Source organism: Carya illinoinensis, chromosome 4 (assembly GCF_018687715.1).
Source record: "Carya illinoinensis cultivar Pawnee chromosome 4, C.illinoinensisPawnee_v1, whole genome shotgun sequence".
NCBI lineage: Eukaryota > Viridiplantae > Streptophyta > Magnoliopsida > Fagales > Juglandaceae > Carya > Carya illinoinensis.
The window spans coordinates 36,191,863-36,243,830 of NC_056755.1; the positions used below are offsets into that span (position 1 = coordinate 36,191,863).

General features: G+C 35.2%; 1 pseudogene; it reads left to right on the forward strand.

The window, feature by feature from the left end:
* The first annotated feature begins 1,486 nt into the window (after positions 1-1,486).
* On the forward strand, positions 1,487-48,441 carry LOC122306458 (annotated as a pseudogene).
* The last annotated feature ends 3,527 nt before the right edge of the window (positions 48,442-51,968 follow it).

The following is a 51,968-nucleotide window of genomic DNA, read 5'->3' on the forward strand; positions in this document are numbered from 1 at the left end:
AAACTGGGCTAAGCATAAAGGAAGCATCAAAGCATAATCTCAATATGGTGGCTGATAATCACCACTATAAGGGTCTCGTGCTAGATGCTTCTCCATTGGAGATGGTAAAAATAAAGGAATTGTACCCTGTTTCTATTGAGGAAGATAAATGTTCTATTTGGCTAGGTTTGGATGAGGTCATAGATCCTCAAAATTTAGGGGCAATCATTAGGTTGGCTTACTTCTTTGGAGCTTCAGGGGTGATATCACAACCCAGTGGATTGATATCAGTTGTACTTATACTACTGAATTGAATTTCAGCTTAGCATAATCATTAATTTTCAATCTAATTTTAATAGGAATGAGAAAGGTCTTTTTTTGACTTAGAAGTACATGGGTTCAGGAAAAAACCAATGGGGTTTGGTCTTTAGGGATCTCTGCAGCTTCAATAGAGCTCTTCTAGCAAAACAAGTATGGAGAATGATACAGAATCCCCACTCCCTAGTCTCTCAAATTTTCAAGCAGAAATACTTCCCAAACTATGATGTAATGGATGCTAAATTGAAAGGATCACCATATTTTATATGGAGGAGCCTCTGGTCGAGCTTGGGGCTATTAGAGGAGGGGCTAGTCTGGAGGGTGGGTAATGGAAGAGGCATAAGAATTTGGAAGGATAAGTGGCTTCCAAGGCCTGTGACCTTCCAAGGTTAGACTCCTGTCAACAATTAGTATATTGAGACCAGAGTGGATGCTTTAATTGATGAAGATAGTAGTTCTTGGAAGATAGACCTAGTGGAATCAATCTTTAAGCTCATTTGTTCTATACCTATCAGTAGAAGAGGGGCAAGTGACAGAAGGATTTGGACTGGTTCAGAAAGAGGAACCTTCTCAGTCAAAAGTGCTTATTTCATGGAAACCGAACTGTCAAATAAGAGCTCAGGAGAACCTTCAACAGGTGGGGGCAACAACTCGATGTGGAAAGATCTTTGGCAATTAGAAGTTCTAGCCAAGGTCAAAACAACAGTGCATGGAAATGCCTAAACAACATACTCCCTACAAAAGGTAGTCTCTTCAGGAAGAACATTATTGAGAGTAATCTTTATCCAGTTTGTGAAAGAGAGAAAGAAACAACAGTGCATGTTTTTATGATTTTGTCCTGCAGCAGCAAACATTTGGGGGGGAGAGACCAATTTGTTCAAGAAATGGAAAAGATTTTATCTTGATTTCCAATAGCTATGGGGAGAGATGACTGGGAAATTGAACCAGGAAAGCATTGAGCTGGCTGCAGTTTTGTTTTACCACATATGGGCTAGGAGGAATGCGTATACTTTTCAAAATCAGTCCAAGAATCCTGCTACAATAGTTGCTACTTAAGGAGATCAATCTAAGCAGTAGTAATAGAGCAACAAGGAGTTAAGGGAGAGGACCTAATCAGTCTTGGCAGCAACCCGAGTGGCCTTTCTGCAAAGTGAATTTTGATGCAGCTTTTGACAAAGATAAGGACATAATGGGGATGGGGATCATAATGAGGGACTCTGAAAGGGGTTTACAAGCAAGCTTGATAGCACCTAAGGTGCATGTCCTCTCTACATTCCAAGCAGAAATCTCTGCTCTTCACAGAGCCATTGATTTTTGTATTGAGCTAGGACTGAATCAAGTAATTTTAGAAGGAGATGCCAAAGTTTTCATAGATACAGTAACTTCCAAAAGTGTAGATAACTCGTGGCTTGGCCAGGAGATAGAGGACTTGCAGCAGCTGGTGGAGGTTCATCCTGCCTGGAGACTTTCTTTTGTATACAGATTTGCAAACAATGTTGCCCATATAGCAGCAAAGATAGCTATAAAGGAAGCTAGTGAAAAAGTATGGCCAGAAGATGATCCAGATGAGGTCAAAAACTCTGAAATGAAAGGCGTATCATGTATGGAAAAAGTTATCAATGAACTATCTTCCTTTAAAAAAAAAAAAAAAAAGACAAAAAAAAAAAAAGAAAAAGAAAAGAAAAGAAAGTTCTTTTCTATGCACTGGACCCTAGAAGGACAAACTTCTATGTCCTACGAGTACAGTTAGGAAGGCAAGGAAAACACATTATCAATCAAGAATTTGATGAAGTTGCAATTCCTCGAAATTTGATTACAGGGAGTTCAGACGTTAGTACTTCTTTAATAAGTCTATTAAAGGTTAAGTTGTGTTAAATGGTTCAAACTCTAATCTATTCTAGATTATGTTACTCCAGGAATTGTTTGATTTTATAGCAATAGCTTTTGCAAAATTTGTCGCTACAAAAGCACCTGGTAGACAAAGGGAGTTGGGTTTTACCTTCTCATTCCCTGTGAAGCAATTATCAATTTCAACAGGATTCAACGATGAAGATGCAATAATCCTAGTTGCTTTGTCTATTCTTATAATTGATGACTAGGTCTATGCAAATATTTTTCTTTTGTTTTCCTTTTTTGAATTTTAACTTTATTCAGTTGCAACAATTTTCCCTGCTCATATGATGGGAATGGCTTGATAGGTAGGCCCCAGTCCTTGATCTAGATTTTAAAATGATGCAGTTTTATATCTTGAACTAGAAGCAAGATGTAATCATGTGTAAAAGGAAAATCAGTCTAGAATATTATGGGCGATTTCCCCCATCATCCTTAAAGAAAATATTCACACACGGTCTTTGAAAGAAATTCTTAGTGAATGTGAGTCTACCTAGAGTCTTCTATCATTTTTATATAAGTGGAAAATACAATATTACAAGTTGTATATTGCTGTTGGAGACAAACATTTGTACAAGGAAAGTTTACTATGTGAGATATGCACATTGAATTAAGAAAGGAAAGTCCTAGCCATTTGTATGTGATGGAGTTTCCAAGGAGGGAGTTGCTTGCTAGAAGGAAGTTGATGTTGGGGATTTTGCAGGCATTGCAAGTCTTCCATTTGGTAAGTATTCTGAATTTGTGGGTTGATTTGATATATGATGACTATTGTTAATACGCTTCCGCAAACTGTGTCAAGGTACAAGGCTAAGTTTGGTGCAAAGAGGCTAGAGAGTCGGGTGCCCAAGAGGTTTGGTAAAAAGATCGGCTAGTTGCAAAGATGCTAGGACATGACGAGTATGTAAAAGGCCAAGAGCAACATGTTCACGTACATAATGGTAATCGATCTCGATATGTTTGCTGCGAGCATGGAAAATGGGGTTAATAGTCATGTGAAGTGCACTAAGATTATCACAAAGTAGTAATGTTGGTGTTTGTAGCTTGATGCCGAGGTCATGAAAAAGGAAAGAAATCCAAGCGAGTTCAGTGGTAGTGTGGGCAAGCTCTATATTCAGCTTTAGTGCTTGAGGGAGAGACTATATGTTGTTTCTTACAGACCAAGAAATGCAGTTACTACCAAGAAATACACAATAGCCCGTCTTGGAGCATTGGGTGAGAGAGTAGCCAACCCAATCTACATCAGAAAAGCATAAAGATCAAGTGTAGAATTGGAATTGAAATGGAGACCAAAATCAATTGAAACTTTCACGTAGCAAAATATACAACCAATTTAAAATGAGCTTAGGTAGGAGATTGCATAAATTGATAAACAAAGTTAACACTATAGGAAAGATCAGGGCGAGTGAGGGTAAGGTATTAGGGGGCACTGACAAGACTGCAATAAGGAGTGGTTCAAAAAAAGGTGTTTAGACATAAGACCTTTGGTTTTAGCTATCATGGGAGTGCCCATGGGTTTATAGTCAATCATTTGGGCACGATCTAAAATGTCAAGAGCATATTTAGCTTGGGTCAAGGTTAGGCCATTTGAGGACCGAGTGATCTGAATACCCAAAAAATAGTAGAGAGGTCCTAAATCTTTCATGGCAAATTGAATGCTAAGTGTTGAAATAAATTCATGAAGTAAATCAATTGAAGAACCAGTGAGTAAAATATCATCAACATGTAAGAGTAATATATGACAACCGCGAGATGAGTGATAAACAAATAAAGAGGAATCAACGGTGCTACAGCTAAAACCTTAAGTAAGTAAAAAACTGTTGAACTTATTGAACCATGCACGTGGTGCTTGTTTTAAAACATATGAAGCTTTATTTTATTTATAAACATGAGAAGAGTGAGTGAGGTGGATAAAACCTAGAGGTCATTCCATGTAGATAGATTCATGGAGGTCACCATGGAGAAAGACATTCTTAACATCCAACTAGAGAGTGTCCCAATGATTGATTAGTGCAATAGTGATAACAATCCGTATAGTCGTTGGGTGGATTATTAGAGAGAAAGTCTCATGATAATTAACACCATCTATTTGATGAAAACCTTTTTCCACTAAACTAGATTTCAAGCAATCAAGGCTTCCATCTACTTTGAGTTTGGTTTTAAAAATCCACTTGAAACCAATAATAGCCATGGAGGAATCGCGAGGGACCGGAGTCCAAGTATAGTTAGGATACAAGGCTTTCAGCTCAACAAGCATAGCTTCAACCAAGGTGATTGAGGGTAGAACGGATAGTTTTAGGCTCTTTGGGTATGGTAGAGGTATCATGGAGGTTTACATATTTGGGATTGGGTTTATGGATATCGGTATGGGATAGAGTAATCATTTTGTGTTCAGCGGGCAGTGGAGGGGGTTGGGGAAGGAGGTAGAGATGGAGATGGAGGAATAGGAGGAACAATACTGTCAGGAGTGGGTAGGGTAGTGAGGGGAGGGTTTGGCTTAAGGGTGGGAGATGTTAAGTGTTGTGGTAAGGGAATGGTTAATTTAGGGAGAGGGGAGAGAGGAGAAGGTGAAGATGGAGCCAAGGGAGGTGTAATCTAGAGATCAAAGATAGATAGAGTCGGGTTAATGGGTGGAGGAAGATGAAGGTTCCTACAACGGGTAGGAGGTTGATAACATTTGTAACCCCGGTGTTGATCATTGTAGCCTAAAAAGACGTAGGCTAAGCTTTTGGGATCAAATTTATTTTTCTTGGTGTCCCAAGTATAGGGATAACATTTGGAGTAAAGAACATGCAAAGAACTATAATCCAGAAAAGTGCCATAAAGAATTGAAAGGTGATTGTAAGGCAATAATAGTAGTGGGAAGGCGATTAATTAAAAAAGTAGCCGTCGCAAAGGTTCAACCCAAAAATGTTTTGGAACACTACTGTGGAAAAGCATCATCATACCAAATTCACGAATGGTATGATGACAATGTTCTACAGTGCCATTCTGTTCAAGAGTATGGGGGGCAAGTAAACTAGTGAATAATGCCTTGTTGTTTTAAATGAGAGGTAAACTGAGTGTTAGCAAATTCAACTCCCCCATTGGTTTGATTTTTTTTTTTATTTGAATTGTCATTCCACATATTTTTTAAAAAGTAAAAAGTTTGAGAAAAATCAAATTTTTTCCGAAGAGGAACAAACAACATAAATTTAGAAAAGGCATAAACCAAACACGCATAGTAATTAAATTTGCCAATAGACATAACAGGGGTAGGGCCACACAGGTCACAATAAATTTTATCAAATGTAGCATGAGTTATACTAGAAGAGAGTAAAAACGGAAATTTTCTCAGTTTGCCATGGCAACTTTCGCACACAGATTGTGTTTTATTGGTGTCAAAAGCTTGGATAAGACCTTTCAATTTGAGCACTTGGATAGCAGAAGCCTGAGGATGTCCTAAATGCTGATGCCATACGCCTTCAGAGGTAGTCCAGAAATGAGTTGAAAAATGTGCTTTGTAAGGGGTAGATAAAGTGTAAAGATTACCCTTCCATCATCCACTCATCAGGACACGGTTGGTCTCTCGTTCCTAAAAAACAAACCAACACCATAAAATTCATAGTTATAGGGATAATTACTAGTAAGTTGCCCTATAGATAAAATATTTTTTGCAAGTGCTGGTACTAAAAGTACACTACGTAACTTAATTCTTGTGGTACCATTATCAATGTAAGTGTCGCCAACATGGGTAATAGTGTGGGTGCTACCATCATCAATAATTACAGTATCAGTACCAAAATAAAGAAGTAAATTTTCAAGAATACTTGGATTACCTGTCATGTGGGCAGATACTCTAGTGTTTGCAATCCATTCATTATCAGGAAAAAGAGTTTATAATGTCATAGCGGTCAGTACTTGAGGAATGTCATTAGGCTGGAATGAGTGATTAAATTTATTCCAACACTTAAGAGCAACTTGGCCCTTTCTACCACAGATCTGATAGATATTTGGTGGGCCATGGGCTTTAGTGCTGGGCTCACGTGTAGAAGGGGCAATACTTGTGTTGGTCTCCAAATGGCTTGTAGGGTGAAACCCTTGAGAAGTGGCGCTACTAGGATTGACCACCACCACAATGGTCCTTGGAGGCTGGCACACCACCAGTCTACCATCCATAAAGAGCAAAATACAAGTTAGACGAACCGAGGAGTAAGGTACGAATCTCATACCCTTGGAGGAGTGGGAGGATCTCGACATAGGATGGCATGAGAGGCTTGAGCATTGACGAGGTGAGGGGGTTGATATCTCGCGCCGAGGCTGATCAACAAAGAGAACAACTGCATCTTGTTAGCAACTAGTGGTCCGATTGAAGCCAAGCTATCACAGAAGCTCTTGAAGGTTCAGAGATGATCTGCAAGTGGGGTGTTAGGTTCCTTCTTGAGGTAAGTTAATTGTTGAGTGAGATGGAACTCTTGTTCTTGTGAATCATGTGTGTATGTTGCCTTGAGAGCTGCCCGGACTTGATGAGTGGAGTCCAAGCTCACAACTAGACCAAGGGCCTCTTCGAAGAGAGTGCCAATGATCCACCTGCATAGTAGTATGTCAGATTTGCATCACTAGAGATAGTCTGAGGTTTGTGATCGTTGACCCAAGCCTGATGGTCCATCAAGGGGTGGTTCAAATTCTAGAGGAGTAGAGTCCTTATGGAGAAGGTGATCAACTAGATCTTGGCTCTCAACCAAGGCTACAATTTGTTCACGTCATAGAGGGTAGTTGCTATTATTGAGTCTTAAGGTAACAAAATTGCCCACATTTACAGCAATGGTGGCCATGGAGTAAGACTCTCTTCACTTACATAGTATTTGATACCATAAAGAAAATATGCACACACAGCGTTTGAAAGAAATTTTTAGCGAATGTGAGTGAAAATATAATATTACAAGTTGTATATTGCCGTTGGAGACAAGGATTTGTACAAAGTTAGTTTAATACTTGATATATGGACATTGAATTAAGAAAGGAAAGTCCTAGCCATTTGTATGTGATGGAGTTTTCATGGAGTACTGAGTTGCTTGTTAGAAGGAAGTTGACATTGGGGATTTTGTAGCCATTGCAAGTCTTCCATTTGGTAAGTATTCTGAATTTGTGAGTTGATTTGATATATGATGACTATTGTTAATATGTCCCCTCCCACCCTCCAACTTCGTGGGTTTGTTAGTGACAGTGAAACTGTTGGCCATTTTGACAGTAGGTTTTGTAAATGGGCAAATTCCTTACCACCAATATGGATTCGGATAGCGTTTCATCTCATCTCATCTCATCATTACAATTTTCCTAAATTTCCACACAAAATGTAATAAACAATTCAACTTTTTTAAATCCTTAAACAATAATAACAATATTTTATTTAACTTTCATCTGAAAACATTTTATCTCATCTCATCTCTGAATTCAAACCAACCCTTGCTGGTCTGTTTTCATGCAACTTTTCTTTTTCTTTTTTTTTCTTTTTTTTTTGGGTAATTTAGGTTTCTTTTTATTTTCTCTTGCCTTCTCGTTAAGATTCAAAATTTTATGTTATTTTATTTTTTAGATAGGTCGTTTCACTATCAACTTTTTAGTGGGGAAAATTGTCAAATTAGAAACTCGGAGAGAAAAGTAATATGCAAAATTTGCATAAATTTCTAAACCTATTTAAAACTTTATTACCATTTTGTCATTCCTTTTCTCCACAACTTTGTACGCCAACATTACATTATTTATTTATTTTTGTAATGTACTCATTTACCATTATTTAGTTGAATTTGGCAAAATGTCGATTTTCCTTCAAGTGAGTTTTTTTGTCTGATCTTCTTTTATGTATCTGTTTTTTTTTTTTTCATGTTACTTTTAGCAATTTGGTAATGGTGTTAGTGTTACTAAAAAAAATTCAAACCCAACCGCCTATTCCAACCCCAGATATTTGGCCCCCCATAGCGTACAATTCTGGCTCCATCCTTGGTCGATCCTGTGGCATCGGCCTCCAAATCTGAATTTTGATGAGCCTTTTGTTTGGTAATTGAGTATTATCATCTGATTATAAACGGCTTGTTAGGATGTTTTAAGTCTTTGTTTTTTTTTTTTTTTTTTTTTTTTTGTATTGGCACCTTGAGTGTTATGAGGAGGTACCAGTTCTGTAATAAATCTCTTGAAAAACACTTGTTCTTGCAATAAGTGCTGCTAACATGTCAAGGTCGTTTGCAATAAGTGGGACGTTCAAACTTCAAACCAATTTACATTCAAAGAATGTCTCTGAAAATTTTATTTTATTTTATTTTATTTTTTGCGTACGTATACTCGTTTTTATATTTTAGATGCAAAAATTATGAATTTTAAAAATTATAGAAACATTATTTTTTAGGATTCCTTGTTCTTGAGCACTAAGCTGGGAGTTTCCATGGCAGATAAAGAGGAAAAATGTGATGTATAAAGAGTAATGGATAAATATTGGAGCTGGTTTTGTCATTAGGGGAGGTTGAGTTCCTTTCGCTCTAGATTTGGCTCTGCTCTAAACTCTGTTCTCAACAATAAGCTAATAAACAAATGAAAATTCGAGAAAGATAAGAAAAAACAGACCCAATGGGGGGGATGTTCAAACTTCAAACTAAGGAAAATTCAAAGAACGTCATATCTACAAATTTTCCATGGAAAGGGAATTCGTTGACCAATAATTACAAGTTTTCGACGGAAAGGGAATTCGTTGACCAATAATAGCAAGTTAGGTCCAGTGTCTTTGACTGATCTTTGTTGAGATTATATGTTACGTATGAGTAGAATTTTCCATCCCTGCCAAGTAAATAAGAATCTAAACAAGATATTCTCAAAGAAAACAATCGTTTTCAAAACAAAATTAGTAGATTCAATCATGTGTTTAGAATCAAGAGGCTAGTAATTTCCTACAAACTACCTAGCTCCATCTGTCTTGTGTCGTTATTGAGCTTGGGGTTGCAACCCATAAGGGAGTGTTTAAATATAGAAGCGAAATCTTGTTTTCATCGGAAAATTCGATTTTGTGGTGTTTCTGTTCTTCTAATCACTTGAAAGTTTTGGTTTTTAAATATCAAAGCAAAATCTTGTTCAACACGAATTGTGTTGGCATGTGAAATGGAGCAGTTAAATATAAGAAATGAATTGTGTAATTTTAGGAGGTGAAAGTTCCGAACAAATTCTTCAGATCCACCTAAAAAATAAATATATATATTTTTTTTCGTTAATGATAAGTTATTCTCTTTTTCAAAATACCTTTATCTACTAATTCTCTAAGATGAAAAGCAAAGCTTGAAACTTGGCCCAATGTGAACAAGGGAAGAAAGAGGAATAAGCACCCCAACCCCACTTGTGGAAGGTGGTAGACTTTGACTGGCTTTGGATAATGTTGAGTTGTTGGTTGCCCGCCCATTCCCATGAACTTCACAATTATGATAATGGGTATCACATTGGATTCTCATAAAATTACGTATTTTTTTGAGAATTTTTTGTAGTTAAAATATTTTTCAAATGTATACACCTCCCAAATTACAATTCAGTTTACTATCAATTTAGTCAAATCATCTTTCAAATTATCAAAAAATTATATATTCTTAAAACAATAAAACTTGAAGTTAAAAATTTAAGTTATTTCTCAGTTTCTAAATAATTTTCCAAAAATGTATCATTTTATTAAGATATAAAATAAATAATAAAATTTACGTCTTTCTATCAACGTAAGTTTTTAGGATAAGTGGTGATTTCACATAATATCAAAGTAGATGTACTAAGTTTGAATCCTGACTCTACACTCTATACCATTTAATTAAATATTTCTCATGTTGGACTCATAGTCATTAAGGTGGAGTGTTAATATATAAAATAAATAATAAAATCTACATATTCTCATCAGCTCAAGATTTTTAAACCAACGGTGATTTCACATTTTAATCCTTTTAAAAAAAATTGATTTAATAGAGTTTTTTTTTTTTAATTTTTGTTTTGTTGAATTGATTTCACATTTTAATCCTTTTAAAAAAAATTGATTTAATAGGGTTTTTTTTTTTTTTTAATTTTTGTTTTGTTGAATTTATAGGTGTGTAGTTTTATCTTTCTAAGCGGGAAAGGAGATCAACTGAAATTCTTTAGTAGTTTGGGAACCATCATGTTCCTACCCCCGGACCGGACCGAATTTTCTTATGGACCAAACCAAACTGTTAAGTCCTCACATTTTATCCCACTTTCATTCTAAAATTATTTATATACAAAAAATTATCTAATTACTTTAATTAAGTGTAAATAGTATAATATGTATCAATGTATGATGTATTTACATAAAATGACATAAATTATTATATGATGTATGATATATTATTAATTCATAACATATATTATTAATGCTTGCTTGCATTTTAGGCATCTTAAAAAAAATTATCTAATTAATTTAATTTTAAGTGTAAATAGTAGAGTATGTATGAATTTATAATGTATCAACATACAATGACATAAATTATCATATGATTTATGATATATTATTAATTGATAGCATGTATTATTTAACATTTTATATGGTCAATGATATTAGATTATATGGAAATCACATAATTAATTTACACAATTACTATATAAGATAATATATAATATTTCAATATAAATATTGTTTGGTCGGTTTTGGTCTAGTCCAATTCGGTCCAAAAATCCGACCCCTAGACCAGACTGAAATTCATTCGGTCCACAAACGGACAATCAAAATCGACTAAACAAATTTCCAATCTGGTCCAGTCGATTTTTCTGGTCTGGGCTGAACCCTTACAAGCAAGAGCCCATCAGTAAAGACCCCAGATAAGATGTCCATGTTTAGTTTTCCTTTTTTTTTTTTTTTTTTTTTTTCTGAATGATTATTCAAAATAAAATAAATGATCCCTAACTCTAAAAATATATATTATCTAAATTTTTCATTCCATCATTATCTAAATATAAAAATCAAAATAAGAATTATTCTTACAAAATATATATTCAAACATAAAAACTATACTCATCATCCATATACCACACACCACACATAATATTTAATCTTTTATTTTTATCTAATTAATTTTCTACTTAGCAAGTATATGGTGTAGAGATGATGAGAACAAGAACTCAATTAGTTTATTAGGAAGAAAATAAAAAACAATAAAAAAAATAAAAGAAAATGTGTACGTGATATGTGAGATGATGCGTAGCAAAACTCATTCAAAAAACTTTTCAATTTTACTATCCTTTTTTACAAGAGTTTTGATACATAACAGCCTAAGCACTGGCATTAGATCATTAGCCAAATTCCACTTCCCTTCATATATTTTAGAGAATATTCACTAAATTGAGCCTACATTGGATTAGCTAAGTACATTTCATCTGAAATTTAAGTTACAGTAACTTCATCATACTTTTCATACATGAAAGAAACTGTAGCAATCTTCATCCTAATATTTTATTATTTCCTTTTCATATATGAATGTGAGATTTGAACAGCTATGTACATATGAGATTGTTATATTATAGATTGTTGGATTGTGAAATGAAAATGAATATAATTGTTGAAAGTTATTGAAGCTTATAAAAATAAAATAAAAAATTAATTAAAAAATAAAAATTAATTAAAGAAATATAAATAAGAAAAAATAATAAAATTTTATTATTATAGAAAATATGATAGCTAATATAATGTAGATTTTAAGTTTTGAGTTATTGGCTAAAAGTAAAAAAGTTCAATATTTTTCAAATTTTAAAAATGACCAATCCAATGCCAATACTTTAAGTGAGTTAGCCCCGCGATGCAAATGTGAGTGGCATCTTTTTATTTTCTTTTTATTCCCCAAACTTATGCACGCCAATGTATTTTTTATCTTTATAAATAAAAAGGAAAATAATTTTAAAATAAAACCGACCCAGTATATTGTACAAAAATCAAGTAAATGTCTCATGTTATATCTTTTGCAATCTAGAAGGGAAGGAAAACTCATGCCACTCCGTGAATATCTTCCGCCATTGCGATTTTCGTCTACTCCAGAAGGGAACACAGCAATGCTCAAGTTCCAATATAACAAAAAATTTAAAACTATCAAGTAAATCACTGAAATAGAAGATGCTTGAACACAAAGCTAACATACAAAATGAGAATAAAATGAGTTTGAATAAGCAGCGTTGCATTTTCGGCAAACTTTATGAATTTTTTCTATAAGAGGGGAAAAAGTAGGGGTGAAAACCAACCCCTTCGGCGCAGTTTTTGGACAAAACCGCCACCGAGCGATGAGAGGAAAAACGGTGGAGCAACCGACAGTAACTGATCGACGGGGAGGAGAACAACCAGTTGTATCGACTCCAGCGGTTCACGGTCAGTTCTCGATTTCCCCCTACCGGTGTCGTTCGTCTGAGAGAGTAGAGAGAGAGAGAGAGTTGCAGAGGAGAGAGAGAGAGGGTTAGAAATGACGAAACGGGGAAGAAGAACGAAGAAGAAGACAATATAATATCTAAACGGCGCCGTTTGGTTTAATAACAAATAAGTTTAATTTGTGTATAAAACATAAATGTAGGAGTAAAACGGCACCGTTCCAGTTAAACTTAAGTGGAACGGTGTCGTTTCATATTGATATAATTAAAAAAAAGGGTATTATTACATCGGCCGATTCAACGGTTTGAGCCTACCTCAAACCGCGACCGAACAGGCGATAGTCAATTTTGTTAAAACTTTGCAGCCCGCCGACCGGTTCCTTGGCAGTTTTGGTTGGTTCTGGCCTTCGGCGGCCGGTTTGAGTCGGTCACGGCTAGTTCCACAGTTTCTTGTACACCCCTAGGAAAAAGGAATGGATATGGCATTTAAAGGTATTTTTATTTGAAAAGTACACAAGTCCGTAACCTCTCCCTCTTGATTTCTACAAGCATTTTTGGAAAAACAACTTTCAAATTTTATAAATGATAGAATTACTACTTAATAACAACTTGTTTATAATTATGTAATAAAATAATATTATCTGAATTTTTATTTTGACTTTTACTTTTGATTTGATGGGTTTAAATCTAATAAAAAATAGTATTATATTTAAAATTGTATATAAATTGTGAATAGGTTTTTTGTGAATATATTTAAAATTGTATTTAAAATTGCCTATCACTACTCTTCAAAATTTTTGGTGTTTCTTCCAAAAACACCCTTGACATGAGTTCAAGTTTTTTGTCTTCCAAAAATATCCTTCACATGAGTTCAAACTTTTAAACTTCACTCCCGACATGGTTGAGGCCACCTGAGGTGCACCCCAGGGCTAACACACCTAGGGCTATTTTCTAGATTTTTTCCTTTTACAAATTTTAATACAAAACTAATTTAAAATGAAGCATTCAAAGTCTAGGGTATACATAAACCAACCAAATTGGTCATAACTGATGCAAACCAGCTACTGGAGACCGGAACTGGCCGGTTTGCTCCCACTTTGAACATGGTTGAAACCACCGAATATATATATATATATATATATATATATATCTATATATGAAATTAATCTTGCATAAAACAATGGGCATCATTTTACACCCAAAGTTTAGAAAAAAAATTTATATGAAACGGAGTCATTTCGATCTAATGTTTAATAACCCCGCCCCATCACCTCCCTCCTCTTCTTTTGGATTATTCTTCAATTCACTCACTCACAGCCCTATAGCCCAATGCTCTCCTTCTCCTTCACAGCGTTCACGCTGCTCGTTATGCCCTCGCACATGTCTCATCTCTCCGAGCTCTCCTATCCCTCATCTCTCTGTGCTCTCTCATATCTCCTCTCCTAAACTTCTCTCATCTCTTTGGGTTCCAACTTCCCCCTTCCTCTCCAAGTTTCCTCCTTTCCCCTAGTGACTATTGTCTTTTGAGATTGTCAATTTTCACATATTGATTTGTGAATATGTGATCTAGCCTTTCATTTTCTTTTTCTTTTTGTGTTTTAATTTGTAACAAGCTTGGTTTTGATGTTTTCTTCATGTTTGATAATTGTTTTTCATATTATTTTATGTCTAAATTGTTAATATGTAAATGCATGGGGATTTTAAAAATTTTGGATCAATTTCTTGGGATCATGAATAGTGATCCGAGACCTAATTTCCACTATGAGTGTTACATCAAATTATTGGGCGTTGATTTAATAATTTTTTTGCATGAAAGAAATAAAAAATTTATGGTTGTTAATTTATTATGCAAGAAATATTTAATTGACAATTGTGTTGTAAAATTATTTTGAAATAAATTGTTGAAAGATGAGTGTGCTAAAATCTTTAATCTAGATTTATTATGCAAGAAATCTAGATTATGTTTGTTCTTTGTTTTTTAATTTTTTTTTTTTTCATTTAGTAATTAATTATGTAGTTCAATTTTCACATGTTAGATGGATTCTTCGTTAACTCCAATTAATGTTGATTTGAATGAACCAACCATTAACTTGGGAGATGATTTAAGAGAGACTCAAATAGTTCAAATACTGTTATAGTATCTTGTAACCCATACGTATTGTGAAGAGTAGAATCTGGTAATGTTTTGATCATTCAATATTCATTTGCTTTTATAAATTAATTTTAGTATTTCTCATCATTCAATTTCACTAATATTTGATGTTTTAATCTTATTAATATTTCTATATAGAGTAATTAGCACAATCAGGCGTCACAACTATTGAAGATTGAACATGAGAAGATCAAGAATTGTTGCAATTTATTTATCTCATGTTTTTTAGTTGCATTGTTGCTTAGGACAATTTATTTTTAATTTTAATCATGTGTATTAAGCATCTATTGAAGTTTTTATTTTTTTTTTAAGTTATCTAGTAATTAGTATAATAGTATATATATATATAGTACTTGTGCCATCAGGGCATTACTATTTTATTATTTCTAATTGATTTTTTTAACCTAAGCCTAACAGTACAAATGAGATTAAAATTAAAATAAAACTTGAATGTTTAAAATAGATTTTAAAAACTCGGCAAGCTAGGATTTAAAATCAACTCATTAATAGCCCAAAAAGATCTTTAATTGGGCAAAAAAAGCACAAAAGAAGGTCCAAAAGAGGAAGCCCAAACCGGCCGAGAACCAATCCAGCTGGTTTTCAGTCGGCTTTCTCGATGTAAAACCACTAGTGAATCAGTTTAGATTTCAGTCCAATAAAATTTTCTCTCCTTTCACAAAACTTATTAATATTATATCTAACAAATTTCTCAATTTTTTTTTTTTTCCTCAAAATCAAGTGAACCAAACGTGACAACCTTCCAAACTAACGAGGAAAATGTAGTATTATGTATGAAAAACCTAATCTGTACTCGGTTTGTTTATTCTTAAAGAATCTTAAAGAATCGCAAAAACCAAACAATTCCCAACAACCAACACCAGGAAAAAGAAACATCCAAAGTATGTAATGAGTGATGCTACAACCACAACACGTTCTACGTACCTATTTTCTCTACCGAATCGTGTAATTTCTTTTTTTTTAAATATTTTTAAAAACCATTTAAATATTTTAAAAAATAAAAAATAAAAAATCATTTAAAAAATGTTTTCTTAACCATTTGGTAAAAAGATTCAATACAAAATATCGATACAAAATGTCGGTGCATCTACCATTTCTGGTAATTTAATGGAAAGAATGGCAAACATTCATTGCTGATGAAATTAGAACAATTTTTTTTACTTGACTTGACTCGAGTTGATTTGAAGAGAAAAAAACAAAGACACTGCCTCGGATTAAACTAACCTTTGAGATAAGATGTTAACCTTAGTTTTATAACCCATCTCATGCCACGTACATTGATCTTGGACTATGTTTCAGGTGAGCCTATCCAATCAATTCTGCTACGTACATTTCTGCTACGTACACCAACTGGGGACCCAACAAGTGTAAATTTGGTCTTATGGATAGAGGCTTGATAACAGAAGTTTTTGGCCCTGAGGTAGCAGCAGTGATCCAGAGAATTCCCTTAAGCTCATCTGGTCTTATGGATAAACTAATCTGGTTGGGATCCAAAGATGGCTCTTTCACAGTTAAGAGTGCCTATCACCTACAAAAGGAACTCTATGCACAGCTCAAGGGACAATCTTCTAGGGGGTTACCGAGGCAGAGGGACTGGACTGACTTGTGGAAGATGCAGATCCCCAATGCTAACAAATCTTTCTTATGGCGTGCATGCTTAGAAGCTCTCCCTACAAAGCTCAACCTCTGCAGGAAAAGGATTGTGGACTCTCCTATATGCCCTATCTGTTGCTTGGAAGAGGAAACCACCACTCATGCTCTCTGGAACTGCATTTCTGCCATGGATGTATGGAGTCAAAGCCACATATTTTTCCAAAAAAGCTCTTTCAGGGTGGACAGTTTTAAGGATCTATTCGAGTGCTTCAGAGAGCAGGGTACTCAACCTCTAATGGAACTGTTTTCAGTCATATCCAGGAACATATGGCTTAGAAGGAATAAACTGGTTTTTGAGGGTTCCTTCATGCATCCCAACCTGGTGGTGAGTCAAGCATCTTTATCACTTGCAGCTTATAAGGAGGCCCAAGGAAGTAGGAAAAGTACTCCTCAAGCTTCTAGTACTCGAATGACTGGGTGGTATCCTCCTCCCTCAGGCTCTATTAAGATCAACTGGGATGCTGCTGTGGATGTGCCTCAAGCTAAGGTTGGCATTGGTCTGGTGGCCCGAGACCATGAGGGCAGGATCTTAGTTACAAAGCAGCTCATTATCTCAAGCATTCCTGACCCTCTATTGGCTGAAGGTTTAGGAGCTTTCCAGGCAGCTTCTCTGGCTAGGGACATGGAGTTCAGCCCTGTCATCCTGGAAGGGGACGCTGTGCAGATAGTGAATGGCATTAATCATCAGCTTGAGAGATGGGATAGGGTGGGAATGGTCATGTATGACACTGGTTTGGTACTCTCCAGGTTAGGCCAATGGTCTGTGGTTTTTGTCAGGAGGTGTGGCAATCAAATGGCACACAATCTGGCCAAGGATGCCCTTAGGCTAGAGGAGGATTCGGTTGTTGTGGTCTTTGGACCTCCCTGTAATCATGTAACTCCATCTTCCTTGGTTTAATGAAATGGTGATTTCTTTCAAAAAAAAAACAAGTGTAAATTTTTTATTTTTTTTCCTGTAAATTTCCAACATAAAAAAAATAAAAAAGTAACGGGAGAAATGCTTACGACCCATTATCGGAATCTCGAGCATTTCTCATCCTCCAAATTCAGTCCCCCACATACTCCTCTTGTCCATATCATCAACATATGTCAATGACCAAAAACCCCCTCCTGTCGGTTTTACTAAAGGGTTTTGTTAGATACAGTCGGTAAATATAGTTGACGTGCAGTCGGCTGTACAGAATGAATAAAAAAAAATTATAATTTTTTTTTTCATGGGGGACCTATATGAATAAAAAAAAGTTATAAAAATAATTTTTTTTTTTTTTACGTAGGTCCCATATTAATTCACTTTTTCTCCATGACTGCACGTCGACTGCATTTACCGACTGCAAAAAGCATTTCTCTTTACCAAAAACCCATTGCTGAATGATTTGCTGCTGCCACCAAATTCGTTTCAAATTTCAGCCTGTGCCAGATTTGATCTCTGCCATTGGACTTCCCTCTGTAGTTCCGTCCACCGACGTCGACTTACTCAGTTTCTCCACCACCGTCAAGTAGTAAGACAAGTCGACCCAAAGCAAAATGGCCCTACGTTTGAGTGCTCTGAAAACATATCTCTGCCATTCTAGTTCCCTCTGCATCTCCTCCACGACCATCGGCACTTAAGTCTCATTAGAAGCGTTTGAGTGCTTTAAAAATAGATCTCGTCCTCCTAGAAATAGACGCTAAAATACATATTTTCCAAAATGCTCAGATACTAAGTTTAGTACATACAAATTCTTAGATTTTTGACTCTTTGTATAGATAAAACAAGCAATGATTTTATACCCAAAATGCTCGGCCGAATCAATGAATTATCTGTTCTAGTTCTTGTAGTAACTTTGGATTTATGCTTTTATAGTTACGTGGGTATTTGCTTTTAAATAAGGTTTCTTTTTGCATCCAGCCGAAGAAAGATAGAAAAAGAAGTAGGATCATTGGCATCCAACAAGACTCCAAGCCTTGGGGACATTGGAAATTAAAACAACTAGTTTTTATTGATGAGAGAAATGTAATCGTACTGGATACCAGAAGTATTGTGCTACATGAGCTTAACCCAGATGGATCCATAAAGTAGGATTTGAGGCAAAGCTTTGATTCTCCTAGTGACACACTTCTATCAAAAATGAAGCTAGGAATTAACAAAAATCTGGGCTGAATCAGAACAGGGAATCCATTGATTTTCCTATTGGATTCCATGTTTTCCACAAGTGTCATGCGATAGTTCTACCCCTTCCTTGAGAGCTGGTTGTGTTGAACAAAAGCTTCCCCGAGACCTTGGGACAAGTTTGTGTACATAACGGGTTTGATGCCTATAGATGGTTCCATGTGGGAACCATATATGAAATAGATATATGCTATCATATTATGTGTATGATTAATAATTTATGTAGGCATATAATATATTGTTATTATGGATAAATATAAACTAGCTAAATATTAATTATTTATAAATTGTTAAAATCTTATAATTTAATAGAAGTTCTACTTGTTAATTGTACAAATTCAATATAGATTTTTTATTTATCTAATTTATTAATTATTAAATCTTATTAAAAAAAAATAAACAACTCGAGCAATTTGGAGTTTAGCTTATTGAGTCGAGCTCGAACAAAGATTGAACAAAAATCTTGAGCTCAGGCTCGAGCTTGGGTTTTTCGAGTTGTGCCGAGCTTAACAAGCCAAAGACTGGTTCAACTCGGCTCGATTATAGTCCTAATTGTTTTAGGTAAGTGATATGCCTGGCACCTAAGAAATACTCCTTTTAAGTTCGTAAGTCTGCCAACAAGATTGCTATCCATGTGGTTTACCTTGCAAGCCAGTTTAAGAAGAGTGATAATCCCTTGCAGAAAGAATATTTGGTTTTGGCCATGCTTTTGTGGTGACATATTGGGGAGATGGGGGGGAATTATTTAGGATATCAATTTTTGTATTTGTCATTTTAATTAAACGTAGATTCCAATGTTTACCCTTTGTGTATTGCAAGGGCTTGAAAGGATTTAAAAAATTACTCATTAAAAATAAAGTGAAGCAGATGGTAAAAAAAGGCTGGAAGGGTGTAAACTACAACAAAAAAGTTTTCAAAAATTGGGAAATGAAATGACAAAGTATAATGAAACAAGGGATCATCTAGTATGAAAGTGCAAACACAATGGTGAAGTTATTACTAAAAGGAATATTATGGAATAACTTCACCATTCAAATCTTTTCAGTAGCCATAGAGGATCTGGTCTTTTATTTCTCTTGAACAATGCTAAGCATCCTAATTTGGCTTTGAATTCCTGAGGAAGGGAAAAGCGTCTCAATTGCGACATTGTTCTTTCCATTTATGATTGGCTGGTTGCATTGGAGCAAAACCTTCATAACCGCTTTGATGGATGGCCGGGTAGAAGGCTATGTGTGAGTACACTAGAGTCAATTCTGAAAACATTACACATTTCATTCAAGTGACAAGGCTCCTTGACCTCCTCATCCAAGGCATCTATAGGTTTTCTATCTTGAATGTGTCACAATGCCCATTCGGCTAGGGATGTGTGTTCAACACCATCATTGGTTTTTCTCTTGATTGTCAGTTCCAAAAGGATAACCCCGAAATTGTAAACATTGACCAACTACTATATGCAACCTCTTGGGCCAATCCAAGATAGGACTTGAAAAGGTTGTTGCTCTATTATTCCTATGCAGCCAACAATCCAAGCTACAATTATCCAACATAGAGTAGCGTCACAAGTATTTTGACTTCCGCTATAAATTCATTTTCAAGCTTTTCTTCTAGCTTATTGTTATTCCAAATCTTCTTCATTGCAACAATATCAACTAAATAATTAACAACAACACGGTATACTTGACCTGATCCACCAAAACCAATCTTGTTATCTTTTGTCAATCCTAACAAAATATTTGATTTTGTGAAAGTCAACTTCTGGAATGAGGTGAGCTTCCATGTCAAATGCAATCTATGCTTTCTCTTTTTGTAATTTCTGATCACAAAGAATGAAATAAACAGACTTAGAAGAATTGCCACCACAAGACCTATGCTCCAAGTAATTAATTGGCAAGAAGTTTTACTCGAATTGTTTCGGCGTGAACTACAGTTCTCAAGATTAAGGGATCAAGATGGTCGATTTGCACAAAGACCAAGATTGTTCAAGAAGTTGTAGGCATATGCATCATTCTCAAATTTACTTGGGATGCTTCTAGTCAGAAAATTTGAAGATAGATTGAGTGAAGTGAGCTTTAGGAGGCCAAGTTTTGATGGAATTAGGCCAGACAATTGATTTTCCGACAAGTCCAATTCAATAAGGCCAAGTAAGGAATAAGCTCCTCTGGAATCTGTCCAAAGATTGCATTCTGGCTTAGGTTTAGAGTATTCAATAATTTCCATGAATTAATATCTGATGGAAGGGAACATGAAAGTTGGTTTCGATCAAGGATAAGAGTTTTGAAATGAGAAAGATCTCGCCAAATCGTGCCTTTGAAGAGGTTATTACTAGCCTTGAGAATCAACAAATTCCTCAAGGAAAGCACTCCCTATGGAATTTTGCCCGAAAACCTGTTCTTATTCATTTCCAATCGTGAAAGATTCCTTGCCAATCTCTCAGGAAGCTCACCTATAAAAGAATTATCACTTAACACCAACATGTTCAGGTTCAGTGATATCCAAAGACCACTTGATATATTTCCAGAAAACTTATTTCTGGATATCTTGACTAATTGCAAACTGTTGCAATTTCTAAACGACTCGAGCAACTCTCCATTGAGTTGGTTTTCATAAGCTACCACTCCCAGCAACTTTCCATTGTCTAACAAGTGTTCTGGCAACTGGCCTGTAAGCTTGTTGGTTGAAACATGAAACTCTTCCAACATAGAATACCTCCCAAGTTCTAGAGGCAAACTCCTTGAAAAGTTATCGTTAAATAACTTGAGATTTATCAACCTCAGAAGATGACCAATGCTATCTGGAATTTTTCCAGATAACGGATTGAGAAACAAAGCCATACCCGTCATATTTACAAGCTTTCCAAATCATCGAGAATTGTCCATGTCAAATTATTTCCCGAGAAATCGATGACATCGAGGTTCAAAGCCTCAACCACTCAAGGAATCTCTTCGGACAATTTGTTTTTGTATAGGTAAACAATCCTTAGATTCTTTGGCATAAACAAATTGTCCGAGATCTTCCCAGTCAAGCTATTTTTTGACAAATCCAAATGCTCCAAAGCTGCCTTTTCTCCAATCGTGTTTGAGATTTCCCTGATTAGATTTGTTCTTGTTGAACCTAAGGTTTCAAGTTTCTTGTAATTATAAATTTACACATGAATTTTGATGATAACAAATGAATTCAAATAATAAATGAGTCTCAAGCTCAAGTTGTCTACACAATAGAGTCAAACACATCAAGGAACCAAGCATGAGCAAGAAGGAAACAAGTTCACATTAAAGTCATAGAGTAATGTTGTAAATCTCTTAAAAATTCGAAATTACAATTAAGACTCAAAATTAATATTTTATCATAAAGTATTAAAATACATTTTTCACATGTGCATGAATATTTTGAAAATTAAATTTGAAAATTTTGAAAGATGATTGATTGCCATTTTTTACATGTGCATGACATGATTAAATGTTTGAACTTTGAAAATATTAAAGATGATTGATTGTCATCTTTCACATGTGCATGTTTTATTTGAATATTTTCAAAAGTGATTGATTCTCTTTTTGACTTATGCAAAAGGGAGATGTTTTTGTTTGAAAATTTTAAAAAGTAAAGTGTGCTCCTTTTGTCATATGCAAAAAGTAAAAAGATTAGGTTTGAAATTTTTGAAAAGTAAAGTGTGCACCTTTTGTCATATACAAAAAGTAAAAAGATTAGGTTTGAAATTTTTGAAAAGTTTAAGATGAATGATGATGAATCTATTTCTAGTATGTACACTCGTTTTACTAACTTCATAAACAGTTTGACAGCTCTTGATAAAATGTTTATTCCAAAGCGGAGATAGTAAGAAAAATTCTCAACTCTCTACTAAAACGTTGGGAATCAAAAGTGACAGCGATTCTTGAAGCTAGAGACCTCAAGAAGCTCGAAATGAATGAACTGATCTGGTCACTTATCACCTATGAGTACACATTGAAAAGATGAGAAAAAGAAGGAAAGTCAAATAAGAGTTTGGCACTTAGAGCTATTCCTCATGAAAGTGAAAGTGATGAAGATGAGGAAAATGACGACAAAGATGAAGAAGTTGCGATGATAACAAGAAGAATTAAGAGGTTATTAATGAAAAATAAAACTCATCCGAGGAAATCATTCAAAAAGTTTTCCAAGAAAGATTCAGGTAAAAATGACACTTTAATTTATTATAAATGCAATAAGCCTGGTCATATCAAGCCAGATTGTCCTCTACTAAAGAAAGATCGAAACAAGGGTAAGAAAGTAATGAAAGCTGCATGGGATGATGATTCAAGTAGCTCAGATGGTGAAGAAAGAAATGAAGAATCAACAAATCTTTATCTTATGGCTAAAGATGACATTGAGGTGACAAATCTCGATAATATTGAAGATCCTTCATATGAAGAATTGCAAAATATTTTAGAAGAGGTATATAAGGAACTTGAAAAATTGGATATCAAGTATACTACTTTGAAAAAAAAAATCTTCTTTAACAAACAAAATTGATGTTTTAAGAAAAGAACGCATCATTTTGAAAGATGAAAATTTTAAGTTGAAGAATAAGAAAATTGATTTAGAAAATATTGTTAAAAACTTTACGAATAGAAAAATAAATTTTATAAAAATTCTTGGTAGTCAAAGATGTGTTTTTAACAAGGCAGGCTTGGGATATATGCCAAAACAAAAAAAAAAAAATTTATAAAAACTTCTTTGATAATCCTTCTATATCAAAATCCAGTATTTAAAATTCTTTTCATAAAAATAATTTTGTCAAAGAAAGATACTATCATAATCACTCAAGTTCTTCATACATGCCATATGCTATTTGCAACTTTTGTAATAGAAATGGTCATAATTATCATACTTGTTCTATTAGAAGAAAGCATACAATGACTATTAGCACCATATGGATACCTAAAAATCTTATTTATTATAATACTAATAAGTGAAGGACCCAGAGAACTTGGGTGCCAAGAAAAATCATTTTAATTGTTTTTATAGGTATGCATGAAGTCATCCACAAGCAAAAACAAATGATTTTTAGATAGTGGATGTTCAAGACACATGACAGGAGACAAGACTAAGTTCTTTGATCTTAGATCTAAAGAAGAAAGATACGTGACATTTGGAGACAACTCAAAAGGGAAGATCGTGAGAATAAGTAAAATTGGTAATGAATCTTCTCTTATAATTGAAGATGTTCTACTTGCTGAAGGTCTAAAGTATAATCTTTTGAGCATAAGTCAATTATGTGATAAAGGATTTACAGTTACTTTCAAAATGGATAAGTGCATTATTTTGAATGATCATGATTGCAATGTTTGTTTTATTACTTTTAGAAGCAACAATGTTGATACAATCGATTTTGAAGAAATTACCTCACAAGATGCTATTTGTTTTTCAATTCAAAATGAAACTAGTTGGTTATGGCATAGAAGGTTAGGTCATGCCAACATGGAACTTATTTCCAACTTTCAAAAAATGATCTTGTAAGTGGTTTACCAAAAACAAATTTTCTTAGAGACAAAATTTGTGATGCATGCCAATTTGGTAAATAAAAAAAAAAAAAAACTTCTTTTAAAACCAAGAAACATATTTACACTACTATACCATTGCAACTGATACACATGAATCTTTTTGGATCAAATAGAGTTGCAAGTTTAGGAGGAAAATATTATGCATTTGTTATTGTTGATGATTTCTCTAGATATACTTGAGTCATCTTTCTTACTCATAAAAATGAGGCACATAATGCATTTACCAAGTTATGCAAGCGAATTCAAAATGAAAATGGCTAAACTATTTCAAGTATCCGAAGTGATAGGGGAAAAGAGTTTGTTACTAAAAATATTGAAATATTTTGTGATGAAAATAGTTTTGTGCATAATTTTTTTGCTCATCGAACTCCTCAACAAAATGGGGTAGTAAAGAGAAAAAATATATCTATTCAAGAGATGGCAAGAACAATGCTAAATGAGAACAACTTGCCTAGTTATTTTTGGGCTGAAGTGGTAAGTACTGCATGTTATGTTATAAATAGAGCTATGCTAAGGTCTAAATTAGATAAAACCTCCTATGAGCTTTGAAATGAGAAAAAGCCCAACATTGATTACTTTCATGTATTTAGATGCAAATATTTTATTTTAAATGACAGGGATAATTTAGACAAGTTTTGTGACGCCCCCAAATCCCCACGCCCGAACACGGGGAAATTGAGACGTCCGGATGGTGACAACCCGGGTCACCATCCCATTGACGAGTGCCAAGTGTGTGCAAGGCAACAGATGTGTACAGAGAAAACACGCAGCGGATAACGAAAGTCATAACTAAGTACCAGAATTTTTCTTAACGTAATACAAGCTGTTTAAAACATACGTAAATGAAATATTAGAAAACACAAATACAGTTTTAACAAATAAAAAAGATAGCATCAGCAACCCGGCGGAGCCGCATCCTCGGGCTCAGCCTCCTCCTCATCGTCCTCTAACTCTGCACCAAAAGCTACGGAACCACGAATGGTACCGCAGGTAAGTAAAACCCAAACACTACCAGATAAAAACACATAAAACTCAAACAAGATGCATGAACCATGCCCAATGCCCAAAGCCCGTAAACACCAGTTTTCCACACACGCCAAAAACCCGTTTGGCCCAAAAACACATCCTTTCCGAAAAACGCGCCAAAAGTCACATTTGGCCGCCAAAAGTCCATTTGGCCCAATATCTCGCCAGAAGTCCATCCGGCCCAATATCTCGTCAGAAGTCCATCTGGCCCACGCCAAAAGTCCCATTTGGCCTCATAAACCATTATCCAATTTTAACCGTATGCACCATGACCTCCCCTAGGGGTCATCCGCACACCTTGGCTCCAGTGTCACACCGTAGAGTACCACCACGCATGTGACACCTAACGAGCGATGCCCAGTTCCGCGCCTCGCGCGTGCGTAGCTAAGCATCTTCTAGCCCTCGCCAGCGAAGGGCCACGGAGTCGGTGAGTAGGGCGATGCCCGGTTCCGCGCCCGGCGCGTTCGTAGCCAAGCATCCCCTAGCCCCGCTCCCGTCATCTCTCTCGACAACTCAGGGGACATCACTCAGTTTATTCCGCTCCCGAGTGACCAGAGGAGCTCCACCGAGATAATAACCCATCCCGGCTTGGGCTCGTGATACACACGCACCCGTAAAACCACTCACGCCAATACACAGGCTTTTCACATAACTCCACAACACACGTGCATGCACCATGTAATGCCATAACAATGCATAATAAGAATAATCCAGCAATCATAAATCAAATGAACAGGCAACTCCGTCCTCCATCCATCCAACCCCCGAACTCCTCGGACTCAGTCCGGAATCAACCAACCAGCAGATAAAATAATTGAATGAGCAATATATATTTAAATCTGAAAATAGGGTTTGGAAAATACTTACAGCGCTATATGGCAATTTTAGAAAACAAGCGGCGTTGCAAACGGCGGAAAAACAGCAACGTCACAGTGAAAATTCACTGTGGCCGTGGGTTGTGAAATACCCACTTTTGAACGGGGACAAACTAGGACACGAGATTGATAGGGAATGGTCTAGGGATGGTTGTGAAGCTATTGGAAGTGGTGGTTGGCCGTGGGTGGCGGCGGAATCGCCGGAAATGGCCGGATTACCCAAAACGGAAACTAAGCTCGTAGGAGCTGTTCCGGTGGTCGTTGGAGGCCGGAAATGGGTGGGTTAGGACGGCAAGGAGTCGGTGATGAAGTGGTGAAGAAATGGTGGCCGGAGGTGGAGCGACGGCGGCGGATCGGAGCCAAAACCGTGCAGCTTTGCTGGGCTTTTTCCGGCCAAATGGCCGGCCGGTTGGGGGTGAGCTTGGGTGGGGTGGTGCACCGGAGGGAGAGGAAGAGAATGGGACCGGTGGGAGGCCGAACGGTGGCCAGACGGCGGCAGTAGGGGCTGGAGAAGGGGATGCCGGCGTGAGGGAGAGGGAGGAGAGAGAGAGAGCACGGGGGGGGTTCGGGATCGGGGAGAGAGAAGAGAGAAAAAGAAAAAAAGAAAAAAAAAGAAAAAGAAGGAAAAAAAGAAAAGAAGGGAAAAAGAAAAAAAGGAAAAAGAGAAAAAAGGAAAAAAGATGTGAAAAGAGATGAGGTCCAGTCCTCACTCCGGGAAAACGAAACAAACCGCCAAAAAGATTAAAACCACAAAACAACTAAAAGAAATAAAACACAACATCAAATAAATTAAATTAAATTAAAAACCAATTTTAAAACGCAAATAAATTAAAATAAATAACTAATATATTAATTAAAATAAAAATAATTATTTCAGCGAAAATACACTTAAAAGCAGGTCATCACAAGTTTGATGCAAAATTTGATGAAGGTATCTTTCTCGGGTATTCTACTAATAGTAAATGTTATAGAGTATTCAATAAAAAGACTTTGACTGTACAAGAATCAATGCATGTAGTATTTGATGAATCTAATTCTTTATTCTCCAAGAAATTCATTGATGAAGAAATAAGAGGTATAAATAATACGGAAAGTTTCAATCTCAATAAAGAGAGCACAATAGAGGAAGCCAACATGGAAATATCAGGAAAGATCATCAAAATTTAATACAAGATGCAACCAAACCGTGAAAATTTGTGAAAGATCATCCAGTGGAACAAATTCTGGGAGAATTTTCACGAGGTGTAAGCACTCGATCATCTCTTAGAAATATTTGCAATCATACTGTTTTTCTATCTCAGATTGAACCCAAAAATATTGATGAAGCACTTTTTGATGAATTTTAGATTCTAGCTATGCAAGAAGAGTTGAATCAATTTGAAAGAAATGATGTTTAGACACTTGTTCCTAAACCCAAAAATCATACTATTATTGGAACAAAATGGGCTTTTAGAAACAAGAAAGATGAGTCCGGAGTCATTACTTGAAATAAGGCTCAACTTGTAGCCAAGGTTTCAATCAAGAAGAAAGAATTGATTATGATGAAACATATGCACTAGTCGCAAGATTAGAAGATATTCGAATACTACTTGCATATGCTTATTATAAAGATTTCAAACTTTTTCAAATGGATGTTAAAAGTGCTTTCTTAAATGGTTTTATAAATGAAGAGATATATGTTGAGCAACCTCCAGGTTTTGAAAATCATATTTCTCCAAATCATGTTTTCAAACTCACAAAAGCGCTATATGGACTCAAACAAGGTCCTAGAGCTTGGTAAGGAGACTTAGTAGTTTCTTGATTGAAAAATGTTTATTAAGAGGAAAAATCGACACAACTCTTTTTATTAAATATGAAAATGATGATATTCTTTTAATTCAGAGTTATGTTGATGATATAATATTCGGGGCTACTAATGAAAATATGTGCCAAGTTTTTGCTAAGACTATGCAGGAAGAATTTGAAATGAGCATGATGAGAGAACTTACATTCTTTCTCAGATTGCAAATTAAGCGAACAAAAAGTGGGACATTCATCAATCAATCAAAATATATTAAGGAATTACTCAAGAAGTTTGGAATGGAAGGTGCTAAGGAAATTGGAACACCAATAAGCCCATCCACTAAACTTGATAAAGATGAATCCGGTAAGCCAGTTGACTCGAAGGTATATTGAGGTATGATTGGTAGCTTATTATATTTGACAGCCAGTAAGCCAGATATTATGTTTAGTGTGTGCTTATGTGGACGCTTTCAATCATCTCCAAAAGAATCTCATTTTATTGCAGTTAAGCGCATTTTTAGATATCTTAATGGTACAATTGACCTAGGGTTATGGTACCATAAACACACATCTTTCGATCTAATTAGTTACACAGATGCAGATTATGCTGGTTGTAAAATAGATCGAAAAAGCACTAGTGAGGCATGTCATTTCTTAGGTCATGCATTAGTTTCCTGGTTTAGTAAAAAATAAAATTCAGTTGCACTATCTACTGCTGAGGCATAATATGTTGCTGTGGGTAATTGTTGTGCTCAAATACATGAAGCAACACATTGAAGATTTTAAACTCATGTATAATCACATTCCAATTAAATGTGATAATACAAGTGCTATAAATCTTTCAAAAAACCCAATTCAACATTCTCGAACTAAGCATATTGAAATAAGATATCATTTTATTCGAGATCATGTGCAGAAAGGAAATATAGTACCAGAGTTCACAAACATACACGATCAATTAGCAGATATTTTCACAAAATCTTTACCAGAAGATAGATTATGTATGATTAGAAGAGAAATAGGTATGATGCATGCTATGAATATCTCTTAAAAGATAGACCAGAGTTAATAAAAGTAGAGAGATTTTTAAATACTTTTATATAAACTTGAGGTTCTTAGCCTCATGTTTGAGACGCTCATTTTTTTCATACAATATCATGCCATCCCTATCCACGAGAGCTAGCAAGCGGAATGAAGAATCTAATAGAGATTTTAACTGTTTATTCTTCTGCCGAAGGATTCATTCCCTTGTGTGAGACTCTTGAACAATTCGTTAAAGTACAACAATTTTTTTTTAAGCTTTTCAACTTCATGGTTTCTGGCTTGTAGCCGCCGGATAATGCAGAATATACTTCAATTTTTTAAAATACTATTAATAGATGAAAATACCCATACAACTTTAAAATAATTACAATTTTCAAACTTAAGGATATGGTCATAATCTTTTAAAATTCAAATAATCGTCATTTCTACCTTATAAAGCACTTTTTTTACTTTATTTTCAAACAAATATAACATATTTGAAAGTGCTTTAAACATATGGTAACCAAACAGTAAATAAATTTTTAATACTGAAACTTATTACTAAAGTTATAAGTTATAAATCCTAAAGCCATAAGCTATATATATTTTCCACTACAATCCCAAGCATGCACTTATGGCCTGTTTGCGGTTACGTTATGAGTCTTAAAAAGTATTTAAATATTCTTATAAGCTTTATAATGAAAAAATTAAGTTGTTTGAGTGTTACATATTAAACTACTTTTTAATCTCAAATTAGCTAAAAACTACGTCACTGCTTTTCCTCGAACGCTTTTTTCCAGATAATCTAGAATGTAGTTCAAATTTTAAAAAGATTATTAATGGATGAAAATACCCATATAATTTTCAAATAATTACAACTTTCAAACTATTAAAGATATGGTCATAATTTTTGAAAAATCAACTCATTGTCATTTCTACCTCATAAATGACTTTTTTAATTTATTTCCAAACAAATGCAACATGTTTAAAAGTGTTTTAAATATATGGTTATCCAATAGTAAATAACTTTTTAATGTTAGGAAAAGTTATATCCAATGGGAGCAACTCCTTCATGTATTGGGATTCTAGACAGCTTCATCCTTTTTTCCACTACCACTCATGCAAGCAGTCAAGCATTGACTGACTACATGCGCATGTTGTTGATCTATGATTTCTTTAGTCAAGGGCCGATGCTTTCCACAACCCCCATGAAGTGGGTTGGAATTAGAAAAATCAAGATATGATTATTACATAAATATAAAGTACATCAATAATGTATTTGCCTAAAGCAAGAAAGAATGGCAATCATTCATACGAACTAAATTCGGACAAATTTTCTTGACCTGACTTGATTTGCCGAGAAAAAAACAATAACTTGACTCAGATTAACCTAACCGTTGAGATAGGATGTTAGAAAAACACTAATGAACAGCCTTAGGTGCGTTAGCCCCGGGGTGCACCTGACTTCTCCCCCACCATGTCATGTTAGGGGTGAAAGTCAAAAAACTTAACTCATGTCAGGGTTATTTTCAGAAGTAAAAAAACTTAACTCATGTCAAGGGTGTTTTTGGAATAACAAAAACTCTATGTACAATCACTTTTATGTACTTCTTGTGCACTCCACTAATATAATTGGTTGAATCATTTTTTTAAATATAAAATAACTAATTTAGCCAATATTATTAGTGGAGTACGCAAAAGTGATTGTATGTAACAGAACTCGTGGAAGAAACACAAAAAATTTTGAAAGTTGTAGAGGGAGCTTACGGTCTTTAGAAATCAAAAGGGACTAGGGTCTAATCGGTTCAGATGTGTATGGTTTTGGATATATTTTTTAATCGAATCGGTATACACTAATTTTGAGAATTGAAGAATCAATACCAGACCGACTCATCACCGAAACCGGCACTTTCGAGTTTACTAGCTTCGGTCCATTTTTCCAATTTTGATTTATGGTTTTTATAATTTTTTCAACACGAATTTTTATTATTAGAACTTTGAATTTAGTGTTTCCAGTTACACTATACACTTTTTATATGAGTATATATGATCAAATGTGTAGAAATATATTTATAAAAAAGAATATATGTTATAATTTATTATACCATAAAATGTACTTATCCTTGATATAATATATATATATATATCTATATCAAAAGTAAGTTTATATTAATAACTTAATATTAATATTCATGTTTAAGATTAAAATTTTATTAAATATTAATTTTATATTATTAAATTATTATACATGAATTTTAAGATTTTAAAATTTCATATTATATGAATTAGAAATTTAGCATATAATATATATAATATAAAAAAATTATATAAATTATATATATAAAAAAATAATATATATATATATGAACCGGTCCGGAGTAAAAAATCAAATTGAAATCAGACCAATTTGGAACTAGGTTAAAAAAAAAAAAAATTGATACTGAACCAAACCGGTTTTGCACTAGACCGAACACACCGGTCCGAGCCAATTTCCCGGTTTTTATTTTCAGCCCTAAAAGAGAGAGCTAAAGGGCTCGTGTACTTTCCAAATGTCATAAAGTTTGCCGAAAATGCAATGTGTTGCCTGTCGGAACTCATTTTCTTTCTCATACTACTTTAATTCACTACAACAAAAATAGGTTTTAGTGACAGATGAAACATGTCACAAGAAATGCAAAAAACGTCATGAAATATATTTGGTGACGGTTTCTGACCGTCACCACAACTGTCACATAATGTGCGTTACGGATTACATTTGGTGACAGTTTACTGTACAAGCGTCACTAAAAATATTTTTAGTGACGGTTGGAGATGTGCCGTTTGAAATAACGTTTGAACGTATTATTTTCTGTGACGGTTAGAATCTGTCACAGAATATAACGTTCGAACTTAAAATTATACGTTCGAACGTAAAAAAGACAAGCTGACATCCGAACGAGAAAAGGTAACGTTTGTTGATTATAGTTCGGACGTATAATGTAAACGTTCGAACGTTTATACGTGCGAACGTTACGTTCGAATCTCGAATCCAACGAAAATGAAATAATGTCCGAACGTTTGTATCATGACGTTCGGACGTTAATTCGAATGTTAAGGGAGTAGAGTTCAAACGTAAAGTGTACGTTCGGATGTTTGTAACGTTAAACTTTTTTGACATTCGAACGTTTTTTTAAATTGGGTTTAAACGTTCGAACGTTTTGTTACTATTTTGCATGGTTACGTTCGAACGTATTTTTGAACGTTTAATACTGTTGAAACGTATTTTTTTTACATTCGAACGTACATATCAGAAATGCTAAACTCATCCACTTAATAAACAAACCAATTGTTTTACATTACAGTACATATTTCACAACCAATATTGTTTGAAACTGTTTTCAAATTAGATGTTAAAAACGTAATACAGAAATAAGATTCATTTCTTTTTCTTTCCTCGCCCAGCACGATTCTGTTGCAATGACATAACACGCTCCATTTGCAGCATCATCTCCCGCTGCACTTGCTCTTGGACCTCACTACGGATTCTTTCCTCATGTTCTCTTTGTTGGTCCTGCAAACGTGTCTCTAAATGAGACTGTAGCTCTAAGAGGGACTCCAACTCTTGCTGTCTAGACCTCATATACTCATTCTCGCGTCGTGCAGCTTCTAAATCTTTGGTAAGATTATTAATTTGTGATGTCGATGAGGTTGAGGAAGATGAACCGGAATGCTTGAAAGATCGTCCCAAACCTCTTGCCATACTAGAGTTGGGCCCAAGCACCTGTGAAAAAATGTCCAAGTCACTAGGAGAGGAATCCCCAGAAGCTGACTGCATCTCCATCATTTTTCCCTGCAGTTTGAAAGATCAAAACACACAATAAGTAACATATTAAAAGAAATACAAATAAAAAATAATTTAATCACGTGTTACATAATTTATTCAACAAAAGGAACACCGCTTACATAATTAATTGCAGCTGCAGGATCCATCCACTCACTATGCTCATTAGTGTGAGCAGCAGCATAGACATGAATGAGGGAAAAGTTTTCAGGATCATCACGTTTCTAAGAAAACGACATTAGCAATTTGAAAAAGACAATATTAGTACTTATATAAAAGAATAATAAGAAAAAATATGAATTATTGCGTTTATTAATTACCATTTTTTCAGCAAGACGATGAAATGATCTTGAACCAGCACGATGGTGAATAGTCAGAGCAGATCTATTATTTGCATTTGTAGAACTTAAGTGCTACAAAAATAATTCTCACCGTTAATTGTAATATATGTACATACATATAATATAAACAACAAATATAAATGTAAATAATTATAGAAAATAAATCTAGAATACCTGATATTCTGGAGAGGCAAAAAGATCACAACACTTTATCCAGTCGTCTAATTTCATCTGCTGGAAAGGGGACTGTGCAGCCTCTTCAAACGACTCAAATTTCTTGAAATGGTCGTGACATCGTCCCTTGTGACGTCGGAATAGTGTAGCCATTAACTCATTCACAGTTCTCAAATCCTCACTACGACCAAAGTCGAGGTCAAATTCATCCTAATTATAAATTAATTACGTTAAAAATATAATAAACTAATGTAGGTGAAAAAAATGATATAATAAGTAAACTCACCAGCACACGACTCCGAATGTGTTCCTTAATCTCATTCGGCACATCTCTCCAGGAGCGCACATAAAATGGAGCATATCTCGCTTCACTACCCGAGCACACAAATCCTTAAAAAACATACACAGTTCAGTTATGGCAACACGTACAGCAGATGTTAGCTTCCCACGAATTCCCACCGGTAATAACTTCTGTAAAAATACCTGACAGTCATGACTTTTCAATCCACCAATTTTCCAGTCATCATGACTTACGCATCTACTGATATTTGAAGCATAACCATCTGGCAACTTCACACCTTGCAACCATTTGCAGAAGTCCATCCTCTCCTCCCTTGTCATTGTAAAACATGCATGCGGCATGACCACCCTCTCACCATCCACTCGTAAATGCAAATTATGTTTAATTCCCATTCTCTCAAGATCTTTCCTTGTCTTAATCGTATCTTTCGTCTTTTTATTGATGCTCATCAATGTACCCAGTATATTATCACAAATATTCTTCTCAATATACATTACATCCAAACTATGTCGCAACATGCAGGACGACCAATACGACAACTCAAAAAAAATACTACGCTTTGTCCAATTCAATTCTGCTACGCCTCGTTTTCTCTTGTTCTTTCCCCGACCTTTGCCAAAATTGTTCGCTGCCACATGTACCAATTGTTCCAGGATCTCTTCCCCAGACAACTCATTTGGCGCAATTCTATCTTCTACGCGTCCATCAAACTTAGCGGATTCTGTTCTCCATGCATGATTAGTTGGTAGATAACGTCGATGACCCATGAAACACAACTTTTGAGAATATTTTAACCACTCACTAGTAGTTTCTTTATTACACGTCGGACACGCTAACTTTCCTTTAGTACTCCAGCCAGAAAGATTCTCATATGCCGGAAAGTCATTTATCGTCCACATTACCGCATCATGCATCTGAAAAGTTGTTGATGTGGATGCATCATAAGTTCTGACGCCTGCTTCCCATAACTCTTTCAACTCTTCAATCAACGGCTGCAAATATACGTCAATGTCATTCCCAGGTGATCTCGGGCCGGGGATAAGCAAAGTTAACAAAAAGTTGGGCGCCTTCATGCACCTCCATGGTGGAAGATTGTACGGAATCAACACTACAGGCCAAGTGCTATAACTTGTACTCATATTTCCAAAAGGGTTGAATCCATCAGTTGTGAGTCCGAGACGCACGTTCCTTGCTTCTATCCCAAACTCTGGATACTGATTATCGAAAGATTGCCACGCAAGTGAGTCAGCAGGGTGCCTCATAAATCCATCATTTTGAACTCTTTTCTCTTTGTGCCACTTCATATCGTGAGCTATTTTCTTACACATGTATAATCTTTGCAACCGGGGTTTCAATGGGAAATATCGCAATACTTTAACCGGAACGCTTTTCTTATCCTTCCACCTCGACTCTCCGCATACAGGACATGCTTGTTTCTCCTCGTTCTCATTCCAAAATAAAACACAATCATTCTTGCACACATGTATGGACTTATACTCAAATCCTAATCCCTTTCTCAACTGTTTCGCTTCATAAAAGTTCTTCGGCAATGCAGATCCTTCGGGAAGCACTTCGTTAAATAAGTCTAATACCATGTTAATTGCTTTGGTTGACATTCCACACAATGATTTTATGTGAAGCAACCGCACAATAAACGACATTTTAGAATGTTTTGTACAACCTGGATAAAGCTCACGCTTTGCATCTTCCCACATTTCTGGAAAATTATCTGAATCATTCCGTTGCCCACTTGAGCCATTGTTGTCAACCTCATCCATAAACATCCTAGCTCCAATGTCACTCAACATCTCCTCCATCTCATCTCGCTCATAATCATCATCCACGTTGTGTAAATTTTCCCGCTGACTGAATAAGTCATCCGCTAATTCAGCATACGGCTCACCATGCAGTACCCATCGAGTATAGCCCAAATCCATATCATTCACAAATATATGACTTTCAGCATCATCCAATCCTATCGCACACAAATTTTTACAACCTCGACATGGACACTTAATGTAACCACGACTATCAGCAGACGCCTTTGCAAAATCAATGAAGGCCCTTACTCCACGCGCATAGGGTATGTAATCTTTTCCAAGTCTATCGCGTAGACGCATCCAACTTTTATCCATTTCTAAAAACATAATATTTTTTAGTAATTAAGGTAAAGTTAAATACACATGCATGTCATGATACATCATGTTCAAAGTACTCTTTCTCAAGGTAGTTGGTCCTATCCCATTCGAGATTATATTCTCCATATTGCACAAGTCCCGTCACTCTACTACTTTGAACGTTAGTAAAAATTTCGGCAACACTTCCCCATAGTTCTCCAAGTATACATGTTCACATATAGGGATTATGACCCTAAGAACAGTATACCCCAAGAACAAATGAGGAAGACACCGAAACTTCATACTAAACGTTCAAAGTAGGAATAACGTTTATGTGCAATACAGATAATATAATCTCAAACTGTCCACACTGGACAATTCAGGAATTAATGTACACTTAAATGTACACTAATTCCCAAACGGGTCTAAGGTTATTTATGCAATGTTATACAATATCTAACAAAAAAGTCTACAAATAAATTAGCGCACATTGTTTGAATTATACCGATGTACTAATAATATTTATATTATTAATGATTGATAACACTTAGGAATTATTTGTAGACTTATATAATTCGTAATTTATTATATTATATGTCATTTATCAGCTATATAATATATAACACTAGTATAACAATAAAATATATATTACTATTATAAGTTACTAATAACACTTATATTTTATTTGTTATTATATAGCATAAAATGACAATTTTTACTTATTTATCTCGTATTTAATATAATAGCAAGTAAATTAGATTATAATTACTAGTGCCACTATATATTGATAACACTTAATTGTTATCAGTTATTATATAATTATTACTATTATTGCCAAAATTATTATAATTATTATAATAATTTTTATTATTAAATAAGTAATCCATATTATAATTACTTATCTATTTCTTATTAATCATTTTTTAATACTATACATTACATGATAATTATTATTATGGATTAATATTAATATATACTCTATACTATATATTATTAGATAAAATATTTAAAAATTATTGAGCTATTAGATAAATAAGTATTATTATTTGATAATACTTATTTATATTATCATTTTAGTAATACGATTTTTTATATATACTATATAGTTATGCCTTATAATTGACACTTAGGGTCATGTGATAATTTATTATATTAGTTATTTAACTAATTATATATATAATAGTTATAATTGTAATATTATAATTTATAATTATGATCATCCAATAAATTATATACCAAAATTGTTATTCTTACACAAATAATCACACTATTTATTTATTAAATAAATTGTTATATATATTCTTTTATAACAACAAATTATTAAAATAGACACATAAACTAACAAATAATTATTATTCAAAAACATACACTATACTAAAACATTATCACATTAAGAATAAACATATTCAATAACAATAATTTTTCTTTTTAATTCATCCAAACAACACAAACTTAATCACAAATTATATCCACAATAAAATATAACAATAAAGTTTAGTATATATACCTTGTGCTTTAAATAAATTCTTCTTCAAAAATCACAACTTCTCAACAATTCACAACAAATGATCCTTCAAAAAATACACAATACTAGTTAGTTAAATATATATGAAATAAAACATTGATAATTATCATGTATATTACAAATAAAAAATGAGAAAAACCATTTACCTTAATGCTTAAAAAAATACCTTTGCAAACATATACTCACTATATACCCTCCACTTCTTCTCTTCCTCTCTCTAAAACTCTCTCTCTCCCCACTGCTTTCCACTTCCCCGCTCCGTCTCTCTAAAACTCTCTCTGTCTCTCACTCTAACACGCACGGAGGAAAGCAGAAATGAATCTGCTTTCCCGTGCGTGAAAGTTTTATTTTCTGCTTGTTATGCGATTAACGTTTGGACGTTCATTAATAAACGTTCGGACGTTTAATTTTACGTGCGAACGTTTAAGCATTAACGTTCGAACGTAAACTTATCCCGCCCCATAATTATACAGTACGTTCGCACGTATGTACGTCCATCCAACGTATTCGTCATCAACGTTCGAACGTTTATATAGTACGTTAGAACGTACTGTGCAAATTTGGTTTAAGCGGGAAATTTCCCTCCGAATTTATTATAACGTCCGAACGTCCAAATTTAAGTTCGAACGTTAATATTATTATTTACATATTATATATTTAGTATATTCCTCATAATATACTTATATATTAAATTATAAATTATACAATATTAATTAATATATAATTTGTACCAATTATATAATATATAAGTCTAATATTATATAAGAACGTATATATATATTATAACTTTATATAAATATAATATATATAAAATATATATTATATTATAACTATAATATATAATAAGTATATTATATATTATAGTTATAACAAGTATAGTTTTAATATATTATATTGGAAAAATTGTATATTATCCTAGTATAGTATACTTTAATATAGTATATCTTATAACTATATTACTTTTCTAATAACTATATTAAAGTAATATAGTTATTAGATAATGTAGTATAAATATTATATAATATATTATCTATACTATACTTATAATATAGTATAAGTATTATATACTATATTATCTATATTATAGTCTATAATATAGTATAAGTATTATATAGTATGTTATCTATATATAATAACTATATAATATCGTATAATATATTATATAGTAAATATATTATAGATATAATATAGTACTAGTACTATGTTATATATACTACTTGTATATAATATAGTATATATACTACAAATATAGTATATGTATATACTATATATATTATATACTATATAATTACTATATAAGTATCTATAGTTATTATATAGATACTATAGTATATACACTATAGTATTGGATATATAAATAACTATATAATACTACTATATAATATATACTATATATATTAACATATTAAATAGTATTAAATATATATATTAATATTATTACAATAATATATACAATAATATTATATAAGTATACACTAGATATAATATAATATATTAGTATATATAATATAATATATAATAACATACGAATATATATTATAATATTATATACTATATAATACGTATATAATATACGTATATAATATAGTATACTATATTATTATATACTATATAATATAGGTTTCAATAATACGTATATAACACTATATACATATTAAAACTACATACTATATAACACTATATAGTATACACTATATAAAACATAAGTGTAATATACTATATACTATATAGTATAACACTATATAGTATATAGTATACACTATATACACGTATAACAGTATATAGTATACGCTATATACACTATTAACACTATATAATATATAATATATAATATTATATATCATATTATATAGTAATATATAGGTAATATAATATATATTATATTATATATATTATATAATATATATAATATAATATATAGTGTAAAACCGTTCGAATGTTATGACCAAAACGTGCGGACGTTTTGATTGACGTCCAAACATAATAGACGCACGTTCGCATGTATACGTGACGTCCGAACGTAAAAGTTATACGTTCGCACGTATGCTTTTAAGTCCGAACGTAATCTACATAACGTTCGCATGTGGAGTTAACATCCGAACGTTAATTAATTAACGTTCGGACGTTAACTGTATATAAGGCCAGGCACGACGGTTTCCAGGCCATAACTTGTACGAAACCGGTTATAAAACTCAAACTCTCTCATCCTCTCCGCCACGCACGCCGCCGCAACCGTCGCCATCCGCCACCGCAACCGTCACTAAAAGGTAATGTACCCTCTCCCTCTTCTATTTCCTTGCTTTTAATCGGTGGGTTTCAAAAATTCGAAACCCACCGTAGCCCGGTTATAAACTTGCATTTCCGGCCACCATTCGCAGTAAAATGATAGAATAGGACCGTAGAAACATTTCCCATCTTTTGAAATGCATATTTTGGTTGTTTGTGGCTTCAAAACATGCATTTCGAAGCTTTCGGTAATGGCTGAGTCGACTCAGCGATTCCGTGCCGTAACGTTCGGACGTCACGACACAACGTCCGAACGTGTGACCTTTTGTATTCTTTACGTTCGCACGTTATATTGTTACGTGCGAACGTATTAGTTTTACGTGCGAACGTTTTTATCCAACGCTTTAACGTAACGTTGGATAAAACGTTCGAACGTAAACCGTTGATCTTCTTCGGCTAATAAGAACGTCCGAACGTATGACGGTTCAAATTCATTACGTCCAAACGTTTAGGTAATACGTTCGGACGTAGTGAACTTATTCGCACGTTTTTATCGAACGTTTGAATGAAACGTTCGATAAGAACGTCTGAACGTAGCATCTTTGTATATTTGGACCTATTTTAACGTGCGAACGTACATTGTATTAACGTTCGAACGTTTCCTATTAAAATTTTTTTATATTGTTTCTTTTAGGTATTATTATTTTATATATTGAAAAAGTGAGTTTCTTTAAAAGTTTTACTCACAAAATTATGTAAATTTATAAGGATGATATTTTAATTTTTAGTATAATCTATATATGTCATAATACGTATGTATCTGTGATTATAATCATTTTTTTTAAATGTTATAACTTATATATTTTTTTTAATTTTCAGGATATGGCTCAGTATATGACGACAAGGAAGCGAGGGAGGGATGGAGGCAATCCGGACATCGCTCGACTGGGGGCACGAACTGTTATGGGGGAACGAGAAATCCTCATTAATGAGTTTGATGAGCTCAGCTGGGAGCAAAAGACGCTGAGAGACGTCTTCGTCACTAGAGGCTGGGGCCCCATATGCACATTGAGGGGAAAGATTTACCCCACAATGGTTCGAGAGTTTTACATTGGGATGGCCACCATGCCTAACGATGCATCATCCCATACTCTCAGTGTACGCGGTGTACAGTTTCAGTTCTCGGCGGATGTTCTCGCCGACTTGCTCCAGATTCCGCGTATGCTACCTGAGTCGACAGCTGCTCAGGCTGATGACATAGCAGCTGCATTTTCCCCGAGCATATTCGAGGCAGATCCAGCCGCTTCTGCTTCATCTTCGGGCCCTGTTGAGTTTATGCCCAGTCATGAAGAAGATCGACCCAAGGGCGATCCTATTGCTGCTGAGGTTGGTGAGGATGAGCGGGACCAGGATTTCTACATCCTCACTGGCACGGACCGCACAAAGCTCGATAGGCCGAACTCCTTCAGCCAGAATCAGCTGCTGCCTTTCTTTCGCATGTTGCACATTTTTGTTGCAACAAATGTAGACCCGGTGGCACATAAGAGCACATTCAGTCGGGCTCGTGCACAGTTCCTGATTGGCTTGGCACGTGGTGAGTCCATTGACTTGCCCCTTGTTATATTTGAGCGGATCTGTTACGAGGCCAGCATCGTTACCACGGATAATCTCCCGTACGGAGTCATCATCAGCCGCTTATTACTAGCCCGGGGAGTGCCACGACAGGCGGAGGAGATGGTGATAAACCAGATGAGCCCTATCGACATAACCACACACCGCCGGAGCATTGGACAGGGGAGAGGCTCATCTCGGCGTCAGTCTGGTCCTACGCCAGATCTTGTTCCCCCGACTGAGTCTGGGGCCGATGTTGCTCACCCGTCGGCGAGTACTAGTCAGCAGCTGGGAGTTACATCTGCTGGGGATGTGGGACCTGCTTGGTTGATACAATGATGACAGATATGAAGGCGCATATAGACCGACAGATCGATAGACAGATTGCACATATAGATCAGGCTGTCGCACATCTTGCACATCATGTAGATGTGCTAAACAATAAGGTTGAGACATTGACTGAGGAGTTTCGATCTTTTGTAAACCAGCAGTTCTGAAAGTGATTTGTAAAAATTTATCATTCGATCATTTTTTATTTTCGACATATGTAATGGACACACATATTTAATGTATGTATTGTGTAGCTTAATTTCTACTCTTAATTTTTTTTAATATCACGTTACTCAACCTTACTATTAAAAAATTATATATTATGGTTAATTTATGTAATTTAACATATAACGTTCGAACTTTATCACATTAACGTTCGAACATTGGCGCTAATATATTCACGTTCGCACGTAAATAGTTAAAACGTTCGAACGTTCGCGCTAATTTTTTTACGTTCGCACGTAATTTATACATAACATTCGAAAGTTACTGTGACGTGCGAACGTATTATGTGAAACGTCCGAACGTTTTGAAATTCTTGCCCAACATTTAGTGACAGTTCTCACAAACCGTCACAGTAAATACGTTTTAGTCACAGTTTGGAAACCGTCACTATTTATAATCTGTCACTAAAAACCATATTTGTTGTAGTGATTTTGTGTCCAAAATCTTCTATTCCAGGTGATTTATTAGATCTTTTTAAATTTTTTGTTATATTGAAACATGAGCATTTGTTGTGTTCCTTTCCAGAGTGGACGAAAATCGCAATGGCAGAAGATCTTCACAGAGTGGCATGAGTTTCCTTTCCTTATAGACTACAAGAGAGAAAACAAGAGACATGTGCCTGATTTTTGTACAATATACTGATTACTGGGTTAGTTTTATTTTAAAATCATTTTTTTTTTATTTAAAAAGATCAAAAAGAAAAAAAAAATATTGGCATACTGAATACGCTAAGTCTAGGAAAAAAATGTCAACTCACATGCGCCACGGGCTAACTCATCCAGATCGATCTGTAGCAAAACTCAGGATGTTAACCTTAGTTGGAGTGATGCTACACCTACTGAAATTCATCACAAAACTCGACTGTGTAAATTTTTTTAAGAAAGAAAAAAATATAAATTTATCAAAATATACTTCTTTAACCATTAAGGTTTTTTAAAAAATCAATTGATAAATAATATCGGTGGCTCCCCTCCGTGAAGGTAGAGTTTTCCTTGTTTTATAACCCATATCATGCCACGTAAATTCTTGGACTATGTTCCAAGTGAGCCTGAGCATTAGCATTGATTTAGTAAAATAAGATTTGTAGAGTGAATATTGGATCTCCAAATTTGTAAAGGTGCTGTTCATAACTATGTAAAATATATATATATAGATACATAATCTAATATAATGAAATTTAGGATCATATTATGCAAATATGTCTTTGCATATACATATGCATAAACCAATCTCACTGCTCTCCAATCTTGTTAGTCCTTGGTGTCAAAACTTCTAGCAACAATCACATCCCACATGCACCTCATCAATAACAATACGTCCATACAAAATGATATTTCCTTTAGAAATAACCCTAAATGAAAAGGAGGGGAAAAAACCAATTCCAAGCGAAATAAACTTCTCCTACATCATGCCTGAATAGGTTCTAAATATGGTAAAACTTAAAAATTTTGATTATAGAAGTTCACTACTACAAATTAGGTATGAAATTATACTGAACCTTCTACCTTCTCTACCAAGGAAAATATGAGAGAGTTTGTTTATATTCATTTACGAAGTAGAAGACTCAACCTAGATTTTGTTCAAATCCTTCAACTTATAAGTTAGTATGGAAGATACACCATCCATTCTGCTTTTATGGTATGATTTAATTTGTTGGATTCCAATTTCTAAATCATTTCTACAAATGAAATTCTATTATATCAGGAGTGTGGAATATGTCATTCACATGGAGTTGCAAATAAAATTTGTATTTTTGTTCAAAAGCTTGTTCTAACTAATTTTGTTTCTTCCCTCATGTATACTTGTTCTAACTAACTTTTGTATATTAAAATATTACTTACTTTAGCTACAAGTTCCTCAATGAATGATTAGATAACATAACGGCCAACTGGCCACCTATGGCTCAAGGTGGCTCAATCTCATCTAGTCACCCAGCCCATTCAACCACCACAGTGGTGGCCCAATCTGGCCAACCTTGTAGAGGCCAACCCAACCATCATGGATAGCTAGATAGAGGTGTAAGAATAAACCGACAAATCGGAAAACCGGCCCGGACCGGTTGGTTCGGTTCGGTTTGGAATCAGTTATTTCATTTTAAAAACCGGTCAAATTCGGTCTGGAATCGGTTTTATGTTTTCCAACACCGAATCGGACAGGACCGGATTGGACTGGTTCGCATATTATATATATATTTTATTAATTTTTAATATTATATATAATATATTTTATATATAATATATATAATTATGTATGAAATAATATATTATAATTCATAACATAACATTTTAATCTTAAACATGAATATTTATTTGATTATATGTTTTAAATATAAAATATATATATTAAATACATTTTATTACCTAATAAATTCTCAATACATTTCTTTTGATGAATACATTAGTAATACTAATATACTTAATATATTAAAACTGAAAGCCAGACCGGACCAAAACTGGTAAAACTGGATATACCGGTTTAGGAGGGTAACCGGTGCGTAATCGGTTTTCAAAAATAACAAACTGGTACATACCGGTTCAGTCCTAGATTTTATTCAAAATCGGACCGAACTGGACCGGTTACATCTCTATAGCCAGATTAGGCCAACCCATGATGGCCTAATTTTTGCTTCATTTATTTTTCCTTAATCCACTAAAGATTTTGCAAACAATCTACTTTTATATGTTATATCTTCATATTAGGACTATTCATCCCATTCCAATCTGGGAACTTGGGTATATCCAGACTAGAACCCGTGTTTCAAATTCGAGTCGGAACCTGGACCGGGTTAGCCTGAGTTAGACTTGGGCCAAAACTCAGATGAATTTAGGTTTTTAAAAACTCAATTCCAAGTTCCGTGTTTGAACACGATTTTTTTTTTCAATAAATAATTTTTTGTTTTTATTTCAATCTTTGTTCGTAATCTTGTGTTTGCAAAACCGTATTATGCCTTGGAACTGATTGGATATATAAAGATAAAAAGTCTTTAAAGAAAGCTGTTCAGTCCCAGCAGCAGCGTCACTTTCATCGAAATGGCAATGGACTTGGGAATGGGTGAACTTACCGTAAAGGCATATATACGTACGCAAAATGGCAGAGTCAGCAGACCCATTAAAAGCCCCATTATTAAATTGCTTGTCTTCTTTTCCCATATATAGTTTCTGAATTGTTGAAAGGAGTAACGAGGACAACCCATATTCAAACCCACTTCATCAGTATCTTGCTTGCGTGAGGGTTTCTCCTTCACAACTGTTCCTCGATTCAAATATTCCTCGATTCAAATAATCAAGGCATGCGAAAGTGGCGTGGCGTCAAACGCTCAATACGTCCATTCTTGAGGCAGACCCATATCATGATGGCTCGTGAGTGGCACCGTTCGGCTGTGGTGTTTCTGCTTTGAATTTGAGATATTACTCATAGAGTTTTAAGAGTGTAACCGGTCCAGTTCAGTCTTGTTTTGAACAAAATTTAAGACCGAACCGGTATACACCGGTTTTACATTTTTTAAAACTGATTACAAACCGATTATTCTCATAAACCGGTATTCCAGTTTTGCTGGTTTTCGGTCTGGTTTGGTCCGATTTTCCGATTTGAATGTATTATATTATATATTATATAATATAATATATTATAGCGTATAATACTATAGTGATAATATATTGTAATATATTATAATATATATTATAATTCTATTATAGACTATAATGTTATAATATAATATATAATATAATGATATATTATAGTTTATTATAATATATAGGAATATAGTATTACTATAACTATTAATATGCACTATTTAATGTTAATATAACTATTAATACAATAAACAAAATGATATAAGATTTTAAAATTTAATATTATATTAATTAGTAATTTATTATATAATACAAAACTATTTTATATATAGTTATATATTACATATAAATATTATATATAATAGAAAAAATTAAAAAATATATAAACCAGTCCGGTCCAGTTTTAGAAAAAGAAAAATAAAAACCGGACCGATTTTGACTGGTTTTAAGAAAAATAAAACCGGTATCGGACCGAACTAAACTCGGGACCAGACCGATCCCACCGGTTTGGTCCTGTTCGATTCATTTTACCTTTTTTATTTTACACCCCTACTCCTACCCATCATCGAAGCATATGCAAGCAAACCAACAAAAACCAAATGACCATTTCTTTTTTCAAAGTGGAAGACACGAAAGAGAGGACAATGGCGATTAACCATACCGTGTTGAAGAGAAGAACCACCATTTTTTTTTTTTGGGCGAGAGAGAGAACGGGTTGGGGGGGGGGGGGAGGAGGATACGGCGAAGGGGAAGGATTTTTTACCCCATTTTAAAAAAATCCAGGTACTGGGTTTAAAATCTAGGTTCCAGGTTTTAAATCCAGGTTCCAGCTTTTAAACCCGATACTCGTCCCGGGTACTTCTGGGTTTTGCTATGCGGGTTTCAGCCCAGAATCTTCAGGGCCGAAACCTGTAACCAGAACTCGATTGTTTGGGTTTCCGGGCTGGGCCGGAATAAATCCGACCTGGATAAACAATCCTACTTCATATCAAACTAGCAAGAAACCCTGAACATTTCTTATAGGATATGACAAAAAAATTTGTCATCCAACATTTGAGTAAAAATGAACAAACTTAAAAAGATAGTGAATCGGATAGAAGATAAATAAAGAACAAACTTAAAAAGACAGTGAATCTGTGCTGCTTAGGAATCATATCTAAACATTTGACCTAAGAGGGATATACAACCACTCTCATACAATAGAGTGACGATGATCCTTCTCAACACATGAGACATAACTTGTACATTCACTCCAACCCTTTGTTTTAAAATTTTGATTGTAGAAGTTCACTACTCCATATTAGGTATGAAATTATATCAATTCTTGGACCTTCTGGCTTCTCCACCAAGGAAAATATGAGAGATTTTGTCTAGATTCATTTACAGAGTCAAGTAGACCAAACGTGGCAAAACCCTTCCAAACCAACGAGGAAGATGTAGTATAATGTATGAAAAATTGCAGGAGGAGCATACAACTGCTTGATCTCGTTGAGTATTAACTATCTAATCTGCACTGTGTTTGTTTATTCTCAAACATAGCCTAAACCATCGCAAGAAAGAAACAGTTCCCAACAACCATGGTTATTCTTAAATAAGTCTATCAAAGCTGGTTAATATTGATATGGTTATTCTCTGTCTGTTGTTATAATTGATGACTAGGTCTGTGGTCAATTTGTCCACGTAAAGTAGTAAATGTCTTAAAGCTCTTTCGATTTAAATTTAACTAGTAAATGTTTCGTGTTGCCTTTTTTTTCTTCTTTCTAAATTTTCACTTTAATCAGAGGCAACTATTTTCCCTGCTCATATTATGGGAATGGCCATTCACCTAGGAGCAGATAGGCGGGCCCCAGTGCTTGATCAAGATTTTAAAATGATGCACTGTTATATCTGGATCTAGGAACAGGATGTAATGTGTAAATGGAAAATCACTCCAAAACATTCTATTGCTACTGAAATTGTTGTACCAGCTTTTGGAGAAATGATTCTTTGTTCACTACATATTTTGGGAGTAGAAGTCGATAATTGCAATTAGACTTGGCTGCAATGTTAAACAAATTTGACATAATTAATATTGCCCTTGACACCATGGAAGGGTTTTCATTCATGAGGCCACTTTGGTTATAGAAGATTCTAATATGAGTAGTAGGAAAGAAAGAAATTAGTGTAAGGTCTGAACATCTAGGGAATCTTATCTGCAGTGCGTATATGCATGAGTATGCCCTCCCTCTTCCTCCCCTCCTCCCCCTTCTCGCTCGCCCGCCACCTGCCCAGCAACCCTCCCCTTCTCAATGCATAATGCATCAGTGTGTGCTGAGGGATGGGTTTTATCAGAAAACAATTGATTTCGTTTTAGGTTGTGCTGGTCCCTGTTATAGTTGCTCCCGAAAGCTTTGGACAAATTCCACACTGAAGAGCATACATATTGATGGAGTCCTCTCTTTCTACTTATTTCTTGGCTGGAATTGATATAGGTTTGACAAGACGTGGTTGGAGAATTGACCAAAGCCATGAAAAAGATCGGCCTAGATATGCGTGTCAGCTTTGGTAAGATTTTCATGTCCAGTTATTGGGAGGAAAAATTACAGTTTGGAGTGATAATATTTTTCTTTCTGGGTTCCTCAATGTTTCATCCTGTTTACTATGATCTTTGTTTCTATCATGGGCAACACTAACTTGCTGGATTGATGTAGGTCAATGATACAATCGGAACACTAGCAGGAGGTAGATACTGCAACCAGGATGTCATTGCTGGTGTCATTTTAGGCACTGTTACAAATGCAGCATATGTAGAAAGGGCACATGCTATTTCCAAGTGGCATGGTCTTCTTCCCAAATCCGGAGGGATGGTTAGTGTATTTCGGTGGTATCAATTTTGTGAAACTGTTACCTGCATTTTTTCGTCACTTGTTTTGTTTCACTTACAAAATTGTTCAGGAGTAGTTCTCAGTGTTTACTGTTAAGTGCAAGATGATGAACCGACAATAAGTTATTTTTATCATAATGTAGGTTATCAATACGGAGTGGGGTAACTTTCGGTCATCCCATCTTCCACTAACAGAATATGATCAAGCACTAGACGATGAGAGCTTCAACCCTGGAGAACAGGTCAACTACTGTGAAATCTGAATCATGCCTTAAATACATCTCTGCTTATTTGAATGGCTCACTGAATATTTGTTACACCTCAATTCCTGATTGTTGTGTGCAGATCTTTGAGAAGATAATTTCTGGTATGTATTTTGGGGACATTGTACGCAGGGTTCTGTGTAGGATGGCTGAAGAAGCTACATTTTTTGGTGATCCTGTTCCACCCAAACTGACAGTTCCTTTAATAATGTGGTACGAAAAATTTTTATATGCCACCCTGTTTAATTACTTGCCTCTTTTTCTGATGGTGACTTTTTTTTTTTTTTTGATAGAAAACCTACTTTCATTGATTAATTTGCAAAGGCACTAGATACATCATTCAAAACAGAATTCACGACCACTAAAGGTCCACTCTCAGTCCACACCCTCTCTTTGGAATCCCCGACAGCCAACCTTGCAGCATTGTGTGCTGCTCCATTTGCTGACCTGTGAACAAAAGACAGCTTCCAACCCGGATGAAGCCTCATTTCTTGTTGCAAATCATCTGTTTCCTGGCCTCCCCACGACTGGTCCTCAGCTCTTGAATTGACAGCTTCTATGATTGCCTTAGCATCTCCTTCAAATTCAACTTGGGTCAGGTTCATGTCTATACACATGTCCACTGCCCTTTGTAAAGCTGTTTTTTCTGCTTGGGCTGCCGTGAACACATTTTTCCTTGAGGAAGTTAGGCATGCCTTTAGTTTCCCTTCCCAATCTCTAACTACTATGCCAATTCCACCCCTCTTCTGAAGCTTGTCAAAAGCGGCATCAAAATTTACCTTCACAGCAGGCCACTCAGGGGCTTTCCAATGCCTACTAGCCACTGTAGCCGAAACCCCTCCTTCCACCCCTCGACTAACCATAGAATTAGCTTCCCTCAGCATTGAGACTTCAGCCTGAGCCAGTGTTGAGATGGATTCAGGGCTCATGAACTGGTTCTTAAAGACAAAAGCATTTCTCCTTTTCCATAGAAGCTGAAACTTCACTGCTGTCATTTGTAGCTCCTCACTGTCCAGTCTTGTAGACATATCTTTCCATAACTGCTGAAAGTCACAAAAGGAGCTATTCCACTTCTTGAGCTTGCTACTGTCAGCTCCCCATACATCTCGTGCTGCTGGACATGACCACAGTGCATGAATAACAGATTCAGGCTCTCTGGTACAGATAGGACAGAGGTTATCCTTCAGAATGTTCTTCCTGTACAGCACAGCTTTTGTTGGAAGAACATTGGAAAGGCTCCTCCATACAAACATTCGGATCTTCCCTGGGGCTTCTAACTTCCACAGGTCCTTCCACATCCCTGCATCTTCACCTCCCGAAGAGGGTTCTCCCCTTCTTCTTTTTGACAAACAGGTATCCATATGGTAAGCACTTTTGACTGTAAAAATTCCTCTTGTAGACCCTGCCCATATCTTTTTGTCACTGGCTCCTCTCCTGCTAATGGGGATTGAGAGGATCAAATCTGTTTCCTCTTTACAGAATATGGTCTTGACTAAGTCCTCCTTCCATGACTTCGAGCTTTCATTGATTAAATCACTCACCCTGCAGTTTGGATCCAAAATGTTAGGAGGTGTCTGTACTTGGTATGTTACTGGTCGAGGCAGCCACTTATCCTTCCAAATTGATATATCTCTTCCATTGCCCACTCTCCATACTAGCCCTTCTTTCACCAGATTCATACTAGACCAGATGCTTCTCCATATATACGATGGAGAACCCTTCAGCTCAGCTTCCATCACATCACAGTTCAGGAAATACTTCTCTTTGAACACTCTTGATACTAAAGATTGTGGCACTTTAATCATTCTCCACAATTGTTTTGCTAGTAGAGCCCTATTGAAGCTAATAAAATCCCTGAACCACAATCATTCTCCCTAGTAGCTCCTTAAAGTTTGTGTATATTCTTATTTTTCATTTATACTGTGCGCCTATGAATATTGACTCGTTTAGATATTTTTATTTTTATTTTTTTTAATTTTAAGAAGAGCCGGAAGCCACCCACATAGCAGCCCCGTCTCAATTTTATTAATGAACCCTCACTTATGGCAGAGGAATACTGTATTTACAAATCGAGGCCTAAGGGTTACAAAGAAAAAACCAAAACCCAGACCTCCCAACAAAAAAACATGTAAACACAACCACAATACATTTGACTCAAAGAAATAAAAAACCACACGCAGCAACCTGTAAAACCCTGCACAACCAAAGGGTAAGGAAATAAAGGACATAGTGCAAAAAGAAACATACCTGGGGGCGCCCGAGCCATGCAACAACCACCAACATGAAGAGCACCAAAGAAACTAGGTTCGAATGTAAGCAATAGCTAATTTGTCAAGTCTCGCTAGACCTCTAATCTCTCGGGGAAGACTTTGAATATCCGAGTAGGACATATCCGCGCCTTGTGCACTAGCCTTAGCTAGAGTGTCCTCCACAGAATTCCCTTCTCTGAAGCAATGATTGCACGCAACATCCATCGCTTCAATGTAATCAACGATTTGATCCCAAAAATCCCATAAATACCAAAGCGAGCATTTTTTGGATTTAACCCAAGAAACAACCACCTGAGAATCACAATCAATATCCACCTCCCTCCAACCAGCGATACTACAAAGCCGTATCCCTTCCAACAAGGCACGAAGTTCAGCCTCAGTATTAGTACAATTCCCAAAATGCTTGGAGAAAGCAAAAATAAGATTACCCTCCCTATCACGAAGCACACCCCCACCACCACTACTTCCCGGATTCCTGAGGCTACTCCCATCGACATTCAGTTTAATTCGGCCTTGAGCGGGTTTGACCCACCTCACTACCCTTTCATTTTTTGGTTTTGGAAAAACCGGAGGGATCTCCATCCGCGCAAGTATCTTCGCATCCCCTAGACTGCGCTTTGTAATTTTTGAGATGTTCTCCACCACCGCATGCAGCTAGAATTTAATAGAGTGCCAAACTTCATTCACCGATTCCCTCCTATCTTCCATCCTAGCCTTACAACGGCGTTGCCACAATCTCTACACAACAATGGACGGAAGTAAACCAGTAAGGATCCCAACTTGGGACTGTTGAGAAGCACGTCGGAACCACACAGCACTACGTTCCTTCCAACCTTGAATAGCGACAAAAGGGAAACCCATTTCAGCAGAAACTTTCCTCCAAAGTGCACTAGCGAAATCTCTACTTCCCAAAACATGATTCAGATCTTCACAATGACAGATATCACAGCAATTGCAACAAGAGAAGATAGGAATACCAAGCTTATGAACTTGCTCATCCACACTAAGGCAATTAAAATAAGCTCTCCACATACAAATAGAATATTGCTAGGTAATAAATTGTTCCATATCCAATCTGCGTTGTCCATGTTTGGGAATTTGACACGGATAGTATCCCCAGCCGACCTGATAGAAAACTAACCATGTTTATCCGGGATCCAAATTAACATATCCTCTTATTCTTAAACCCACCTATCGAAGCCATCACCTCACCTGCCAACTGAGGACCGACAAGATCATTAAGTTTTTCCACATCCTAGCAGTTTCGAATCACCAAGTCTTGCACGCGAATAAGAGGCTCCGTGATGAGATTTACCCTTGAGCAAAGGGGGCCATCTTCCATAAAATTATCATACCACAAAGAGACATTTCCTTGGCGCACTTTCCATTGGGACTTTTGAAGAAGCAACGGGATACCATGAAGGACATTCATCCAAAACTGAGAACCAAACCGCCCCTCCTGCATCAGAGAAACATGACTATTCTTCACATATTTAGCACGAAAGAATTTAGCCCAAAGAGAATCCTGCGTCAAAAGCTGCCAACCGAACTTTAAAAACATGGCCTGTTGGA